This window comes from Gopherus evgoodei, unplaced genomic scaffold, assembly GCF_007399415.2.
Source record: "Gopherus evgoodei ecotype Sinaloan lineage unplaced genomic scaffold, rGopEvg1_v1.p scaffold_31_arrow_ctg1, whole genome shotgun sequence".
Taxonomy (NCBI): Eukaryota; Metazoa; Chordata; order Testudines; family Testudinidae; genus Gopherus; species Gopherus evgoodei.
In genome coordinates, this window is record NW_022059983.1 from 6,802,726 (window position 1) to 6,866,917 (window position 64,192).

The following is a 64,192-nucleotide window of genomic DNA, read 5'->3' on the forward strand; positions in this document are numbered from 1 at the left end:
CCCGGAGTAGAAGGACCCCCCGCCGCCAAATTACCACCAAAGCGAGGGCCTCCCGCTGCTGAAGACCCCAGGCCCCCAGAATCCTCTGGGCAGCCCTGACCGGCTGGGTGGCCACCCAGTGCCGCTGCTCGGGGCATTTGCTGCTGTGAACAGCCCAGCAGAGCAGCTTGACAAAGCCTGCCTCAGTTTCCCTTCTCAGACTGTTCAAATAAAACTTCCCGTCAGGCTTTCTCTTGGGAAGAAATACCCCTCCTTGGGCACTGGGTTTATTAATATAAACCCACTCAATATAACCTGCAAAAAAACCCTCCCAATAAATATATACTAATTAAGCCAAACCCAATAAAATAGAAATTACAAAACCTAATTAATATTTAATCATTAAGAATTAACATATGTTCAATAAAAGAGCAGCTTTGGAGAGAATCATTAATATTTAATAATAAAAACTCAATACATTCTAAACTGGAACAATAATTGTTAATAATTAATATAGATTCAATGAATCTTAAACTGCAAAAAGTCAATTGGAAATAATTAATCTAGAACATCTAAACTGCAAACAACGCCCCCAGCCCATAGTCCTGCCCTGTGTCCACACACATGGGGGGGGTCATCCTGCCCCCCTAGACTCCTTCCCCACCCACCCCCCACCCCCGCCAGCAGCTCCGTGGCCAGCCAGCCCGGGGGCACAAACACAACAACCCTTGCGTAAGGTCGGTGCTGTGACTTCAGCACCCGCAGCAGAGAGGTGAAACTGGGGGCAGGTTACACAACCAAGGCCAAGGAATTCCAGTCGCTGGGGAACAGGTGGCAAGCCCGGACTCCTGGGTTCTCTCCCTGGCTCTGGGAGGGGAGTGGGGGCTGGTGGGTTAGAGCAGGGGGAAGTTGGGAGCCCGGACTCCTGGGTTTTCCCGGGCCCTGGGAGGGGAGTTGGGGCTGGTGGTTAGAGCAGGGGGTCTGGAAGCCCGGACTCCTGGATTCTCTCCCTGGCTGTGGGAGGGGAGCAGGGGCCTGGCAGTGGGCTGACTGGAGGACTCTGGGAGTGCAGAAAATGGGCGGAAGGCACTGGAGGAACCAGCCGGCCCCAGAAATGTTCCCACTTTCATCCTTTTGTTCCTTAAATTCTTCTCCTTCCCTTGCCCATCAGTGGTGGCATCGCGCAACATCGGCCGTCCCGGGACTTGGCCAAAGGAGCTCCAGCCTGGGAGGTGAGTGGCAGGCATCTCTGGTGGTGGCGTCAGAGCTGCCATGAGGGGGCACCACCCCCCGGCCGGTCCAGCATGGCTGGTTCTGATCCCAGCCCAGATCTCTGCTGCCGCCTCTCCCTCATTCCCAGCTGAAATGGGGGGGTGCAGGGCGGGGGACTCAGTGAGGGGAGCCTCTATGAACATCCCCCACCCTGCACCCCAGTACCAAGTAAGGAGTCCCTGTAGAACTGGCCCCAGTGTCCCACCTCAGAGCGGCCGCATCTCAGTGCCGGGCGAGGGATCCATGTAGAACCGGCCCCAGCGCCCCACCCTAGAGCGGCCACATCTCAGCACTGGAGGAGGGGTCCCCGTATAACCAGCCCTGGCGCCCCACCCCAGTGCCAAGTAAGGGGTCCCTGTGTTCCAGTGCCGGGTGAGGGGTCCCTGTGTAACCAGCCCCGGCACCCCACCCCAGAGGGGCTACGTCCTGGTGTTGGTGTCACTAAGCATAAATCCAGGTAACTCAGGAGGGTGGTAGACCACAAGTGTCAATGAAGATCTCCTGTTGTAGGCCTCAATGAACCAGTGTTCCTCCGTGTTAAACACGTTGTGTAACCTAGTGTAACCTAATGTACTAATAGCTGCAGACATGTAGTATTGTTAGCTTCTGATTGCAATAGCCAGTTCTCTGCTGTAACACATTGAAGCTCGGCTAGAGCACGTTCAAGGTCGTTTTAAAATACTGTGTACATGTCTCAGCAGCAGAAAAAAAAAAGTCAAAAGATTGACTAAAAAAAATACTGCAGCTAAATAAAAAAGTAAAAAATCAGCTAGTCAGCAAAAAAGTTTTGTAGTAAACAACTAAAATATAAAAAAACCCTGCTTGTTTTAGGTGTGCAGAATCTAAAATTGTTATTTCTCCCTGGCACCTTATTTAAGCTCAAATAAATTTGGTTGTTTGCTTCTCCACCCTGGTGTGTTTATTGGCGCTTTAGCACTCTAGGCAACAAACCACTGTTGCTTGCCTCTGGCACTGCTGTGTCTGCAACACTGGTGCCAGGGGAGAGGTCCCCATATACCCAGCCCCTGCTCCCCATCCCAGAGCAGCCACATCTCAGCACTGGGGAAGGGGTCCCCATATAACCAGCCCCTGCTCCCCACCCCAGAGCAGCCACATCTCAGCACTGGGGGGAGGGGTCCCCATATAACCAGCACCTGCTCCCCATCCCAGAGTGGCCACATTTCAGCACTGGGGGGAGGGGTCCCCATATAACCAGCACCTGCTCCCCAGCCCAGAGAGGCCACATCTCAGCACTAGGGGAAGGGGTCCCCATATAACCAGCACCTGCTCCCCAGCCCAGAGCAGCCACATCTCAGCACTAGGGGAAGGGGTCCCCATATAACTAGCCTCTGCTCCCCACCCCAGAGCAGCCACATCTCAGCACTGGGGGGAGGGGTCCCCGTATAACCAGCCCCTGAGCCCCACCCCAGAGAGGCCACGTCCCAGTCCTGGGCAAGGGGTCCCCGTATAAACACAAACTTGTGCATATTTGCAACTTTATTATATAAAACTCTGCAACTGCATTTTTGACCCAGACTGGCCGTTCCCGTCGCGTGAGCTGGTTGGTGAGAAGTGAATGAAACCGGAAAATCAGCCCGGATCCCGGATCTCACGTGAGAAAGAAACTCCTGCAAGCCCTGGGTTTGGCAATCACTGCCAGCGAACAGGCCCGGGGCCTCTCCCCACTGGGGGTGGGGGGCACCGTCTCCCACCCGGCCCCAGGGCAGGGGAGTGGCTGGCTCGGGGGTGGGGAATGGGGCAGGGGCAACTCCCCCCTAGGGGACGCTGGCTCCCACCTTGCCCCCAGGGCAGAGGAGTGGCTGGCTCGGGGGTGGGGAATGGGGCAGGGGCCTGTCCCCCCTAGGGGGCACTGGCTCCCATCCGGCCCCCGGCTGGCTCAGGAGGGCAGAAAATGGAGCAGGAGCCCGTCCCCTCTGAGGGGCACCGGCTCCCATCCAACCCAGGGAAGAGGACAAGGAATTGGGCCGTGGGAAGTACCATATCGGGGGCGGAGTGCCGTGGGGGGGCGCGGGGGCAGGTGAGGAGGGGCATAGCAGGTGGCATTTAAGGGGGCAGCACCCAGCTTTGGGGATGTGATGGGGGCAGTGCCGGGCTGGGGGCAGGATGACCAGGAGACAACGACTGCCAGGGAGGGGGCTAGTCCCCAGCCCTATCGGGGCAGGTGCAATGGGGGGGCCCGCCAAAGGGGGGCACTGCAGAGGGGGGACGATGCGATCAGGGGCGCAGCGCCCAGAGGAGAAGCCCCCCCAGGCTGAGGAGGGGCAGCCCCCCCCACGCTGCCCCCGCCGCGCTGCATAGGTTGGTCTTGAGCACGGCCTGGGGCTGGGAGGCAAACAGGGCCACGGCGCCCACGTCGCACAGGCTGCGGGTGGCACAGCCCATGAAGGCCACACGGAGACTCTCGAACCCTGGGGGGAGGGGAGAGGGTTAGGGGTGCAAGAGACCCCCCCACGCAGCCTCCTAACACCTCATGGGCAACCAGCCCCCCACCTGCCCCATGGGGATCAGCCCCCCAACTGCTCCATGGGCACCAGCCCCCCATGCAGCCCCCTGTGCCCCATGGGCACCAGTCCGCAAGCACACATGGGCACCAGCTTCCCTCACAGCCCCTAACCATCCCATGGGCACCAGTCCCCCATGCAGCCCCCCGTGCCCCATGGGCACCCCAGTCCTGCAAGCACCACATGGGCACCAGCTTCCCTCACAGCCCCTAACCACCCCATGGGCACCAGCCCCCCACACAGTCCCACACTTGCTCCATGGGAACCAGCCCCCCAACTGCCAGCCCCCCACCTGCCCCAAGGACAGCCCCCCAACTGGGCACCAGCCCCCCATGCAGCCCCCTGCTGCCCCAAGGACATCAGCCCCCCACACAGCCCTCCACCTGCCCCATGGGAACAGGCCCACAGCATGACCCCTCATAGGCACAAGGGCTCCCCCCTAACACACACGGCTGAACCTCAGCTCCCCCCCAGCAGAGCCCAGCCCCCGGTACCTTGGCCGGCGGTGGCAGCGAATTGGATGCAGCGGGTCTGCAGGCCCGTGCAGTTCAGCACCTCAGTGGGCACGCAGACGTCCGAGCCGCGGGCAAAGCACGAGCGACAGCTCAGCCCATTGGGGACCCTGGAGCTGGGCTGCACTGCGGGAAGGAGACACAGGGAGTGAGACAGAGCTGGGGATGGGACCCTGGCTCCCAGCCCTTCACTCCCCTCCCAGAGCCAGGGAGAGAACCCAGGAGTCCTGGCTCCCAGCCCCCCCTGCTCTGACCACCAGCCCCCACTCCCCTCCCAGAGCCAGGGAGAGAACCCAGGAGTCCTGGCTTCCAGCCCTCCACTCCCCTCCCAGAGCCACGGAGAGAACCCAGGAGTCCTGGCTCCCAGCACCCACTCCCCTCCCAGAGCCACGGAGAGAACCCAGGAGTCCTGGCTCCCAGCCTCCACTCCCCTCCCAGAGCCAGGGAGAGTATCCAGGAGTCCTGGCTCCCAGCCCCCATTCCCCTCCCAGAGCCAGGGAGAGAACCCAAGAGTCTTGGCTCCCAGCCCCCACCCCTGCTCTAACTACTAGACACCACTCTCCTCTCAGAGCCGAGGAGAGAACCCAGGCGTCCTGGCACCCGCCAGGAGGGTCCCTACGGGTGATCTCGGGCACGTTGCAGCTGTCCGCCCGGCAGCACGTTGAGTTCCAGCGCAGACGGTAGGCGCCGGCCGTCAGCCCATAGAACTGGTTGCAGAGCCGGTCGTCCGAGTTGCATTTCTTCTCGTACACTGTCTTCTCCTTGTCCTCGTCCCCTGGAAGGACACGGCAGGCACCGGAGGTGAGACAAGGGGTACAGGGATGGTGCAAGCCTTGATTTGTGGGGAGAATCCCCCTGGGATGGAGCAGTCAAGAGGCTAGGACACACGTGGGGTTCGTACCCACACCCCCCTCAGTCTACCTGTGGCTCTGGGGTGGGGGCATTGCTGGGGGGAAGCTCGTAACATTGGGGCACTGCTGACAGGGGAGGCCTGCAGCTCCAGGGGGCACTGCTGGGAGGAAGCTCGCAGCGTCAGGGCTCTGCTGACGGGATGCTCGCAGCGCTGTCCTCCCCACTCCCCCAGCCCCGCAGGCCGTCCGGCCCTACCTTGCTCCTCGTCACGGGCGATGGTGATGCAGCTGTTGACGGCGCTGGTGCAGGGGGCCTGGTTCGTGGTGCAGTTGTAGCCCTCTGAGCTGGTGCAGTTATAGCAGGAGATGGCACCCCCTGGGCACAGGGGAGGGAAGCGCAGTCAGAGCCCCTCCAACGGGCCCATCTCACGCGGCATCCCGTCTCCTGCCCCCCTAACCAGCCCCACGGGCCCATCAACCCACCTTTGTGCAGGAAAGTCCATCCTACCCCCGTGGAGACACAGTGGCCCTGCAGCCAGGGGAAACAAATCACTGCCTCAGCCTGTATTGCTGCATACCTTCTCCCCGGCCCATGGCCCCAGAATGAACTCAGGAGTCCTGGCTCCCAGCCCTCACCCACCGGACCCCAGCCCCCTCCCAGAGCCAGGAGAGAACCCAGGAGTCCTGGCTCCCAGCCCCCCCTGCACTAACCACCAGACCCTGCTCCCCTCCCAGAGCTGGGGATCTATTAGCCCAGGGGTCGGCAACCGTTCAGCAGTGCTGTGCCAAGTCTTCATTTATTCACTCTAATTGAAGGTTTCCCGGGCCAGTCCTACATATTAACGGTTTTCGAAGGGCTCTCTCTGTACGTCTGTAATACAGAACTAAACTGTTGTTGTAAGTAAAGTAAATAAGGTTTTTAAAATGTTTAAGAAGCTTCATTTAAAAGTAAATTAAACTGCAGAGCCCCCCGGACCGGGCCCAGGACCTGGGCAGTGTGAGTGCCGCTGAAAATCAGCTCGCGTGCCGCCTTCGGCCCATGTGCCATAGGTTGCTGACCCCTGTATTAGACATTAAATAACCAAATTTCACTGGGTGAAGTGACAACAGGCTCCATCTCACCCCATCCCCACCCCCCCAGTAGGTAGCCAGAGGAGGTATCTGTGGGGCTAGACAGATTGTGTGTATTGGGTTAGATGAGGGATAGTGAGTGTCTATGGCGATCTGACAGTGGGTACAGGGGTGCCCTGGGGTGCATAGACTGAGTAGGGGGGTAGGTTGGGCTGTCCCTGGGGCTGGGTACAGGGGTGCCCTGGGGCTAGGAGCTGGGGACAGAGTGCCCTGGGGGCTGGGTATAGTGGGTACCAGGGGCTGGGGGCGAGGTATGGGGTGTCTCTGGGCCTGGGGGCTGGGGACCAGGTGCCCTGGGGCTGGACTGGGAGCTGGGTATGGGGTGCCCTGGGACTGGGGAATGGTGGGTGTCCCTGGGGCTGGGGGCTGGATATGGAGTGCCCTGGGGGCTGGATACAGCAGGTCCCTGGGGCTGGGGGCTGGGTGCCCTGGGAGCTGGGTACAGGGATGTCCCTGGAGGCTGGGAACAGTGGGTCCCGGGGGCTGGGGGCTGGATACAGGGGTTCTTGGGGGCAGGTTACAGGGGTTCTTAGGGGCTGGGTACAGGGGTGTCTGTGGGGCTGGGGACAGGGGTGTCCCTGGGGCTGGGGGCTGGGGACCGGGTGCCCTGGGGTGTGCACCGCCACCTCTCACCTGTGCCCAGGAGCGCAGCCAGCACACACAGGCGCAGCTGATCCCCCATCCTGTCTCGTAGGCTCAGGCCAGCTGTGGGGCCGGGGCCACCTCCCGGGGCTGTTATAGGCTGGGCTGGGCCGGCAGACCCAGGGGCGGCCCCGGGCTGGGCTGGGCTTGGCTGGAAAACTCCCGGGCACCAGCTCTACCTGTTCCTCCACACACACACACACACCCCGTGCAATTCAATCTCCCGGCCCCACCACAGGAATGTCCCCGATTGAACCCGACCACCACAGGTCCAGGAGGTAGACGGCACTGCTGGGGGGAAGCTCGCAGCACTTGGGGTATTTCTGTAGGGAAGATCAGTGGAGGAGTGGGATCTTGAGGTCTGGTGGGGGGGCTGGGAACCAGGACTCCTGGTTCTCTCCCCGGCTCTGGGAGGGGAGTGGGTCTAGCGGTTAGAGTGGGGGGCTGGGCGGTGGCGCTGGCTGCACCCAACTCTAGGTGTGAACGGAGACATACCAGCTGCCCCTCGCTGCGTGGCTGATTTGTTCCAGAGGCAGTGACTGCGTCATCCAGAAGCCGCAGATTAAGAGGCCTGATGCCTAGGGCGATGGGCCTGTTCTGCAGGAATTAGCACAGCCCCCGCCGGTGCCCCTCAGTCCCGACCCGCAGCCCCCAGGATTCCAGCCCTTCCCCGTCCCACAGCTCGGTGCCCCCAGTCATTCTCCAGGCCTGGCCATCTAGTCCTCCAACTCCAACCCACTCCCCTCCTTCCCCAAGCTGCTGAGAGAACCCAGGAGTCCTGGCTCCCAGCCCCCTCCCTAACCACTATACCAGGCAGCTACAGAACCTGGCTCCTAGGCGTGTTTAACCCTTTCCCTGCTGTACCCTGGGTGGGGCCCATAACTGCCCCTGTTCGGGAGCTGCTGGCAGCCTGGGCCAATGCTATGGAGGGTTCCATCCCCTGCTCTGGGAGGGGAGTGGGGGCTAGTGCTTAGAGCGGGGGGGCGCTGAGAACCAGGACTCCTGGGTTCTCTCCTTGGCTCTGGGAGGGGAGTGGGGGCTAGTGCTTAGAGCGAGGGGGTGCTGGGAACCAGGACTCCTGGGTTCTCTCCTTGGCTCTGGGAGGGGAGTGGGGGCTAGTGCTTAGAGCGAGGGGGTGCTGGGAGCCAGGACTCCTGGGTTCTCTCCCTGGCTCTGGGAGGGGAGTGGGGGCCAGTGGTTAGAGCAGGGGGGCTTGGCTGGGGAACAGGGCCTGTCTGAGCACCCAGAGGCAGGAGGTTGCTGCTGGGACGCACTGTCCCCGACCCCTCGTGCCACGTCAAACCCGCAGCAGCGTCCCAGTGGTGCCAGGCAAGAAGGGCCCGGGGCACCACAGCAGGTGGTGACAAGAATGTGGGCAGACTGGTCCGGCAGCAACCGGAGCAGGATCGGGGCTTCGACTTCAATCCCCTCAGAGGCGCTGTGCTGCAGGGAGCGGAGCAAGGGGCTGGCCCTGGCCTATTGGGCCAGTGCTGGGGGCGCTGGGCTGGTGATGTGAGGGAACCACCCCCTCCCCCCACAGGAAAGAGCAGCCTAAAAATAGCACGAGGCTCAGGGAAGGTCAGTTTATTGAGGCACAGTTATGTGGCTCTTTATTACAAGTGACTGTTTCCTCCTTCTCCTCCTCCACCCCCACCAAGAGCCAGGAGAGAACCCAGGAGTCCTGCTCCCAGCCCCCTGCTTTAACCACTCAACCCCACTCCCCTCCCAGAGCCGGGGAGAGAACCCAGGAGTCCTGGCTCCCAGCCCCCTGCTCTAACCACTCAACCCCACTCCCCTCCCAGAGCCGGGAGAGAACCCAGGAGTCCTGGCTCCCGGCCCCCCTGCTCTAACCACTCAACCCCACTCCCGTCCCAGAGTCGGGAGAGAACTCAGGAGTCCTGCTCCCAGCCCCCCTGCTCTAACCACTCAACCCCACTTCCCTCCCAGAGCCGGGAGAGAACCCAGGAGTCCTGGCTCCCAGCCCCCCCTGCTCTAACCACTCAACCCCACTCCCTTCCCAGAGCCAGGGAGAGAACCCAGGAGTCCTGGCTCCCAGCCCCCCTGCTCTAACCACTCAACCCCACTCCCTTCCCAGAGCCAGAGAGAGAACTCAGGAGTCCTGCTCCCAGCCCCTCCTGCTCTAACCACCAGCCCCCACTCCCCTCCCAGAGCCAGGAGAGAACCCAGGAGTCCTGGCTCCCAGCCCCCCTGCTCTAAGCACTCAACCCCACTCCCCTCCCAGAGCCGGGGAGAGAACCCAGGACTCCTGGCTCCCAGCCCCCCTGCTCTAACCACTCAACCCCACTCCCCTCCCAGAGCCAGGGAGAGAACCCAGGAGTCCTGGCTCCCAGCCCCCCTGCTCTAAGCACTCAACCCCACTCCCTTCCCAGAGCCAGGGAGAGAACCCAGGAGTCCTGCTCCCAGCCCCCCTGCTCTAACCACTCAACCCCACTCCCTTCCCAGAGCCAGAGAGAGAACCCAGGAGTCCTGGCTCCCAGCCCCCCTGCTCTAACCACGCAACCCCACTCCCTTCCCAGAGCCAGGGAGAGAACTCAGGAGTCCTGCTCCCAGCCCCCCTGCTCTAACCACTCAACCCCACTCCCCTCCCAGAGCCGGGAGAGAACCCAGGAGTCCTGCTCCCAGCCCCCCTGCTCTAACCACCAGCCCCAACTCCCCTCCCAGAGCCGGGGAGAGAACCCAGGAGTCCTGGCTCCCAGCCCCCCTGCTCTAACCACTCAACCCCACTCCCGTCCCAGAGTCGGGAGAGAACCCAGGAGTCCTGCTCCCAGCCCCCCTGCTCTAACCACTCAACCCCACTCCCTTCCCAGAGCCAGAGAGAGAACTCAGGAGTCCTGCTCCCAGCCCCCCTGCTCTAACCACCAGCCCCAACTCCCCTCCCAGAGCCAGGAGAGAACCCAGGAGTCCTGGCTCCCAGCCCCCCTGCTCTAATCACCAGCCCCCACTCCTCGCTCAGAGCCAGGAGAGAACCCGGAGTCCTGGCTGAAGAATCAGGCAGAGATATGGGGGTAGGGGGGATTCTCCATGACATGACCTTTATCTTACACACAGGAACCAGGCCCTAGACTGTGTGTCTCTCTGGGGCTAAGGATCCCGCCCCTACGCAGGCAGAGGGTATGCATTACAATAGCTACTTATTAGGTGCATTACGGTAGCTCCAGTCCAGGCCCAGGCAGGACTCATTGTGCTAGCAATTGTGATGTACAGCATCTATTTATTAGGTGCATTATGGTAGTGCTGGGTGCAGTACATCATGCTTGCTATTTATTAGGTGCATTATGGTAGTGCTGGGCACGGTACATCACAATTGCTATTAGGTGCATTATGGTAGCACTGGGTGCGGAACATCACGATTGCTATTTATTAGGTGCATTATGGTAGTGCTGGGTGCGGTACATCGCAGTCGCTATTTATTAGGTGCATTATGGTAGTGCTGGGTGCGGTACATCACAATTGCTATTAGGTGCATTATGGTAGCACTGGGTGTGGAACATCATGATTGCTATTTATTAGGTGCATTATGGTAGTGCTGGGTGCAGTACATCACGATTGCTATTTATTAGGTGCATTATGGTAGTGCTGGGTGCGGTACATCACGATTGCTATTAGGTGCATTATGGTAGCACTGGGTGCGGAACATCATGATTGCTATTTATTAGGTGCATTATGGTAGTGCTGGGTGCGGTACATCAGGATTGCTATTAGGTGCATTATGGTAGTGCTGGGTGCGGTACATCAGGATTGCTATTAGGTGCATTATGGTAGCACTGGGTGCGGAACATCATGATTGCTATTTATTAGGTGCATTATGGTAGTGCTGGGTGCGGTACATCACAATTGCTATTAGGTGCATTATGGTAGTGCTGGGTGCGGTACATCAGGATTGCTATTTATTAGGTACATTATGGTAGTGCTGGGTGCGGTACATCGCAGTCGCTATTTATTAGGTACATTATGGTAGTGCTGGGTGCGGTACATCGCAGTCGCTATTTATTAGGTGCATTATGGTAGTGCTGGGTGCGGTACATCGCAGTCGCTATTTATTAGGTCAGTGGCTTTCAAACTGCAGGTGGTGACCTAGCACTGGGCCGCGGCAGCTCTGGTCAGCACCACACTCCCGGCCAATGGAAGCCGGGAGGGGAGCGGTGCCTGTAGGCGAGAGCCGTGCAGAGCTGCTTGTGTGCCTCCGCCTGGCAGCCGGGCCTGCTGCTGGCCACTTCCGAGAAGCAGCGCAGATCGTGATGCCAGGACAGGTAGGCAGCCTGCCTCTGCATCCCAGTTGTGCTGCTGACCAGGAGCCGCATGAGGTAAGCCCGTGCCCCAATTCCCTGCCCCAGCCCTGAGCCCCCCCAAACCCCTTCCTGCACCCCAAGCCCCTCATCCCTGGCCCCACCCCAGAGCCTGCATCCCCAGCTCAGAGCCCTGACCCCCTCCCCACCCCAAGCACCTCATTCCTGCCCCCACCCTGCAGCCCTCACATCTGCACCCCAACCCCCTGCCCCAGCCCTGAGCGTCTCCCACCCCCCAAACCCCTCACCCCAGCTCTGTTGGGTCGCAGGCATCAACAGTTTTCTTCAGCTGGGTCGCCAGAAAAAAAGTTTGAAAATCACTGTATTAGGTGCATTACGGTAGCACTGACTGTGGTACATCACGATTGCTATTTATTAGGTGTGTTACAGTAGCGCTAGGTGCTGTACAAACCCATACGGGCGTTCTTAGCAGAGCTGTGGAGGGACACCTCCTCCACACACACACACACACACACACGTTGCCCCTTTTGAGGACTATCAGGGGCCCCCTGCAGAACGGGCCTCCCTGCATTTCAGTGCTCCCCCCCAAAAGCCAGGGAACAGGGCTGGACCCAAGCCCCACAAGCCAGCTCAGACCCACCCGCGGACTGAGAGAGGCCTCGCCCGTGGGCCTGCGTCACGCCAAGATCCCTGTATGAGCCGGAGCCACCATGGGGCAGGGGTGGGACAGGGTCTGTGTTAGCAACCTCGGGTATTTCAGGGACTGTGGGGGGAGAACTGCAAGGAGAATTGCCCCCCAACCCTGCCCCCTGCAGCACAGCGCCTCCGAGCGCCGCACTGGGGCATCGGGGCCAGCTTGGGATCTGCCCCCATCGACTGCAGTGGAGCTATGGCCGATTGCCCCAGCAGGGGGGTTGCTATAAGGGTGGCTGTGCTGAGACGGTAGCCATGGGAATACGGGGTGGGGGGCAGAGGACAGGGAGTGCAGGCCCCTTTCAGGAGACCCTACAATAACCAAGCAATGCACGCGGCCCCTACTTGCCCGGGAGACCCTACAATAACACGGCCGTTGTGCCTTCGCTGCGGGAGGGGATCCCCTCGCGTGGCTGGAAGCCCCCTCAGACCTCGCTGTCGAAGGCCTTGATGAGAACCCGCTGGGAGTCGGCCGCCAGCTCCTCCAGGCACTGGCTGAGCATGGAGTAGGTGGTGTGGAAGGAGATGCCCCCGGAGGCCAGCGCCCCGTAGATGGGGATCCGGTGGAAGAAGAGGTTGACCACCACCAAGCCCCCGCCGGTGGCCTTCCCCAGCAGCCCGATCACCACCTCCTTGTTGATGCTGCGCCCGAGCACGCTGCGCACCTCGGCCCGCAGCACCTCCAGCGGCTTCCCGGCCCTCTCCGCCAGCCGGGCCAGGGAGGCCGCGTCCAGCCCAAAATCCTGCCGGTAGGCGGCCAGCTTCCTCAGCAGGATGGAGACGTCGCAGGTGAAGGCCAGACCCGGCAAGGGCACGGCAGCCACCAGGCTGGAGACCAAGGCCACCTTCCAGACCTCCTGGTGGAGCAGCTGCTGCTTCTTCTCGATGATGGCCCGCGAGAGGTTGGGCAGGGAGAGGAGGAAGGCGTGACGCTTGTGCCCCGGCAGCTCTCGCTCCAAGGTCTCCTCGAAGGCCTGGAAGTCGTATTTCTCTATCTCAAAACTGCTGAGCAGGAAGACCTTGGTGTCGCCCAGCCCAGCCTGGCCCAGCCGTTCCCGGCAGTCCCTCCTGATCTCCTCCAGCACCTCCTCTTCCTCGGGCGGGTCCTTCCTCCTCCGCGTGGCCTCCAGGTCGTTGTCCACCTTGGCACGCACGAAGTAGAAGCGTTTCCCTTGCTCCACGATGGCCCGGGCCAGGCGGACGTGGTTCTCCTTAAACCGCTCCGAGGCCAGGATGATGAAGAAGTCGTAGCGAGTGAAATCCACGGCCTCGAGGTAGTGGTTGGCCCGGAAGCTGGGTGTGCCGATGCCCGGCAGGTCCCACAGTGTCACATTGGGGTAGCCGGGGTAGGGGTAGGCCGTGGGCTGGGCCGTGGTCTCGGTCACGCCGGTCTGGGCCGCCCCCTCGTCCTCGTCGCTCAGGCCTCGCAGGGCATTGACGAAGGTGGACTTGCCAGCCCCCGACTCCCCGGTGACGGCCACATCCAGCCGGGCGTTCCAGAGGGTCTCCAGGCTGCACTGGACCCGGGTCACCACCTCCGCCAGGCCGCCCAGCTCGTAGGCCTCCTGGATCTCAGCCACCTCCCGCTCGCTGATGAGCTCAAAGCCAGAGAGCGCCGGGCGCAGCACCCTGCGGGCACAGGGGGAGAGACAATGGGGGCATGGAGGCGTGAGATGCCAGAGGGCACCAGGGGGGCACCGGGGGCATACAACAAAGGGGAGCACTGGGGAGGGGGATAGAGGGGGCATGAAATGCTGGGGGGCACTGGAAGGTGGGGACTGAACAGAGTAAGGACCAGGGAGTATGGGGCGGGGGGGCTGGAGTGGAGGGGAGGCAGAGCAGGAGAGACAGGAGATGAGGAGTAGGGGGCACCGGTGAGAGGGAGACATGGGGTGGGGACTGGCTGGGTGTTGGGGGCTCTGGGAGACCCTAAAATAACAAACTACCTGAGACCCTATAAAAAGAACCCACCAAGAGACCCTACAATAACAAAGCACCGCATGCAGCCCTCCAAAGAGACCCTACAGTATCACCCCACCTGAGGCCCTTCCCCCCACAACAACCACTGTCGTCTCCCCGAGAGACCCTACAATAACAAACCAGCCCTCCCTCTCCCGAGCTTCCCCACAACAGCAGCCCACCCAAGAGACCCTACAATAAACAAGCCGCACCTCTCGTACACCCTGACATCTCCCACCAGAGCCTGGCGCAGCAGGGGCCCGTCCAGCTCCTGGGGCTCGTGGCCGGAGATGAGGAAGACAACGGGCGGGGGCTCCCCGAGGCCATGGGCTGCCAGGGACTGGACGCAGGCGGCCCGGAGGGCGTCGAGGGCCTGGGTCCGGTCGTAGCGCTCGCCCAGGAGCCGCCGGAGGGTGTGCAGGTCCAGGTCGGCCTTGGTGCGGGCGAAATGCACCGTCTTGCAGGCGCCGCGGGCCTCCTGGGCCAGGCGGGCGTGGCTGGCACCAAATAGCCCGTCGGTGGCCAGGAGCACCACATCCCCCTCGGCCAGCCAGCGTGCCGGCCCCTCGCCCTCCGTCAGGGCCAGCTCCCAGAGCAGCAGGTTGGGCCGGGCCGGATCGGGGTACAGCACAGGCCCCCCAGAGCTAGCCAGGGCCCCCAGCGGGGCCGCGCGGGCATCATCCTCCGCCAGGTCCCGCGCGGCGTTGAGCAGAGCTGACTTGCCACAGCCCGGCGCCCCCACGATCACGACCGAGACATCGCCCCGGTCCGGGGAGCCCGGCGAGGCATCCGGCGGGGGCTGCGGGGGCATTTCGGGGCCTGGGGTGTCGTTCATCTGGGTGCTGCGGAGACAGAAGGAGACGTGATTGTCTGGGGGAGTGGCTCCGGGGAGTCTGTCCCCTACCCCGACACCCCCTGAGCCCACCCCAAGCCCTGACATCCCACCCCTTCCTGACTCTGCCCCACCCCACCCTGCTCCCAGCCCCCCCCCCAATACCCCAGCCCCCATCTTGAACAAGATGAAGAGGTGTGCACAGGGGCGGACAAACCGGGGGGGAGGGTGCATAGGGACAGAAAGAAAGAGTGCAGGGGGATGGATTGGGGGTGCACAGGGTGAAGACAGGGGGTTACAGGGGATGGATTGGAGATTCATGGGGCAGAAAGAGGGGGTGCAGGGGCTGCACAGGGATGGATTGGGGCAGGGAGACAGGGGGGTGCATGGGGACAGAGAAGGGTGCAGGGGGTGGATCAGGGAATGCAGGGGTAGAAGGGGGGTGCACGGTGCGGATACAAGGGGTGCAGGGGGACAGATCAGGGGGTGCACAAGGCAGACAGAGGGGGGTCCAGGGGGATGGGGGGACAGAGGGACCCAGGCGGTGGATCGGGGAGTGCACGTGGCGGGTGGAGGATGGGGGGGTGCAGAGGGCACACAGAGAAGGTGCAGGGAGTGCAGCAGACGGGGCGGGGGGTACACGGGGCGCACAGAGGGGGTGCAGCGGGATGGATCGGGGGGTGCAGGGAACGAGGCGGTGGGGGTGCAGCGGGATGGATCGGGGGGTGCAGGGAACGAGGCGGTGGGGGTGCAGCAGGATGGATCGGGGGTGCAGGGGCGCACAGAGGGGGTGCAGCTGGATGGATCGGGGGGTGCAGGGAACGAGGCGGTGGGGGTGCAGCGGGATGGATCAGGGGTGCACGGGGAAGATGAGGAGTGTAGGGAACGGGGCGGTGGGGGTGCAGCGGGATGGATCGGGGGGTGCAGGGAACGAGGCGGTGGGGGTGCAGCGGGATGGATCGGGGGTGCAGGGGCGCACAGAGGGGGTGCAGGGAGTGCAGCAGACGGGGCGGGGGGTGCACGGGGCGCACAGAGGGGGTGCAGCGGGATGGATCGGGGGTGCACGGGCCAGGGGGAAGATGAGGGGTGCAGGGAACGAGGCGGTGGGGGTGCAGCGGGATGGATCGGGGGGTGCAGGGAACGAGGCGGTGGGGGTGCAGCGGGATGGATCGGGGGTGCAGGGGCGCACAGAGGGGGTGCAGGGAGTGCAGCAGACGGGGCGGGGGGTGCAGGGGCGCACAGAGGGGGTGCAGCGGGATGGATCGGGGGTGCACGGGCCAGGGGGAAGATGAGGGGTGCAGGGAACGAGGCGGTGGGGGTGCAGCGGGATGGATCGGGGGGTGCAGGGAACGAGGCGGTGGGGGTGCAGCGGGATGGATCGGGGGTGCAGGGGCGCACAGAGGGGGTGCAGGGAGTGCAGCAGACGGGGCGGGGGGTGCAGGGGCGCACAGAGGGGGTGCAGCGGGATGGATCGGGGGTGCACGGGCCAGGGGGAAGATGAGGGGTGCCGGGAACGAGGCGGTGGGGGTGCAGCGGGCTGGATCGGGGGGTGCAGGGAACGAGGCGGTGGGGGTGCAGCGGGATGGATCGGGGGTGCAGGGGCGCACAGAGGGGGTGCAGGGAGTGCAGCAGACGGGGCGGGGGGTGCAGGGGCGCACAGAGGGGGTGCAGCGGGATGGATCGGGGGTGCACGGGCCAGGGGGAAGATGAGGGGTGCAGGGAACGAGGCGGTGGGGGTGCAGCGGGATGGATCGGGGGTGCAGGGGCGCACAGAGGGGGTGCAGCAGGATGGATCGGGGGGTGCATAGGGCGGATCGGGGGGGTCACACGAACGCTCCCTCCCGCACTCACGACTCCGCCGGCGCCTCTCCCGGTTCCTCCCCCTCCGGCCCGGCCCCCGCGGGGAGGAGCCGCCGCTTCGGTTTCTGTTTCCCGGCCCCGCTGTCACTCGGCCTGGAGCCACCGGCCGGGAGGGACCCACTGCGGGTAAGTAGCTCCCCGCCCCCGAGAACCCAGGCGTCCTGCCCCCCCGAGAACCCAGGCATCCTGGGTCCCTGCCCCCCCTACAGAATCCAGCACCCCCAGAGAACCCAGGCGTCCTGGCCCCCCACATCCAAAACCCAGGAGTCCTGGCTCCCAGCACCCCCACTCTAACCACTAGACCCCAATCCCCTCCCAGAGATGAGGAGAGAACCCAGGGGTCCTGACTCCCAGCCCCACCGATCTAACCCGCCAGCCCCTATTCCCCTTCCAGAGCTGGGGAGAGAACCCAGGAGTCCTGGCTCCCAGCCCCCCCTGCTCTAACCACTAGACCCTACTCCCCTCTCAGAGCTGAGAAGAGAACCCAGGAGTCCTGGCTCCCAGCCCCCCCTGCTCTAACCACTAGACCCCAATCCCCTCCCAGAGCTGAGGAGAGAACCCAGGGGTCCTGACTCCAGCTTTCTTCCCCTCGCAGCTGTGGCCATGGCCGCCCCGGCGGGCTTGGACGACGCTTTCCTCCGGGAGCTGCGGACCCGCTACGAAGCCCAGGACCCCGGCACAGCCGCCACCCGCCTCCAGGCCCTGGTGGACTCGGTCAACGCCCTGAAGGCCGATGTGGCTGTGGTGGGCTGCCGGGGCGCTGGGGTCACCACGCTGATCCACGCCCTCCTGGGAGAACAGCCCGGCCTGGACGACCCCCAGGCCTTCTTCCAGCAGGCGCCAGAGCCCCCGGGGCAGCCGGCCAGCTACACCCACCCCACCTTCCCCAACCTGACACTGTGGGATCTCCCGGGCTTCCAGGAGCCGGAGAAGCCGGGCGACTACACGAAGCGGCTGGGGGACTTGGGGAAGTTCGGCTGCCTGGTGCTGGTGGTGGCCGAGGGAAGCCCGGCAGATCCCCTCCTGCAGCTCCTCAAGGCCTTCCAGCAGAAGCAGAAGCCCTACTACGTGGTGCGCACCAAGGTGGACCTGGACTTGCACACAGCCAAGCGGCGGTTCCGGGCCCACTACAGCTCGGCCGAGGCGCTGGCGCTGGCCCGGAACGGGGTGGCCGAGGTGCTGGCCAAGAACGGGCTGGACACCAACAGGGTTTTCCTGGTCTCAGCCCTGGAGACGGACAGGTACCAGTTCAACCAGTTCCAGGACCAGCTGGAGGAGATAATCCAGCTGAAGAGGTGAGCGGGGCGGGGCTAAGAGCCAGGACTCCTGGGTTCTCTCCCTGGCTCTGGGAGGGGAGTGGGATCTAGCAGGTCAGAGCAGGGAGGGTGGGAGCCAGGACTCCTGGGTTCTGGCTCTGGGAGGGGAGTGGGATCTAGCAGGTCAGAGCAGGGAGGGGGGAGCCAGGACTCCTGGGTTCTGGCTCTGGGAGGGGAGTGGGATCTAGCAGGTCAGAGCAGGGAGGGGGGAGCCAGGACTCCTGGGTTCTGGCTCTGGGAGGGGAGTGGGATCTAGCAGGTCAGAGCAGGGAGGGGGGAGCCAGGACTCCTGGGTTCTGGCTCTGGGAGGGGAGTGGGATCTAGCAGGTCAGAGCAGGGAGGGTGGGAGCCAGGACTCCTGGGTTCTGGCTCTGGGAGGGGAGTGGGATCTAGCAGGTCAGAGCAGGGAGGGTGGGAGCCAGGACTCCTGGGTTCTGGCTCTGGGAGGGGAGTGGGATCTAGCAGGTCAGAGCAGGGAGGGTGGGAGCCAGGACTCCTGGGTTCTGGCTCTGGGAGGGGAGTGGGATCTAGCAGGTCAGAGCAGGGAGGGTGGGATCCAGGACTCCTGGGTTCTGGCTCTGGGAGGGGAGTGGGATCTAGCAGGTCAGAGCAGGGAGGGTGGGAGCCAGGACTCCTGGGTTCTGGCTCTGGGAGGGGAGTGGGATCTAGCAGGTCAGAGCAGGGAGGGGGGAGCCAGGACTCCTGGGTTCTGGCTCTGGGAGGGGAGTGGGATCTAGCAGGTCAGAGCAGGGAGGGTGGGAGCCAGGACTCCTGGGTTCTGGCTCTGGGAGGGGAGTGGGATCTAGCAGGTCAGAGCAGGGAGGGTGGGAGCCAGGACTCCTGGGTTCTGGCTCTGGGAGGGGAGTGGGATCTAGCAGGTCAGAGCAGGGAGGGGGGAGCCAGGACTCCTGGGTTCTGGCTCTGGGAGGGGAGTGGGATCTAGCAGGTCAGAGCAGGGAGGGTGGGAGCCAGGACTCCTGGGTTCTGGCTCTGGGAGGGGAGTGGGATCTAGCAGGTCAGAGCAGGGAGGGTGGGAGCCAGGACTCCTGGGTTCTGGCTCTGGGAGGGGAGTGGGATCTAGCAGGTCAGAGCAGGGAGGGGGGAGCCAGGACTCCTGGGTTCTGGCTCTGGGAGGGGAGTGGGATCTAGCAGGTCAGAGCAGGGAGGGGGGAGCCAGGACTCCTGGGTTCTGGCTCTGGGAGGGGAGTGGGATCTAGCAGGTCAGAGCAGGGAGGGTGGGAGCCAGGACTCCTGGGTTCTGGCTCTGGGAGGGGAGTGGGATCTAGCAGGTCAGAGCAGGGAGGGGGGAGCCAGGACTCCTGGGTTCTGGCTCTGGGAGGGGAGTGGGGGAAATTTTACAGCACTTTGAAAAATCAGCTTTTTAACAGAAACTGCAGTAAACCTTCCACACTGGGTATTGAGGGGCCCCATCACACTAAGTGCTGCATTGTGCCGGGCGCTGCATAGACCCCGCCTGAGATCAGGGGCTCCGTTCTGGGGTGCTGTATAGACCCTGCCCAAGCCCCAGTCCCTGCCTCACATCGTCTAAGGGGTGGAGCTTCCATTCTGCATAGACAAAAGAAAGCTCCTTCTCCCACATTATACAGGTGGGGAAACTGAGGCCCAGAGAGAGGCAGTGACTCACAGGGAGTCTGTGGCTGAGCTGGGACCAGACCCCAAGTGTCTTGGGTTCCAGTAACACCAGGTACAAGCTTCCTCTCTACCCAAAGCACTCCAGAGGGGCTCCAATTCCCCCCATCCCGTCCTCTCTGTGCAGGGCCCACGACGGGGAGCTGGAGGACCTAAGGGCTGTGAGCCCGAGAAAGATCCAGGAGCTGCACCAGGCCTGTGCCACGGGGGGGCTGGCAGAGGTGCCTGCCATCATCCGCTCAGCACTGGAGGAGCCCTCACAGATCCGGCTGGACGTGGCGGTTCTGGGGGAGGCCGGCTCGGGCAAGTCGGCGCTGGTGAACGCTCTGAGGGGGGTGGGCTGCGGGGAGCCAGAGGCAGCACCCACGGGGGTGACAGCCACCACCCAGAAAGCCACGGCTTACGCCCACCCTACCGTGCCTGGCCTGTATCTGTGGGACTTGCCAGGAGTGGGGGTGACGGAGGAGGACGTGGGGCGGCTGGATCTGTCCCGTTACGACTTCTTCCTGCTGACGGCCTCGGAGCGCTACCGCCACGCCCAGAGCCGGCTCGCCCAGGCCGTCAGCGCGGCCGGGAAGCGGTTCTTCTTCGTCAGAACCAAGGTGGACGTGGACGCCCAGCCCAGCCCTGAGCCCGGCCCCATGGAGGAGATCCGGGGCAGCTGCGTGGGTGCCCTCCAGAAGGACGGCGTGAGCTCCCCAAGTGTCTTCCTTGTCTCCAGCCTTCTCCGCGAGGCCTATGACCTGCCAGCCCTCCAGGCGGCCCTGGAGAGTGACGCCCCAGCCTTGAAGAGGGAGGCCCTGGAGAAGGCCATCCCCGTGGCTTTGGGCCGCCTGGTGAGGAGGAAGAGCAGGGCGCTGATGAAGGACGTCTGGGGCAAGACCCTGGACAGCTGCCTGTACTGGGCAGCGAAACCTGGCCCGGATGTGGCCACCAGCCTTGTCGACACAGTCTCAGCTTTCTCCATCCAGCTGGGCCTGGACGAGAAGTCCTTGGCCCAGGTGGCCAAAGCCACAGGGAAGCCGGCCGGGCTGCTCCAGGCCGAGATCCGGAGCCCCTGGGTCAAGCAGCCAGACCCGGAGCAGGTGCTGAAGCAGATCACGAAGCCAGTGCCCTTCTCCTCCCGAATGTGGAGCTTGGTGCCCTACTGGGGCCACGGGGCCGAGGGGCAGCCCGAGATCTCCCTGGAGGCCACCTACAGGGTGCTGACGCAGGCCCTGGCAGAGATGACGGAGGACGCAGAGCGAATGCTGCGCCAAGCCTATGCCAAGGAGTAGGGGGAGGGGCTGTTTGTAGAAGGTGTCCTCACCCAGCACTGAGATGCAGACACCTCTGGAATGGGGCACAGGCCTGTTTGTACAGGGATCCCTCCCCCAGCGCTGAGATTCAGCCGCCTCTGGGCTGCTGTGCGGGGGCTGTTTGTACAGGGATCCCTCCCCCAGCGCTGAGATTCAGCCGCCTCTGGGCTGCTGTGCGGGGGCTGTTTGTACAGGGATCCCTCCCCCAGTGCTGAGATTCAGCCAGGGAGGCTGTGTGGCACAGGGGTTGCTGCTGCATTAGAGGAGTGTGGTTATACTGCTAGGGCATTGCATGGCTCTTTCCTCGTACTGCTCTCGTGAGAATAAGGTGCGACCTGCCCGTCTAGGGGGTGACCTGCTGAGCTCCAGGAGGCTGATGTTATAGCCAGAGTCACTCACTCTGGGCCCTCCGCAGCACAGACTTTGTATTAGTTCTTTTTTGTCTGTTTTCCTTCAATCAGAAATAAAACGGAGACCTGAACATCAGCTGTGTTGATGGAAATCTCTGACAATGAAAGCGTGGCTGCTGGCTGGGGCACAGCTGGCAGCGCAGAGCCTCCCCGGGGGCCAGCCCTGCCTGGGAAAGGAAAGGGGGTGCCCTTGCTGACCTCCACCCTGCAGCATGGCCCTGGATATCCCATTGCCCCCTGGGATTTGAGGCTCTGAACACCCCAGAGCATTCTTGGGAGTTGGAGCTCTGAATGTCCCAGTGCATGCTGCGAATATGGGGCTCTCCACGCCCCGGTGCATCATGGGGATTTCAGGTGATGGACACCCCACTCATCCCTGGGAAGTTGGGGGATCTCCATGCCCCAGTGCATTCTGGGAACTTAGGGCTCTCCAGAACCCAGTGCATGCTGGGAATGTGGAGCTCTCCACGCCCCGGTGCATCATGGGGATTTCAGGTGCTGGACACCCCACTCATCCCTGGGAAGTTGGGGGATCTCCATGCCCCAGTGCATCCTGGGAACTTAGGGCTCTCCAGACCCCAGTGCATGCTGGGAATGTGGAGCTCTCCGTGCCCCGGTGCATCATGGGGATTTCAGGTGCTGGACACCCCACTCATCCCTGGGAAGTTGGGGGATCTCCATGCCCCAGTGCATTCTGGGAACTTAGGGCTCTCCAGAACCCAGTGCATGCTGGGAATGTGGAGCTCTCCACGCCCTGGTGCATCATGGGGATTTCAGGTGCTGGACACCCCACTCATCCCTGGGAAGTTGGGGGATCTCCATGCCCCAGTGCATTCTGGGAACTTAGGGCTCTCCAGACCCCAGTGCATGCTGGGAATGTGGAGCTCTCCGTGCCCCGGTGCATCATGGGGATTTCAGGTGCTGGACACCCCACTCATCCCTGGGAAGTTGGGGGATCTCCATGCCCCAGTGCATCCTGGGAACTTAGGGCTCTCCAGACCCCAGTGCATGCTGGGAATGTGGAGCTCTCCACAACCTGGTGCATCATGGGGATTTCAGGTGCTGGACACCCCACTCATCCCTGGGAAGTTGGGGGATCTCCATGCCCCAGTGCATCCTGGGAACTTAGGGCTCTCCAGACCCCAGTGCATGCTGGGAATGTGGAGCTCTCCACGCCCCGGTGCATCATGGGGATTTCAGGTGCTGGACACCCCACTCGTCCCTGGGAAGTTGGGGGATCTCCATGCCCTAGTGCATGCTGGGAATGTGGAGCTCTCCATGCCCCGGTGCATCATGGGAATTTGGGGCCGTGGATGCCGCTGTGCTCGCTGGGAATGAGGCCTCTCCCTGCCCCGGTGCACCCTGGGATATCATGATGGGTCGCCTCCCGCAGTTGCCCGCAACTTGCTTCTTCCCCTGAATTGACACCCCCTCTCATAGGGGAGGCTCCCCCGCAGTCTGCGCATGCGCATCATTCTAGCGGCCGCCCCTCCCAAGTACTACGCATGCGCAGACCGTTCGTTGTAGGCTCGTTGCCGCGACGTATTGAGCAGAATCTATACGCATGCGCACCGTCAGACGCGGAGGTACACGACGTATGTCGCGCATGCACAGTCCACTTCGCCACGCGCCTTTCCCAACGCGCATGCGCGTGCTGCGGTAGCGCGACGCTGGGAACAGAAGGACCCCGCGTCCTCCCGTCTTTTGGGTGCCTTGATGGATGCCTGATTAAAACTACTCCTCTCCGGGGACGGGGCTGGGGGAGGGAGCCCAGGTGGGGGTAAGAGGGGGAGGGAAGGGAGCAGGCCTGGGGGCCGGTAGTTTAGGTCAGGCGCGGGCAGGGGCAGCCCCACCGGATACAGGCAGGGGTCCTGGCTGGGTGGGCATCGGAAACAGGAAGGCGAAGCGGGCGAGGGAGGAGAGAGAGAGAGAGAGAGAGAGGTGAGGGGGGGTGGCTGAGGGGGGTCCATGGGGGGAGCGGTCCCGGGGGGGTGGCTGAGGGGATCTGTGGGGGGAGGGGTGGCTGAGGGGGGTCTATGAGGGGAGGGGTCCAGGGGGGGTGGCTGAGGGGGGTCTATGAGGGGAGGGGTCCATGGGGGGAGCGGTCCCGGGGGGGTGGCTGAGGGGATCTGTGGGGGGAGGGGTCCATGGGGGTCTGGCTTTGTGAGGGGAGGGTTGAGAGGCTGCATGTGAGGGGAGGGGGAAAGGGGCCATGGGGAGAGGTCGCTTTCTGTTGTGGGGGGAGGGGTTGGGAGATCTGTCTGAAGGTGGCCAAGGGCTCCATGAGAGAGGAAGGATTTAGAGAGAGAACACTCCATGGGAGGGGGGAGAAGGATCTGTAGGGGGAGGAAGAAGTTGGGGGGCCTCTATGGGGAGAGTGGGCCTGGGGGGAGGAGTCCACAGGCAGTAGTGGCTTTATATGGGGAGCTTTTGGGATATGAGAGGAGTGGGGGAGCCCACGTGGGGGGACAGTTGGTGGCTGCATGGAGAGAGGGTTGGACAAGAGGGGGCTCCTTTGGGGGAGCGATGGGAGGAAATGGGGCGGGTGGAATGAGGGGCCGAGACACTGTGTGAGTGGCCCTATGGGAAGCTGAGGTGCCTCATGGTGAGGGGCAAAGAAACCTAGAGTGGAAGAAACCACGGCTGATCTTGGGCGGCAGGGAGGGGGCTGGATAGGCGCCTAGATGGGCCTGTGGGTCTGAGCTGGAGGGGGGCAGGATATGGGGCTAGCTGGGCCCATGGGGCTGTGCTCTGACACAACTCACCCCTCGCCTGGCAGAAACAAGATGTCTGAAGTCACAGCAGAGAAGCGTCCTCTGGCTGAGCCGCTCCCGCAGGAGATCCCAGTGCGGCCTGCGCTCCCTGCCAAGCAGGAGGCTGCCCCGGCCCGGCCACGGTGCCCCAGCTCTGACCCAGAGCCCATCTGCATTGAGGATGAACCCGCCCGGCCCAGCCCCGAGGGGAAGGTTAAGGCCTCTTCCAGCAACAGCCCCGTCTGTAAGTACCCGGGGTGGACACGGCTGTTCCCTGTATCTGTTCTCTAGGGCTTTAAACGCCACAGCACTGGGGCTCCCAGCCCTTCCCTTGGGGAACTGCACCCTGGCTTCCAGATCCCCCCAGTGCCAGGACTCCCAGCCCTTCTCTCGCAGAGGGCAGCCTGGTCCCCCTCCCCACCCCCGCGGTATGCAGCTCAGGAGTTAGGGATCCCCCCCCGGCGGTATGGGGAGCCCAGGCTGGGCAGGGAGTTGGGGGTGGGGATCAGCCCCGGCTGGAGCCTTGAGCTCTCCCTCCCGCCCTTTTCCCCCAGATCGCCTGGGTTCCAACCAGTGCTTCCACTGCCTGATCACCTTCCCGGACGAGAAGTTCAAGGAGCGGCACATGAAGCGGGAGCACCCCGAGGACTTTGTGCAGGAGAATCTGCGCGACGCCCTCTTCGTCTGCTTCATCTGCAGCAAGCCCTTCGACAGCTCCCGCGCCCTCATCTGCCACCAGCGCGGGCATGCCCCCGCCCCGCCCCCCGACTGCCCCGACTGCCTGCGCCCCGCCTTCGAGTGCCCCGACTGCGGCCGCCGCTTCGGCCAGCTGGCCAACTACCAGCGCCACCGGCTGGGTCACGCCGCCGGCCGCAGCCTGCCCCACCAGTGCCCCGACTGCGGCAAGAGCTTCCGCCAGCTCTCCAACCTGCGCCGCCACCAGGCCTCCCACCAGCGCCCCCTGGAGCTGCTGCCCTCCCGCCCCTACTCCTGCACGGAGTGTGGTGAGAGCTTCGCCCAGGAGGCCGGCCTGCACGAACACTACATCCGGCACGCCCGCGGCGAGCTCTAGCGCCCCGGCCTGGGGGCTCTGGCACTGCCCCTGGAGCTCTAGCGCCCCTCCAGGCCCCGTGGGGAGAGCTGGGACTGCAGCAGAATGCCCCCCTCTTCTGCCACCGAGCCCTCTCCCATCGGCTCTGGGCACTGGGACAGCAGGCGCCATCTGGCAGGAAGTCGAGCTAGAATGGGACTGGAAGGACATTGATGGGACTAGAGGGTGCCAGCTCCCATCCGGTCCCAGGGCAGGAGGGCTGGCTGGCTCAGGGGAATGGGGCATGGGGCCTGTCCCCTCTAGGGAGCACGGGCTCCCATCCGGTCCCAGGGCAGGAGGGCTGGCTGGCTCAGGGGGTTGGGGAATGGGGCATGGGGCCTGTCCCCTCTAGGGAGCACGGGCTCCTATCCGGTCCCAAAGCGGGAGGGCTGGCTGGCTCAGGGGGTTGGGGAATGGGGCATGGGGCCTGTCCCCTCTAGGGAGCACGGGCTCCTATCCGGTCCCAAAGCGGGAGGGCTGGCTGGCTCAGGGGGCTTCCAGCTGAACCCCCCCCATCCCCCTGTGTCCGTTAGGCACCCAGAGCATCTCTCTCCACACCCTGCTCTTCCTCCCATAAACGCCTCATGCCTCCCCTGCAGCCAAGCAGCGAGCGTTCCACAGCACCGGCTGTCACCCCCTAGTCCGGGTGGAGGCTGCAGTGCCCCGCACTGGAGTCCTGGCGGGAGAGGACCTAACCCGAACACATCCTCTTTCTTTGTTTGGGGCAGGGGGGAGCTTTCCAGCGCCCGTGTGTCCAGTCCCTGGGCTGTTACCCTGCAGCGTGGCGTGATCTCTGACTTCCCCCGAGCATAGCTGGATCCAGTAAAGCCGTGTCAGCGCGGGGCGACTTTTACCCTGCTAGTTATCCCAGTGCAGCGCCTGGCACGAAAGCACTTACTCTAGTACGAAGGGCTGTTGTACCAGTCTGCCCCTGCAGTGTGGCACTGAGCCACCATGAGCTGGGGTAAAACTGCCCAGTCTTGCAGGGGTCACAGACCCATCCCAGGGCGGGGGTTGTCTTCACTGCTTCAGGGCGGAGCTGGGCAGCCATGGGAAGGAGCTTTCGGGGGCAGTTTGGAGTGGAATGGGGGAGATGTGGGAGGATGAGGAGAGCTGGGCTCCCATAGCCGGCTGCGGGGCCGTGCCAGGACACTGGGGTGAGGAGTCAGTCCTATTTTTCATATGGAAACAATAAAGAGTTGGAAGCTGAGCACAGGATGGGGTGTCTGTCTCCTGGGGTGGGCTGGAGCCAGGCGGGGCTGGCCACTGGGCAGGGGAGGGCTACAAGGAGCCATGGGCACGTCGCCCCAGGGCTGGGGGGAATTGGAAAGGCTCTGTGTTCAGCTGCCAGGGATGTGTGGGACCTGCAAAGCCTGATTTCAAAATTGGAGGAAGGGGAATGGGCCAGAGGCCTTTCCCCTTCCCATCTAGGGGGCACTGGCTGCAGGGTTGGGGGCTGGGATGCAGCGAGAACTTGAGGCCTCTAGTTGTCAGCTGTGAGCTCTGCCCCACAGGGGGGGTTGTGGTGACAGGCCAGAGCACCAGGACCCCACTCAGCTGACTAGTGGTGCTGGGACAATGGCCTCAGCTGCTGAGGGATGGGGGGTGGTCCAGGACTCAGCTTCACTTCCTGTTGCAAACTGCTTCCCCCCACACACACACACACCCCCCACCGCCATCTCAACTGCAGCTAATCAAAATGTTCCATCAGCCCCAGCCTTGCCCCCCACCCCCTGTGGGTGCCCCTCAATCCCAACCCACATTCTGCTGCCAGCCCAGCCCTGCCCTGCCCCACCAGCTCAGCCAGTGCCCCTCCAGTTCACCCACCTCCTACAAAGAAAAAATCTTGGGGCTGTTTTCCGTTCTTGACTTTGTATCGATCCCAGGTTTGGTCTCATTGCCTCTGCTGCTCTGCACAGCCCATGGGGCTGAAACTGACACCCCACAATCTGGGGACCTCTGGGCTGTGACTCCAGCTGCTCCCACCCCACATCCCTCTGGAGCTGCAGCCCCAGGGCTCGTGCTCCCAGACCATGTGCGGATGGGCTCTGGGCCCCTGCATAACCATGAGGGAGGGTTTCATGGCTTGGTCACTGCAGCCCAGGCCAGCTCCTTACCCCGATGCACCCGGTCCTGCTTCTGCACCCACAGTCCCTGCCCTTGCACTGGGTCCATAGCGCAAGGGGGCCTTGGCCCTGAAGTGTTATATAGGACCATGGGCTTCCTGTAGGACCCAGGCCCTGACTGAGTCCCACAGAGCGACAAGTCCTAGGCCCCAGTCCCCTCAGTCCCTCCTCCTCCCTTCGGGGGCACGGGGCAGCCCAGAGGGCACTTTCGCCATGGGGCAGGCAGCCACCAAAACAGTGACAAGCCGTGAGGGGCCAGCAGCGGGTGGCTCAGTTGCTGGATGCTCTGCCCCAGATGTGTGGCCTTGGCCCCACATCTTACCCCTACAGTCCCAGCCAGCCTCCCCCCATAAAGCAGCTTACCTAGGGCCACCCCTAGCCGCTGTCTCCCAGGTCAGATCCTGGGTCGGGGCTCATCCGGGGGGACCTGGCTGGAGTCCGGGGATTGGGAAAGGGAGAGATTAATTGGACACACAGCCTATGGGGTCCCAGATGGGGAAAGGTCCCCTGCCCTGTTCTCTGGCCCCTCTGTCTTGCACCTCGAGCTGGGGCTGCAGGAGCCCCTGGTGCAGGTATTTCCCCCCTGCCCCAGGGGCTGACAACTACCCCCGCCCCCAGCTCTCGTTCTCAGGCACAAAGCCCGGCCACATGCTTGCTGGGCGCTGTACTTCTCAGTGGAGAAATGACCGAACCAAATGCATTCTGGGAGCTGAAGTTCTTGCTAGATAAGGTGGGAGGTGTAGTTCTCACCATAGAACAAGGCCCCAGCCAGATGCATGCTGGGAGTTGTAGTTCACAGTGAAGCCAGAGGCTACAGCTGTTAACATCTTTCGCTGACACCGCAGGACACCAGGCCACGTGCTGGGAAGGGCCCCGGCCTCCCCCCCCGAGGAAACTGCAACACGTGACGCTGCCGCAGGCATGGCATCACCGCCAGCTGGGCAGGGGGACGGCCACGCGCAGCATCCCCACCGCCGTCACCCAACTGCATGGTGATGTCACCCATCAGCAGGGTGATGCCGTGACGATATCACAGCCCAGGCCAGCTCCTTACCCCGATCATCCTGGGAGCCAGTCCCCCCGCAACCAAGCTCCTGCCCGATGCCAGGTGTCCCTGCAACTTCGCCACCCAGGGTGATGCCGTGACGATATCACAGCCCAGGCCAGCTCCTTACCCCGATCATCCTGGGAGCCAGTCCCCCCGCAACCAAGCTCCTGCCCGATGCCAGGTGTCCCTGCAACTTCGCCACCCACCCAGACCCGCAGACACCGGCGCAGGGGACAGAGTACAGCAGAGATACAGAATCACTTTTATTATTAAACAAGATCCCCACCCCACCCCCTGCTACTTCAATGAGCTCGTTAATATTCATCGTTCTGCTGCTGGCTGGCCCGCCCACAACCTGCTACCCCCAAGGCAGAGCAGACAGGTTGCACGGGCGGGATCTGCCCCACCTGAAACCCGGGGAGGGGGGGGACGCTGGGTTCCAAACACACCCGGGGCTAGTGGAAGGGGCACCTTGGTGGCTGCCAGCCTAATCTGCATGGGGCAGAGGGGCAGGAAATGAGTGATGGGGCCTTCTCCCCATCCTCGAGGGTGGCAGTGGGGAAGGAGGGGGCTGGGCCCCTCCAGCTCCACAATTTTGCTGCCCCAAGGGTGAGTGGAGATTGCCAGGTCTGAGCCCCCAATGGGGCTCCCCTCTCTGAGGTCTGGGGGGCAGGTTGGGAGGCCCTGCTCTGCAGGGAGGCAAAGATAGGGCCAGGCTGTCTGGGGCCCTCGTCAGAGTCACTTGAACCTACAAATCAACTAGAATAAAGGAAGTGGGGGGTCCCCGGCCCCCATTTCTGTCTCAGGGGCTCAAGACTCCAGATCCCATCACTGCCACCAACCCCCAGCCTGCAGAAACCACTACGAACATCACCCAACCCATGGATTCCACTGCATCCACCCTCCTCTCTCCTCCTACTGCAGCCACCAGTCCTCATCTGTGGATCCCACCGCACCCACCATTCTGGCTCCCTCATATCCTCCCACAGATCCCCAGCCAGCCACCATCCAACCCACAAATCCCACCGCACACACCAACCCCCAGCCTGTGGAACCCACTGCCACCGCCATCCAACCCACACATCACACCACTGTCACCATCCATCTCACTCCCACTTTCCCCACCCCCCAGCGCCACAGCAAGGTAGGGGGCTACAGCTCCCCTCGGGCATGCAGCATGTAGTGCTCATGCAGATCCGCTACCAAGCCGAACTCGCCCGGGCACTCGGTACAGTGGTAAGGTCCGTCTGCTCCCTCGGCATCCCGGGCGCCATTGGCCTCACGGGGTGAGGCGGGAGGCCCCTTGTTGCGGGGCGGGGCCGGGGGGCTGCGGCGCCAGCCATGTTCACAGCGGTGAGCCTCCAGGGAGGCAGGCGAGGCGAAGCCCAGGCCACATTCAGCGCAGATGTAGTGGAAGGCTCCAGCTCGGGGTGAGGGGGGCACAGGCCTGGCATCGCGGGCCTCTGGGTCCCCAGCAGAGGGTGGGGCCGGCCGGGACGGCGGTGGCTTGGAGGAGGAGGTGTGCGGCCGCTTCCGGCCCACATGGTAGCTGCGATGCACCTTCAGGGCCCGCGAGGTGCCAAAGCCGCGCCCGCACTCAGGGCATTCATGCCACTCAGGACTGGGGGCCTGCGGGGAGCCCAAGCGCCCCTGGCCGGCATCCCCCTCCTCTGCCGCCACCTCCTGCTGGGGCTCCGATACTGCCGACCTCAGCTCCTTGCTCCTGGGACCTAGAGAGAGATGGGGTTGGGGAGTGTCAGCAAACTGTCCCTGACCCACAAAGGCCACAGTCTTCGGGCAGCCTGAGAACACACACACACTCCAGCAACCCCCAACCACAGGGAAGGGGCTGACCTGCATGGCCAGGGGTCTGGCTAGTAGCACTATGCTGAACCTCTGTCGGAGGAGAACCCAGGAGTCCCGGCTCCCATCTCCACTTGCTCCAACCACCAGACCCCACTCCCCGCACAGAGAACCCAGGAGACCTGACTGACTCCCAGCTCCACAGAGTGAGATGACCAGCCCTAGGCAGAGCCGCCCACCTACCTGGGTACCCGTTGGCAGAGGGCGTGGATGGCCGGCTCTCTCCAGATGACACTGAGGTTGCTTCCGATTCATCCTCTTCCTCCTGCACCGTGGAGACGCCTGCAACATCCACTGCAGGTGAGGGGCTGCCTTTCCCTCCCACCCACCCAACCCACTGGGGGTGCCCTATAACTCCAACCCACAGGATGTAGCTAATCCCCCTTCTCCCCATGGCCTCAGGCAGCTACTCAGGGAGCACAAACTGTTAACGGACACCAGAGAGCTACACACACCAAGCAAACCCTGGGATCCCCGCCTTTCAACATAGGGACCAATCAAAAGAGAGCTAGGGAAAGGGGTGGAGACAAACGCCTATTAAAGTGCACTGTGTTCACCTAGCGCTGAGATGCGGCCCTTCTGGGGTGGGACACGGTGGGTGTTCAACCACCACACAGCACAGTAATTTAGGACCGAAAACAAAGGACTGAAGCCCAACACACACACACACCCCGACATATCCAGCATCGCCCTGGGTTTAACGGCAGATTTCCCATTCCAGTCATGACCAGGCCTGACCCTGTTTAGTATCTATGCCACCACCTCCCAGCAGCTCAGGATCATGCGAACAAGGAATTCCAGTCCTATTATGCTTTGAGACTAGCATTATATTGACCAGGGGATGGGGAATTCCAAGCCCGTAATGCACTAGGCCTAGTGTTTTATAGACCAGAGCAAGGACAAATTCTAATCCCATAATGCACTGGCCTGATGTTATAAAGACCAAGAAGAGGGGGAGTGGGAGGGGGAATCCCAGCCCCTGCAATGCCCCCCCCACCAAGCCACCCCACCAGCCACCACTTTGCCCTGCCCTCACCGGTTGAGGTCCCATCCTCCTCCTCGAAGATCACGTCCTCGCTCCCCCCCACATCTGTGTGCTTGTGTGTTTCAGACATCATCCCTCGGCGATCAGCCTGGCTGGGGCGAGAGCCTCGCTCATGGAATCCCTGCTCTGTCACAGGGGAGCCGACCCCCCGAATATGCCACAATCCCACAATGCACCAGGGTTATACAGATTAGGAGAAATCTGAGGCTTCAAACCTACCTTGCCCTGGAGCTATATGGACCAAGGGGCAGGGGACACTCCCACAGTGCGCTGGGGCTATATGGACCAGGGGGAGGATGGTCCCATCCCACAATGCACCGGGCTGGGGCGATATGGCCCAGGGGGAGCGGGTCCCATCCCACAATGCACCGGGCTGGGGCGATATGGACCAGCGGGAGGGGGTCCCATCCCACAATGCACCAGGCTGGAGCGATATGGCCCAGGGGGAGGGGGTCCCATCCCACAATGCACCGGGCTGGGGCGATATGGCCCAGGGGAAGGGGATCCCATCCCACAATGCACCGCGCTGGGGCGGTATGGACCGGGGGAAGGGGGTTCCATCCCACAATGCACCAGGCTAGGGCGATATGGACCAGGGGGAGGGAGTCCCATCCCACAATGCACCGGGCTGGGGCGATATGGACCAGGGGGAGGGGGTTCCATCCCACAATGCACCGGGCTGGGGCCATATGGACCAGGGGGAGGGGGTTCCATCCCAAAATGCACCAGGCTGGGGCAATATGGACCAGGGGGAGGGGGTTCCATCCCACAATGCACCGGGCTGGGGCAATATGGACCAGGGGCAGGGGGTTCCATCCCACAATGCACCAGGCTGGGGCGATATGGCCCAGGAGGAGTCCCATCCCACAATGCACCGCGCTGGGGCGATATAGCCCAGAGTGAGAGAGTTCCATCCCACAATGCACTGGGCTGGGGCGATATGGACCAGGGTGAGGGGGTTCCATCCCACAATTCACCGGGCTGGGGCCATATGGCCCAGGAGGGGGTCCCATCCCACAATGCACCAGGCTGGGGCGATATGGACCAGGGGGAGGGAGTCCCATCCCACAATGCACCGGGCTGGGGTGATATGGACCAGGGGGAGGGGGTTCCATCCCACAATGCACTGGGCTGGGGCGATGTGGACCAGGGGGAGGGGGTTCCATCCCACAATGCATGGGCTGGGGCGATATGGACCAGGGGGAGGGAGTCCCCTCCCACAATGCACCGGGCTGGGGCCATATGGACCAGGGGGAGGGGGTTCCATCCTACAATGCACCGGGCTGGGGCGATATGGCCCAGGAGGAGGGGGTCCCATCCCACAATGTACCGGGCTGGGGTGATATGGACCAGGAGGAGGGGGTCCCATCCCACAATGTACCGGGCTGGGGTGATATGGACCAGGGGGAGGGGGTTCCATCCCACAATGCACCGGGCTGGGGTGATATGGCCCAGGAGGAGGGGGTCCCATCCCACAATGTACCGGGCTGGGGTGATATGGACCTGGGGGAGGGGATTCCATCCCACAATGCACCGGGCTGGGGCGATATGGACCAGGGGGAGGGAGTCCCATCCCACAATGCACCGGGCTGGGGCGGTATGGACCAGGGAAAGGGGGTTCCATCCCACAATGCACCAGGCTAGGGCGATATGGACCAGGGGGAGGGAGTCCCATCCCACAATGCACCGGGCTGGGGCGGTATGGACTGGGGGGAGGGGGTTCCATCCCACAATGCACCAGGCTGGGGCGATATGGACATGGGGGAGGGGATTCCATCCCACAATGCACCGGGCTGGGGCGATATGGACCAGGGGGAGGGAGTCCCATCCCACAATGCACCGGGCTGGGGCGGTATGGACTGGGGGGAGGGGGTTCCATCCCACAATGCACCAGGCTGGGGCTATATGGACCGGGGGGAGGGAGTCCCATCCCACAATGCACCAGGCTGGGGCGATATGGACCGGGGGGAGGCAGTCCCATCCCACAATGCACCGGGCTGGGGCGGTACGGACTGGGGGGAGGGGGTTCCATCCCATAATGCACCAGGCTGGGGCGATATGGACATGGGGGAGGGGATTCCATCCCACAATGCACCGGGCTGGGGCGATATGGACCAGGGGGAGGGAGTCCCATCCCACAATGCACCAGGCTGGGGCTATATGGACCAGGGGGAGGGGATTCCATCCCACAATGCACCGGGCTGGGGCGATATGAACCGGGGGGAGGGAGTCCCATCCCACAATGCACCAGGCTGGGGCGATATGGACCGGGGGGAGGGAGTCCCATCCCACAATGCACCAGGCTGGGGCGATATGGACATGGGGGAGGGGATTCCATCCCACAATGCACCGGGCTGGGGCGATATGGACCAGGGGGAGGGGGTTCCATCCCACAATGCACCAGGCTGGGGCGGTATGGACTGGGGGGAGGGGGTTCCATCCCACAATGCACCGAGCGGGGGCGGTATGGACCGTGGGGAGGGGGTTCCATCCCACAATGCACCGGGCTGGGGCGATATGGACCAGGGGGAGGGAGTCCCATCCCACAATGCACCGGGCTGGGGCGATATGGACCAGGGGGAGGGGATTCCATCCCACAATGCACCGGGCTGGGGCGATATGGACCAGGAGGAGGGGGTTCCATCCCACAATGCACCGGGCTTGGGCGATATGGACCAGGGGGAGGGGGTTCCATCCCACAATGCACCGGGCTGGGGCGATATGGACCAGGGGGAGGGGATTCCATCCCACAATGCACCGGGCTGGGGCGATATGGACCAGGAGGAGGGGGTTCCATCCCACAATGCACCGGGCTTGGGCGATATGGACCAGGGGGAGGGGGTTCCATCCCACAATGCACCGGGCTGGGGCGATATGGACCAGGGGGAGGGGATTCCATCCCACAATGCACCGGGCTGGGGCGATATGGACCAGGGGGAGGGGATTCCATCCCACAATGCACCGGGCTGGGGCGATATGGACCAGGGGGAGGGAGTCCCATCCCACAATGCACCGGGCTGGGGCGATATGGACCAGGGGGAGGGGATTCCATCCCACAATGCACCGGGCTGGGGCGATATGGACCAGGGGGAGGGAGTCCCATCCCACAATGCACCGGGCGGGGGCGGTATGGACCGGGGGGGTCGAGGGGCCCGACCCCACAATGCACCGGGGCGCTATGTCCCGGGGGGAGGGAAGACCCGCCCTATCCCGCCATGCACCGCGCCGCTCACCGGCTCCTCCGGGCCTGACCCGGTCCCGTCTGGCCGCCGCGGCAGGACCGAGTTGCGCAGGCCCAGTGAGATCGAGGCGGGGGGCGTGGCCCCGGCAGCGCCTCCGACGTGGGTCTTTGCGCATGCGCGGGCCACCCATTCACGTCTGCGCCTTGGTCGCAAGGCGTTGCGCATGCGTACTGATGAGGGGACGCGAACGTCGCAGCTTTGCGCACGCGAAGCCTCACCTGAGTCGATGCGCCTGCGCCGAGCGGTGAAGCAGGGGCGACTTGGTCCCCGATGGAGGGTTCTACGCATGTGCGGCGGAGTATGCCATTTTTGCTGTTGCTGTGGGGGGAATAATGCTCCCCGTTTTCATTATTCCCCTTGGTATGGTCTAGATCTGGAGTCTCGTGCAATGCACCACTGGGGGTGCAAAGGACCGGTCCACAAACTAGGGGAAGCTGGTGCAATGCGCGGGGGGTGCTATGGTCTGGTCCGTATACTGGGGGTGGAGCTGGTGCAATGCACGTGGGGCGCAACAGTCTGGTCTATACACTGGGGGCGCTGGTGCAATGCGCGGGGGGAGCAATGGTCCGGTCCGTACACTGAGGGGGTGCTGGTGCAATGGTCCGGTCACTGCACTGGGGGCTGGGCTGGTGTAATGCACGGCAGTGCAATGGACCAGTCTGCAAACTAGGGGGAGCTGGTGCCTGGGTCCCAAGTGCCCACAGTGGGGGGTGCCACATTCCAGGGGCCTGTGATGCGCTGCCAGGGTGGGAGGCGGATGCCTGCTTGGGGCCCGATGCACCACGAGCGAGCTGGCTAGGCAGCAAGGGACCCTGTGCCCTGGTCTGCCATGCCCTAGGCAGGAGCTGGGGTGACCATCACCCTGGTACAGTGCTTCTCTATCCCAAAACCTGGGAATGTGTGAGTAAAATGTTTTGAATGAAAATTCCCCATTTCCCAAGTTGAAACATTTTACTCACACATTCCCAAGCTCTGGGAAATTTTCCAGGATAGAGAAGCACTGTAAAAACTGTATCTGAAATTTTTCACTAGATTTGGGAATCTTTAGCACTACGCTGGGAAAAGTTGGCATTGCTATATAGCAGCACTGCCCAGCCCGGTGCTCTCCAGAACGTCCCTGTCCGGAGCAGTCTGGCCCCCGGCCCAGGAGAGTTGTGGGGAACCCGGCGGTGCCTGGGACAGGGGGCGCGGCTGTGCCGTGCCCTGGCTGCCAGATGCAAACGTGGCCTGGCTCCAGACCAACGGAGAACATGCCTGCCATACGAGCGACAAGGGCGTTGCCACTGGGGAGCCAGTGTATGCTGGCAGCAGCCGTGAGCTGGGCCTGGGGCCTCTGGCATGTCCATTTGCCATGGGAGGAGCTGGCCAGAGTCCTGGCTTTCAGCCCCTCTAACTACTATGCCCCAGTCCCCTCCCAGAGCTGGGGAGAGAACCCAGGAGTCCTGGCTCCCAGCCCTGCCCCCTGCTCTAACCACTAGACCCCACTCCCCTCCCAGAGCCAGGGAGAGAGCCCAGGAGTTCTGGCTTCTCAGCCCCGTCCCCTTGCTCTAAACACTAGACCCTGCTCCCCTCCTAGAGCAGGGGAATCGCTGGCTCTGTGGCCGGTCCAGTCGCTCTCCAGTGTTTGATCAGCGGCTGCTGAAGGCCGAGGGTTGGCCTGAGCGAGCTGCGGGATCCCAGCCGGGCCGGTCCACAGAGCTGGTGGGGCGGAAAGGGAAGGAAACGGGAAGTGCAGAGAAGTGTCTGGAATAAAGAGGCTGGGAGTGAAGGGGGGTCGGATGGAATAAAGAACAAGGGGGAGGAAAGTTTAATCTGCCACCTAAATTTCCCAAGGTCGGATGTGGTTAAAGCAGAAGCTGGGAGCCAGGAGTCCTGGGTTCTCTCCCTGGCTCTGGGAGGGGAGTGGGGTCTAGTGGTTAGAGCAGGGGGGGCTGGGAGCCAGGACTCCTGGGTTCTGTCCTAGCTCTGGGAGGGGAGTGGGGTCCAGTGGTTAGAGCAGGGGGGGCTGGGAGCCAGGACTCCTGGGTTCTATCCCTGCTTTGGGAGAGGAGTGGGATCTGTGGGGTGGGGGGAAGCCAGGACTCCTAGGTTCTGTCCCTGCTGTGCCACCGGCTTCATACGCAACCTTCAGCGAGTCACTTCCCCTCACAGGGCCTGGGTTCCCCCCGGTGGCGTCTCTCTTGGGAGGGTGGGGAGGCAGCGGTCATGTGTCTGACAGTGACTCTCATGCTGGGGGTTGTGGTCCCTGTGGAGCGGCCTGAGAACAGGGGTTTGGGGTGGAGGGAAACGCCAGAGCCGCCCTCCCCCCATTCTCCCCCCGGCTCCAGCTCTGCGCCTGCTGTTCTGCAGGTGGGCGATGGAGCAGCCCGTGTGCCTCGTCGCCAACCCTGCCGACGGGGAGCTGGAGGTGATGGAGGAGGCGCTGGAGGCCCTGCGCGGCGTGGATCAGCCCGTGGTGGTGGTGGCCGTGGCTGGGCTGTATCGCACCGGCAAGTCCTACCTCCTGAACCAGCTGGCCGGCAGGAGAACGGGTGAGACCTTCTGCTTCACCTCCCCCCTGGGCCAGCCAGGAAATCCCCCTGCTCCCAGCGGCTCGTGTGAGTCTATTATCGAGCCACGGGAACGTGGGGCTGGAAGGGACCTCGTGGGCTCATCACATGCAGCCCCCAGCGCGGAGGCAGGGCCAGGAACCGAGAACAGCCGGGACAGGGGTCTGTCCAATCTGCGACCAATGTGCGCTGGCTAGTGGGCGACCATCCACATAGCTAACCCTGTGCACAGCCACTGTCTGTCTGTCCATCTGTCTGTCTGTCTATCCCCAGACCCCACATCCATCTATCTATCTATCCCCACACATTCCTCCCTCTAGCTATCCCCACACACCCCTCCTTCTATCCATCTATCCCCACCCCATCTATCTATCAATCCCCCACACCCTCTATCCCCATACACCCGCTCCCTCTATCTATCTATCTCCAGACACCCCCCCATCCCCAGACACTGCCTCTGTCAGAGAACTGTCCATGGTGCCAACCCACATCCTGGGGCCAGGGGACGAGGCGGGTCTGGCAGCTCCAATTCCTGAATACCTCAGTCAGGTGGAAACCGAAAGCAGCCGGATCCTTTCGCAGCCCGGGGCTGATTCCGGGATACCCGGTGGGGCAGGAGGGGTGGGGAGCGGGGGGGTTTGCTTTTCGCTGCACTGGGGCCCGGGACACTTGCAGGTTGAACTCGTGTCCGTGGTGGAGTCTCTTGGAGTCTGTAACCCCTGATTCAGGGCTGGCAGCGACTCGGCCCGAGGTCAGGGCTGGTACAGGGGGCTGGGCTGGGGGCTGCACCGCGCAGGGGGTTGGACTGGATCACAGGGTCCCTGAGTGTGGAGCAGTTAAGCCAGCTCCAGCCTCCACTTTCAGTTTCCAGCTGACTCATCCCGTTTTCTGGACCAGGTGTGGAAAAGTGCAGCTCCGAGCCAGCCGGGCAGACACACTGGGCGGGAGGGACCCCAAGCGGACACCACGCCGGACAAGCACCCTCACCCCAGGGCAGGTGGGTCCCAGCTGCTCCCCTGCCCCCCGGGGCTCGGATCGACTCGGATCAGAGCACAGGGCTGCCACGGGCAGAGGGCCACCCCCCCTGAACACCATGGCCCCATAGACCCAGTGACCCCTGGCCCTCGCAGCCCCATAGACCCAGTGACCCCTGGCCCTCACGGCCCCATAGACTCAGTGACCCCTGTGCTCATGGCCCCATACACCCTGTGACCCCTGCACTCACGGCTCCATAGACCCAGTGACCCCTGGCCCTCACGGCTCCATAGATCCAGTGACCTCTGGACCCCACAGATGCCAGGGCTGTGAGAGCCCCATAGATCCGGTGCCAGGTAGGGGCTCTGTGGGGCTGCCCAGCCCTGAGTGTGAAGCAGTTAAGCTGGCTTGTCACAGAGTCCCCGGGCGATGCTCTGGAACTGCTCCCCACCAAGCCAGTCAGGACTTTGGGGAGCCTCCTCTCCCTTGGAGCAGACTTGTTCAGGGCAAGAAGCTCCCACGGCTTCACCTCCTGGGTCTCTCCTTGGAGCATTCAGCATCCTCTGCCCTCCGTGCGCTTCCCACAGCGAGTCCACCCCAGCGGGGTCCTGGGGAAGCCACCGGGTTCTGCACCCCCACTTCGCAGTCAGACGTGACTCTCAGCCAGCCAGTAACACAGAGGTTTATTCGATGACAGGAACAGGGTCTAAAACAGAACTTGTAGGTACAGCGAACAGGCCCCCTCGGCTGGGTCCATTCTGGGGGGCAGTGAGCCAGACCCCCAGGTCTGCCCTCCACCCTTGACCCCAGCCAGCTCCAGACTAACCACCCCTCCCAGCCCCTCCTCTCTCCTCAGCCCCTTTCCCGGGCCAGGAGGTCACCTGATCCCTTTGTCTCCAACACCTTCAGCTGGCACCTTTGCAGGGGAGGGGCCCAGGCCATCAATTGCCAGGAGACAGAATGCCAGGCATTTAGGGGCACTGGCCCTTTGCTCTGCGAGATACTTAAGAACTGCCATGGGGACACTGAGGCACCAACACAGTATTCAGAGAAAACATTAAGAACTTTCCCAGTTCGTCACATCTCTCCCCCCTTCGAGACCGAACTGAGCGAGGTCACTCCAGACAGTGACCTGGGGAAGTTCGAACCCACCAAGGTTCCTATGGATGCCCCAGCATCTCTCCCATCCCTTGGTGTGAGTTACACCAGAACAGTCCAGTCTTACGCCCTCCCTTAGGTCGGGTGTGCTTGATGGCACTTGCAGGCCACATGTGGGAAGGTTTATGCAGCCCACACCCTTTGCCACCCCAGTACCCCTGGGGTTCAAACTGGGACGGGGTCTTCTCCCAGCACTCTGGGCTGCAATTCGGGCTCCCTTGGTTAAGAGGCCCCATCTTGGCCTTTGCCAGCTCTGGGCTTGGGCAGCTGCTTCCCACTTTGTGGCCCAGACACAACACCTCTGCCGTTCCCCCTTGCACTTTCCAGCTTTTACCATCAGTCCCACCTCCTTGAGCCAGCCCAGCCCCCTCTTCACCTGGGACACCTGTTCCTCCCAGGTCTGGCTAAAGATGCACATGTTATCAGTGTCTGCCAGGGCCAAGTTCTCCATCCCTCTCAGCTTGTCTAGAATCTCCCCAGGCCTAGGCATGGGGTCGGCATCGGACACTGTGATGGCTTTAAGCTTCTGATAGCCCCCATAAAACCAGATCTTCCTGTCTCCCTTGGGGATCAGCCTCACGGTGAGGCCCATGGGCTGTAAAATGGCTGGATCCCGTCTAAAGCCAGCAGCTCCTTGACCTCTCTCTCCAGGTTCTGGGCTGCTTTCCCAGTGACTCTGAATGGGGAACACCTGATGGGGAGATTGGCTCCCACCTCAGGGAAGAGATCCCCCAGGGAGTCTTCCCCCTTCTCCTCCCAAACCTTCCTTTCCGGGTCCAGGGGTCCCCTCACTCTCCTCCCATCCAGCAGCTCAAACGGGAAGAACCCTGTGGATTTCTGGGGCACCACCAGCTGCCTCCCGATTCCCCCCAGTTCTACTTCCCCCTGGGGAGCCCATTCCCGGTACAGGAATCCCTTCTCCTGCAGGACTCTGTCCCTGCAGCCTTCCCCAAGGGGGTTTGCAGCGCTGTGACCAGCAAGTTCTCTCAGCTTCTCCAAGGAGGGATCCCTCTGCAGCTCGGTCTGGGATCCAGCTGCTGGGGCTGGGAGTGGAACCTGTTCCCTCTCGCTGGCTGGACCTGGGGTCACAGCTCCCCTGAGCCCTGTCCCTGGTAGCTCCCTCCCTGCTGTGTAATCACTTCCCAGCAGCACGTCTGGACCAGGCAAACCTGTTTGGCAGCCGACCTGCCCTGCCTGGGTGTCCCCCCACTCAGCTGGGGTCTCAGCTCCCCCCGTGCTCAGCGCTGCCCTTGCTGTCCCAGTGGGGCCAGGCAGTGAGCTCTCTGCTCTGGTCCCAGCATCAGAGCCAGCGTGAGCCCCCTCTCCAGTGTGCAGGGGGCCGGGGAGCATCTCTCCCTCCCACTCAGCCCCAGGGGACTGGTTACAGGTAGGCAGGTATCCTGAGCCCAGCAGCCCCTCCCCCCGCCAGCCAGGTTATTTGCATTTTCACTGACCATTTCCATCCTAGCCAATTGGTTCCCTGGATTTGAATTCAAACCCTCGACCGTTACAGGAGCGGGGCCTGGATCCTGTCCCGTGGGGAGACAGTCACCCCCCAACAGGGCCTCCCAGCCGATATCCTGGAGAACCCCAACCACCAGCCAGCCCGACCCCTCCTGGGTCTGCACAGGGATCTGGGCCATAGGCAGGGCGAGGGGCTTCACCCCAGGGAACTTCACCCAGGTCCCACAGTCCCTCAGCATCTGGGGCTGCACCACCACAGTTCTCTCTGTCCCAGGGTCTCGCCCCTGCAGGCGTGTTTCCCCACTGACCCCTGGGCAGCCCCCTATGTCTCTCCGCTCCACCATCACCAGTCCACGCTGCTGCTGCTTCTCCTGCAGCTTTTCCTCGGGCTCTTGCTCTCTCTCACGGTCCTCTCGCTCTCTCGGGCTCTGCTCCCATCCCATCCGTCTCGGATCCCCTGATGGGGAACCCAATCGTGAAGACCCTCGTCTGATTGGGAACCAGACTCCCGGGGATGCCTGGCTGATGCTCCAGCTGCTCTCAGATCCTCTTGTAGCCCCATCTGGGCCAGGAATCTGCTCCTCAGAGCGGTGCTTCTCCTCCAACTGCACGATTAACTGTGCCTTGGTGAATTTCCCCAGGCGTAACCCTCTCTCTGTGCACAGGATCACAATGTCCTTCTCAAGGAGATGGTGATAGGCCATCACTTCACTGTTCCCAAGTGGCTCTGGACTCACAGGCCTGTGTGCTCTTGGCTCCCCCATGGTTTCCAGGAAGAACCCCTGGTGTGCCAGCCCTTCTCGTGATCACCACCTCTTTGCCAGGGTCGAGCTGCAGACTCCTCCGCCCCTGGGACTGCTCCTGCAATCCCCAGGGGAACCCTGCTACTGCAAAATCCTTCTCTCTCCCAGGGCAAGCGGCAAGCTCCTCCGCCCCTGAGACTGCTCGCTGCAGTCCTCAGGGGGACCCTGTTACTCCAACAGTCCTTCTCGCTGGTCACACACTCCCAGAGGTTAACTGCCCCCTGAAACCGCCCCTCTCTGAGCCTTCAGCACGCCTGGTCCTCATTATCCCTCCTTTGTTTTACTGCTCCCCAGTCACTTACTGCAAGCAGCGCCATTCATGGGGTGCAGTACGTCCCACCACTGCCACCAGTTGTCACGGAGACCATGGGCAATGCTCTGGAATTGCTCCCCACAAAACCAGTCAGGACTTTGGGGAGCCTCCTCTCCCTTGGAGCAGACTTGTTCAGGGCAAGAAGCTCCCACGGCTTCACCTCCTGGGTCTCTCCTTGGAGCATTCAGCATCCTCTGCCCTCCATGCGCTTCCCACAGCGAGCCCACCCAGGCGGGGTCCTGGGGGAGCCACAGGGTTCTGCACCCCCACTTTGCAGTCAGACGTGACTCTCAGCCAGCCAGTAACACAGAGGTTTATTGAATGACAGGAACAGGGTCTAAAACAGAGCTTGTAGGTACAGAGAACCGGACCCCTCGGCCGGGTCCATTCTGGGGGGCAGTGAGCCAGACCCCCACGTCTGCCCTCAGCCAGCTCCAGACTAACAACCCCTCCAGCCCCTCCTCTCTGCTCAGCCCCTTTCCCGGGCCAGGAGGTCACCTGATCCCTTTGTCTCCAACACCTTCAGCTGGCACCTTTGCAGAGGGGGGCCCAGGCCATCAGTTGCTAAGAGACAGAGTGTCAGGCATTTAGGTGCACTGGCCCCTTCCTCTGCAGCAATCACACACCCTTATTCCACCACCTAGATACTTAAGAACTGCCATGGGGACACTGAGGCACCAACACAGTATTCACAGAAAACATTAAGAACTTTCCTAGTTCGTCACACGGCTCCAGCCTCCACTTTCAGTTTCCACCTGATTTGTCCCCTGTTTTCTGGACCAGGTGTGGGAGAAACGCAGCTCTGAGCCAGCCAGGTGGACCCACAGCACAGGAGGGAAACCAAGCGGACACCGAGCCGGCCGGGCGCCCTGACCCCGGGCAGATGGGTCCCGGGTGCTCCCCTCTCCCCCCGCCTCGGGCTCGGAGTGACTAGGGTCAGGGCGCAGGGCATCCCCTGGGTATGGAGCCGAGAGCGAGGGGAACGGCTGCTAACGGGGGGCAGCACCAGGGAAGGAGTGGAGAGCAGGGTCTGCCACGGCCTTAAGACCTCAACCCTAATCCCTGACACTCACCTAGCCCCCTTCCCCGTACCCCCACCCCATAACTCTATCCCCCACTCCACAGCCCTAGCCCCATAACTACCCCCACCATATAACTCTATCCCCCACCCCATAGCCCTAACCCCATAACTACCCCCTAATTACCCCACCCCATAGCCCTACCCCATAACTCTACCCCTCACCCTATAGCCCTCCCCCCTAATTACCCCATCCCATAGCCATAACCCCATAACTCTACCCTACCCCATAGCCCTAACCCCATAATTACCCCCACCCCATAGCCCTAACCCCATAACTACCCTACCCCATAGCTCTAACCCCATAACTCTAACCCCACCCCATAGCTCTAACCCCATAACTCTAAGGGATGATAAGGGATAGCAAACAGACCAAAGAAGAGCAACAGGAATGATGAAAGGTCTAGAGAACATGACCTATGAAGGAAGGCTGAAAGAATTGGGTTTGTTAAGTTTGGAAAAGAGAAGACTGAGAGGGGACATGATAGCAGTTTTCAGGTATCTAAAAGGGTGTCATCAGGAGGAGGGAGAAAACTTGTTCACCTTAGCCTCCAATGGTAGAACAAGAAGCAATGGACTTAAACTGCAGCAAGGGAGATTTAGGTTGGACATTAGGAAAAAGTTCCTACCCTGACAGTTAGGGATAACTGGAATAAACACAGGAATAAACACTGGAATAAATTGCCTGGGGAGGTTGTGGTATCTCCATCTCTGGAGATATTTAAGAGCAGGTGAGATAAATGTCTATCCAGGATGGTCTAGTCCAGGTAGTCAACCTATGGCACGGATGCCAAAGGCGGCACACAAGCTGATTTTCAGTGGCACTCTCACTGCCCGGGTCCTGGCCCCCGGTGCAGGGGGCTCTGCATTTTAATTTCATATTAAATGAAGCTCCTTAAACATTTTAAAAACCTTATTTACTTTACATGCAACAATACTTTAGTTAATATATTATAGACTTATAGATAGAGATCTTCTAAAAACGTTAACATGTATGACTGGCACGTGAAACCTGACATTAGAGTGAATAAATGAAGACTTGGCACACCACTTCTGAAAGATTACTGACCCCTGGTCTAGACAATATTTGGTCCTGCCATGAGGGCAGGGGACTGGACTCAATGACCTCTCGAGGTTCCTTCCAGTCCTGGAGTCTATGAATCTACCTAGCAAATAGACAAAACCGCAAACTAAGTTTAAGATACTAGAAAGACAGGATATGAACTAGCAGATTCTCACCCTGCTGGACGGTACAGGTGGGCGGCAGATTCATAAGGGGAAAGCTGCCCACAGGTGTTCCATACACAGGGCTAGAAATCCCTTAGCCTGGGTCCAGCACCTCCCCTCAGTCAGTCTTTGTTCTTCGGCTCTTTGTTCAGGGGTCTCTTTGGATGGGGCGTGAAGAACCCCAGATGACGTCACTCCCCTGCCTTACACAGCGTTAGCATCTGGCGGGAACCTTAGTTCCCAAGCTTGGTTCCCAGACTGCGTTGTGGGGAAATACTGACACCCCAAGATGGAGGCTGGAGTCATGTGGTCTCATGACATGTCCCTGTAGAGTCATAGCAGCGTCACTCACAGGCTGTGGGGGGGTCTCAGGAAGGCCCCCCAGGTTGGGGAAAAGCTTCTCATAAGGGCCAGTGTCTTTTCCTAATGGCCCTGAATAGGCTCTTCCCCACCCGCTATGTAGACGGAAAACATCTTGCCTAGTGGGCATTCTCCGGGTGTGACTACCGTTGATGTACAGATACACAGTCAATATTTATACCTTCAGATACCAAAATGTTACACGCACACACCTAAGAGAATTCTATTCGGCAAACATCACTTGTCCAATGACCCCTCACATGACTTGTGGAAAATGCATCAGGATTATGCCATAACCCTGTCGTCATCGTATCACGGTGAGAACACGGCGTGCAGTGTCCCAGGATCACCGACGATTTTCGGCTGGAAGAAAAGCAGAGGGGAACCGGCAGCAGCGTTTCGTTTTGAAAGGCCGGTGTGTGTCCACACGGAGCTGGGTTGTGTTAAAACCACAGGGCCAGAAAGGGTGAAAATCTGCCTAGAAATGCCCTGGAAAAGGGAGCAGGGGCAGTTTAGGGTTGAATGATTCATTTGGGACCGAAGTTCGCAAATGTGGTGAGATTCTTCTAAAAAACAAAATGTGCAAAGGTTAAACGTTCTGTTCAACCCCCAAGCGGATTTGTTTGGCTTTGACAAGACCACCAGACATGTTCCCCTCTTGGGTGGAGTCAAAACAATTTCCCCCCTGCCACGGATTTTCTAGTCACTGAATGGAAAAAATCAACCTCAGCTCAGCCCACGGCTTCCGGGCAGCCGAAGAGAGCTCGGAGACAGGGTGTAATCAAGGCAAGAGGCCTCCGCGTGCCCCATGGCTCCATCCTGTGGGCTCTGGCTGCCCTGTCTATGGTCCTTCTAGGGGCCCCATCACCGCAGCCTCATGTATTGACCCTCACCCCCCGGGGGCAGGGCAGTGCCGTTATCCCCATTGCACAGATGGGGAAACTGAAGCACAGAGGAGCTGAGACCGGGGACAGTCAGGCCTTGCTATGCTGAGTGCAGCAACGCCGAAACACCTTCCAAAACATGGCCCAAGAGTCAGGGAGTCTTGCTCTAACCACTGGACCGTCCAGCCTGTCCAGCAGCAGCCCCAGCAGGTGTGATTCAAGGGGCACCGGCTGGGGGTCTGCAGTGATGCCCAGGAGCGCCAGGGCTTGCCTGCCCCGGGGTGAGCTGCTGCGGGCTACGCTGGGGTCCGTACGCTGCATGCGGGTGGGTGGAAGGGTCTCCCGCAGTTTGAGGGGCTTGACTCTGTGTCTCATTCCCCTCCCATTTCTCACCCCCCCCCCGCGCTGACCCTCCCCGCTCTGTGTCCCGCAGGCCGCCCCCCCCAGCGCGATGGAGATCCCCATGCCGGCCCCCATCTGCCTGATCGAGAACAGCCCGGCGGGGGAGCTGCGGGTGCAGCAGGAGGCGCTGCGGGTGCTGGCGGAGATCTCCCAGCCCGTGGTGGTGGTGGCCATCGCCGGGCTGTACCGCACCGGCAAGTCCTACCTCATGAACCGACTGGCCAGCAAGAGAACGGGTGAGAGACGTGAGCCCGGCCCCCGGGTGCCAGGACTCCTGGGTTCTCTCCCTGGCGCTGGGAGGGGAGTGAGGTCTAGTGGGTGAGAGGAGGGGGGAGGGGCTGGGAGCCAGGACTCCTGGGTTCTCCCTCTGGCGCTGGGAGGGGAGTGAGGTCTAGTGGGTGAGAGGAGGGGCTGGGAGCCAGGACTCCTGGGTTCTCCCCCTGGCGCTGGGAGGGGAGTAGGGTCTAGTGGGTGAGAGGAGGGGGGAGGGGCTGGGAGCCAGGACTCCTGGGTTCTCCCCCTGGCGCTGGGAGGGGAGTGAGGTCTAGTGGGTGAGAGGAGGGGGAAGGGGCTGGGAGCCAGGACTCCTGGGTTCTCCCCCTGGCGCTGGGAGGGGAGTAGGGGCTGGTGGTTAGAGCAGGAGGGGCTGGGAGCCAGGACTCCTGGGTTCTCCCCCTGGCGCTGGGAGGGGAGTAGGGTCTAGTGGTTGAAGGGGGTAGGACTCCTGGGTTCTCTCCCTGACTTTGGGAGGGGAGTAGGGTGTGATGGTTAGAGCAGGGGAAGCTAGGAGCCAGGACTCCTGGGTCCCCTCGCTCTGCGTCTGTCCCAGCTCCGCCCCTCTCTCCCCAGGGTTCTCGCTGGGCTCCACCATCCAGTCCCACACCAAGGGCATCTGGATGTGGTGCCTGCCCCACCCCCACCCCCGCCGGGCCGGCCACACCCTGGTGCTGCTGGACACGGAGGGGCTGGGCGACGTGGAGAAGGTGAGTGGGGGTGGGGTGGGGGGCAGCGTATGAGAATCAGCCAATCTGCAGAGCAGGATGGAATGTCCCTCAGGATGGAGCGCCCCTTGCTGTTCCCAGGGACTTCTGGGACTTGTAGTTCCCAGGGGATGCTGGACATTGTAGTTCAGGGCAAGGCATGCTGGGAAAGGGGATGGAGTATTTAAGGGGCTCCCCCGGCTAAGGAACAGACTCAGCGAGCCCCGCGTAGGAGAAGGAGGGGCTGTCTGATGTGGGGTGATGCCCTCTGAAGGGGGCAGTGCCAATGCTGGGAGGGCTGGGGATGCGATGGCGGGGCTGGGAAGGGAGGCTCAGGGGTGTGGCTGGAAACGTTTGTCCTGCCCGGGGAGAACTGTTGAGATATCGAAAATGTTTCCCATCCCGAATCATGATGAAAAGTCAAACTGGGGAGAAAGTGCCAGGGCCTGAAAATCAGAAACGTGCCCTGGGTCCAGGTCACACAAAAAACTTCGGTCATTTTCAACTATTTCAATTTCATTTTCCACCTTTTTATTTTCTTTCTTAACTGGGTCTAAATTTACTAAAATGTTGGCAACGAGACATCTTGAAAAACAGCAAGTTTCCGGTTACACAAACGGCCAATTGGTTTGTTTCCGCAATTCTGAAACTTTTTCCCTAATAATTTTTCAAGTCAGGAAATTCACCTTCCCCCTGTTTCACCAGTGATTTTGGTATCAGCAATTCAATGTTCTTCAGCGACAATTTCATGACCCACTCTAGTGGTGGAGGGCAGGCCTGGGAATTGGGGGAGCCAGCTTCAAATCCCTGCTCCACAGACCCCTGTGGGACCTTGGACTCAGTTTCCCCACCCCGCCTGCCAGAGGGAGTGTGACGATAAATACATTCACTCTGAAGAGGGGCTCAGACGCGGCCGATAAGATGGATCTTTTGAGAAGGATCCCGCAGCCTTGGCCATATGTCGGCATCGCTTTGCTGTAGGTGGAGGGAAGAGCCGGCATCGCCAGCCACCAGGGATCAAATAAAAGTTGAGACCAGAAAAATGCATGAGAGCAACTGGACCCCATGAGGCAGGGGTGGGCAGGGGGTTGTTGCCTTCCCAAAGTTTAAATGGAGCCATGTGGGTTAGAAACTTACTTCAGTAAAATAAGGGCAGTGGGAGCTCCCGTCCCATCCCGTGCCTCCAGGAGCTGGGGATTTAAAAGGATGGGGGAAGGGAATATACCAACCCCAAATAGTGACTCTGCTGGCTCCAAGTGGGGAAATTCATTGTGGGCTGGACCGGGACTCCAGAGAGCTGGGGGCTGTTCTACTGGCCATCCCTCCCCCATGCCTCAGTTTCCCCATCTGTGCTATGGGGCCGGCAATCCCGCCATGCTCTGTGAGCTCTGCGGCTGGGACATGCTAGGGACGGTGACGGTGGGTGTCGTTCCAGGGCGACGGGAAGAACGACACGTGGATCTTCGCGCTGGCCGTGCTGCTCAGCAGCATCCTGGTCTATAACAGCATGGGCACCATGAACCAGCTGGCCATGGACCAGCTGCAGTATCTGGGCCTGGGCCTGGGGCTGGGGGCTGGGGAGAAGGGTCCCACAGTTCCATCCAAATTCATCACCCCCAGCAAAATTGTGACCCACGGCGCAGGGTGTGCACCATGGCCCCCTCTAGTGGCCGCTCTGCATGGCGGGTAACAACCCACTACTGCCACCAGCAGGCAGAGTCACTGCTTCAGCTCCAGTGCTGCAGGGGGCTGCTCTGGACCCTGGAAGTGGTGGGTTCGATCCCTGCTTCTGAGGGTTGTAATGGAATATCCTCCCCATCCCCCAGTCTCTTCTGAGCCCCCGTTGCAGGTGGGTTGAGGGGTCCTAAGGGATCGGGTCCCCCGTGCGGGGGGCACCACATCTCCAGTTCCTTAGCCCGGCCCCCAGCTACGTGGCGGACCTGACGGAGCGCGTCAAGGTGAAGGCGGCCGGCAGGAGGGGGAGGATTCGGCCGAGTTTGTGCAGTTCTTCCCGGCCTTCGTGTGGGCCGTGTGGCATTTCACGCTGCAGCTGGAGCTGGACAGGCGGGAGATCACCGAGGACGAGTACCTGGATAATGGCCTGAAACTAAAGCCAGGTAGGGGAGCGATGCCGGCCCCAGTGCAGCTCTAAGGGGCACCGGGATGCAGGGTGTGTGTGTGTGTGGGCTCTCCCCTGGCTGTCAGGGCTGGCCCCAGGGTGGCACTAGGAGGTGCTATGCTTGCAGAGGGGATGACTTTTGCTCGAGACACAGATCCCAGCCATTGACACCTCGCGGGGGTTACCAGTCCCTGGGAGTTTGGGTGTTTGCTGTCCCGGACACGTTCCAGCTTGGACGGTTCCCTGGCTCCCCTCAATCCCCTGTGGATATTGGGGTCTCTTCCCCCAGGGGAATCTGTCCAACAGCTGTTGTGCTGCCCCCCAGAAGCAGCTGCATGTTGGCACAGGGCTGCTGCCCAGCTCCCATCTCCTCCCCAGGCAGCAGCCAGCAAGCCCAGCTCTACAGCCTGCCCCGCGAGTGCATCCGCCAGTTCTTCCCGGGCCAGAAATGCTTTGTCTTCGTCCAGCCAGCCAGCAGGAGGGACCTGGCCCCGCTGGAGGAGCTGCAGGAAGTCGAGATGGAGCCCAAGTTTCGGGAGCAGGTGGCCCGGTTCTGCCACCACATCTGGGAGACGTCGAAGCCCAAGACCATCCCAAGCGGCCACGTGGTGACCAGGGCCAGTGAGAGTTGGTAACCCTTGGGCCAGGGGACACGGGCAAACGGGGCTTGTGGGGTGCTGTGCGGGTGAACCGAGCTGGGAGGGGGTCCCATGTGGCCGGCGCTGGTGGGGCCAGCACTGGAGCCTGTGCCCAGCTCTGGAGTGCACGGTTAGAAGGGCCGCTGGAAATTGTCAAGGGATGGAACAGAGCCGCAGAAACGACCCACACGGGGAGAACAGGCCAGGTGGGGGGAGCCCAAGAGAGCAGATCTGGTCAGTGGATCCCAGGGGAGATGGAGAGAGGCCTAGATAGCAGGGTGGGCGTGTTTCCCTGGGGAGGGACGCCTGGGTCCCAAGGGGCTGTCTGGGCTGCAGAGAACTGCAGATCAGGACCCTGTGGCAGGGTGGGGAGGGCGAAGCCAGGCGCGTCCCAACAAGAGATGAGGCACCAATTGTTCAGAGGGGCAGGGGGCATATGGGAAGGGGGCATGTCCCAGGCTTGGCATCTGTCCTGCAGGCGGAGGGCAGTTCAAGGAGTGCAGGGACAGGCAGGGAGCAGCCAGGGTCCTGGAAGGTGTGGAGAGGGGCTGGGTACCCTGGTGCTGACCGTGTCCCCCTCCGGCGGTGCTGGGGAACCTGGCACTAACCCTGCCCCTCCGGCCCTGCCGGGCCCCCTGGTGCTGACCCTGTCCCCCTTGGGCAGTGCTGGGGAACCTGGCCCTGACCCTGCCCCCCTCCGGCTGCACTGGGCCCCCTGCTCCCCTCCGGCCGTGCTGGCCCCTCTGGTGCTGATTCTGTCCCTCCAGCCACACTGGGGAACCTGGCGCTGACCCTGCCCCCCTCCAGCCGCTCTGGGCTCCCTGGTATCAGAGGGGTAGCCGGGTTAGTCTGGATCTGTAAAAGCAGCAAAGAATCCTGTGGCACCTTATAGACTAACAGACGTTTTGGAGCATGAGCTTTCGTGGGTGAATACCCACTTCCTCAGATGCATGTGGTGGAAATTTCCAGGGGCAGGTATATATATGCTAGCAAGCAAGCTAGAGATAACGAGGTCAGTTCAATCAGGGAGGATGAGGCCCTGTTCTAGCAGTTGAGGTGTGAAAAACAAGAGAGGAGAAACTGGTTCTGTAGTTGGCAAGCCATTCACAGTCTTTGTTCAATCCTGAGCTGATGGTGTCGAATTTGCAGATGAACTGAAGCTCAGCAGTTTCTCTTTGAAGTCTGGTCCTGAAGCTTTTTTGCTGCAGGATGGCCACCTTAAGGTCTGCTATAATGTGGCCAGGGAGGTTGAAGTGCTCTCCTACAGGTTTTTGTATATTGCCATTCCTAATGTCTGATTTGTGTCCATTTATCCTTTTCCGTAGAGACTGTCCAGTTTGGCCGATGTACATAGCAGTGGGGCATCGCTGCCTCATGAGGGTGTATATTACATTGGTGGATGTGCAGGTGAATGAACCGGTGATGGTGTGGCTGATCTGGTTTGGTCCTGTGATGATGTCGCTGGTGTAGATATGTGGGCAGAGTTGGCATCGAGGTTTGTTGCATGGATTGAGCTAGAGTTATTATGGTGCGGTGTTGTCATAAACAGATAGCTAAGGGTTAATGTCTCTTTCACCTGAAGCACCTGACCAGAGGACCAATCAGGAAACCGGATTTTTTCAACTCTGGGTGGAGGGAAGTTTGTGTCTGAGTCTTTGTTTTCTGTCTGCCTGCTGTCTCTGAGCTTTGGAGAAGTAGTTTCTACTTTCTAGTCTTCTGTTTCTAAGTGTAAGGACAAAGAGATCAGATAGTAAGTTATATGGTTTCTTTTCTTTGGTATTTGCATGAATATAAGTGCTGGAGTGCTTTGATTTGTATTCTTTTTGAATAAGGCTGTTTATTCAATATTCTTTTAAGCAATTGGCCCTGTATTGTGTCACCTTAATACAGAGAGACCATTTGTATGTATTTTTCTTTCTTTTTATATAAAGCTTTCTTTTAAGACCTGTTGGAGTTTTTCTTTACTTCAGGGAAATTGAGTCTGTACTCACCAGGGAATTGGTGGGAGGAAGAAATCACGGGGAAATCTGTGTGTGTTGAATTTGCTAGCCTGATTTTGCATTTCCTCTGGGTGAAGAGGAAAGTGCTTTTGTTTCCAGGACTGGAAACGGAGAGGGGGAGTCACTCTGTTTGGATTCACAGAGCTTGTGTCTGTGTATATCTCCAGGAGCATCTGGAGGGGGGGAAGGGAAAAAGGATTATTTCCCTTTGTTGTGAGACTCAAGGGATTTGGGTCTTGGGGTCCCCAGGGAAGGTTTTTCAGGGGGACCAGAGTGCCCCAAAACACTCTAATTTTTTGGGTGGTGGAAGCAAGTACCAGGTCCAAGCTGGTAACTAAGCTTGGAGGTTTTCATGCTAACCCCCATATTTTGGACGCTAAGGTCCAAATCTGGGACTAAGGTTATGACAGGTGTACAATTACTGGTGAGAATATGTTTCAGGTTGGCAGGTTGTCTGTGGGCGAGGACTGGCCTGCCACCCAAGGCCTGTGAAAGTGTGGGATCATTGTCCAGGATGGGTTGTAGATCCTTGATGATGCGTTGGAGGGGTTTTAGCTGGGGGCTGTATGTGATGGCCAATGGAGTCCTGTTGGTTTCTTTCTTGGGTTTGTCTTGCAGTAGGAGGCTTCTGGGTACACGTCTGGCTCTGTTGATCTGTTTCCTTATTTCCTCGTGCGGGTATTGTAGTTTTGAGAATGCTTGGTGGAGATTTTGTAGGTGTTGGTCTCTGTCTGAGGGGTTAGAGCAGATGCAGTTGTACCTCAGTGCTTGGCTGTAGACAATGGATCGTGTGATGTGTCCGGGATGGAAGCTGGAGGCATGAAGGTAGGCATAGCAGTCGGTAGGTTTTCGATATAGGGTGGTGTTAATGTGACCATCACTTATTTGAACCATGGTGTCAAGAAAGTGGACCTCCCATGTAGATTGGTCCAGGCTGAGGTTGATGGTGGGGTGGAAGCTGTTGAAATCGTGGTGGAATTTTTCCAGAGTCTCCTTCCCATGGGTCCAGATGATGAAGATGTCATCAATGTAGCGTAGGTAGAGAAGGGGCGTGAGTGGACGAGAGCTGAGGAAGCGTTGTTCCACATCGGCCATAAAGATATTGGCATACTGTGGGGCCATGCGGGTGCCCATAGCAGTGCCACTGATCTGGAGATATATATTGTCATCAAATTTGAAATAGTTGTGTGTGAGGATAAGGGCACAGAGCTCAGCAGCCAGTTGTGCTGTGGCATCGTCAGGGATAGTGTTCCTGACAGCTTGTATTCCATCTGTGTGTGGGATGTTTGTGTAGAGAGCCTCCACATCCATGGTGGCTAGGATGGTGTTTTCTGGGAGGTCACCAATGCATTGTAGTTTCCTCAGGAAATCAGTGGTGTCACGGAGACAGCTGGGAGTGCTGGTGGCATAGGGTCTAAGTAGAGAGTCCATATATCCAGACAGTCCTTCAGTGAGAGTGCCAATGCCCGAGATGATGGGGCGTCCAGGATTTCTGGGTTTGTGGATCTGGGCTCCCTGGCACTGACCCTGCCCCCCTCCGGCCGCGCTGGGCCCCCTGGCACTGACCCTGCCCCCCTCCGGCTGCACTGGGCCCCCTGCCCCCCTCCGGCCGCGCTGGCCCCTCTGGCGCTGATTCTGTCCCTCCGGCCGCACTGGGGAACCTGGTGCTGACCCTGTCCCTCCGGCCGCACTGGGGCACCTGGCGCTGACCCTGCCCCCCTCCGGCCGCACTGGGGCACCTGGCGCTGACCCTGTCCCTCCGGCAGTGCTGGGGAACCTGGCGGTGACCGACATGGACGCCATCCGCAGCGGGGCGGTGCCCTGCATGGAGAGCGCGGTGCTGGCCCTGGCGCAGATCGAGAACTCGGCGGCGGTGGGGGAGGCTGTGGCTGCCTACGAGGAGCAGCTGGGGCTGCGGGTGGTGCTGCCCACGGAGAGTGTGCAGGAGCTGCTGGAGCTGCACGCCCAGTGCGAGCGGGAGGCGCTGTGGGCGTTCTTGGCACGCGCCTTCAAGGACGACGACCGCCGCTTCCAAGGGGAGCTCATGGTACGGCCCCTCGCACGGCCCCAGGGGTTATGGGGTAGCTGCCCCTCTGCGGGATGGGGGGTGGGAGGGCTCGCCTGATCCCTTTCCCTGGGTACGTCCCAAGCCCGGTCTCTGCTTAACTGGAGACCCGAGATGCCAGGCCAAGGGGACTCAGACCAGTCTCCAGCCCCGGGTGCATGTGGATTGGCTCACGTCCCTGCCCCATTTGGGCCCTCTCCTGGCACATTCCCTGCCCCGTCTGTAACCCCCACCCCGGCTCACGCCTGCCCCGTCTGTAACCCCCCACCCTGGCTCACGCCTGCCCCGTCTGTAACCCCTCACCCCGGCTCACGCCTGCCCCGTCTGTAACCCCCCCACCCCGGCTCACGCCTGCCCCGTCTGTAAACCCCAACCCCGGCTCACGCCTGCCCCGTCTGTAACCCCCCCACCCCGGCACACGCCTGCCCCGTCTGTAACCCCCCACCCCGGCTCACGCCTGCCCCGTCTGTAACCCCCCACCCTGGCTCACGCCTGCCCCGTCTGTAACCCCCCACCCCGGCTCACGCCTGCCCCGTCTGTAACCCCCCACCCTGGCTCACGCCTGCCCCGTCTGTAACCCCCAACCCCGGCTCACGCCTGCCCCGTCTGTAACCCCCACCCCGGCTCACGCCTGCCCCGTCTGTAACCCTCAACCCCGGCTCACGCCTGCCCCGTCTGTAACCCTCAACCCCGGCTCACGCCTGCCCCGTCTGTAACCCCCCACCCCGGCTCACGCCTGCCCCGTCTGTAACCCCCCACCCCGGCTCACGCCTGCCCCGTCTGTAACCCCCCACCCTGGCTCACGCCTGCCCCGTCTGTAACCCCCCATCCCGGCTCACGCCTGCCCCGTCTGTAACCCCCCACCCCGGCTCACGCCTGCCCCGTCTGTAACCCCCCACCCCGGCTCACGCCTGCCCCGTCTGTAACCCCCCCACCCCGGCACACGCCTGCCCCGTCTGTAACCCCCCACCCCGGCTCACGCCTGCCCCGTCTGTAACCCCCCACCCTGGCTCACGCCTGCCCCGTCTGTAACCCCCAACCCCGGCTCACGCCTGCCCCGTCTGTAACCCCCGACCCTGGCTCACGCCTGCCCCGTCTGTAACCCCCCACCCCGGCTCACGCCTGCCCCGTCTGTAACCCCCACCCTGGCGCACGCCTGCCCTGTCTGTAACCCCCACCCCGGCTCACGCCTGCCCCGTCTGTAACCCCCAACCCCGGCTCACGCCTGCCCCGTCTGTAACCCCCACCCTGGCGCACGCCTGCCCCGTCTGTGCCCCACCTGGCTCACGCCTGCCCCGTCTGTAACCCCCGACCCTGGCTCACGCCTGCCCCGTCTGTAACCCCCGACCCTGGCTCACGCCTGCCCCGTCTGTAACCCCCCCCCATGCTCACGCCTGCCCTGTCTGTAACCCCCCACCCTGGCTCACGCCTGCCCCGTCTGTAACCCCCCACCCCGGCTCACCCCTGCCCCGTCTGTAACCCTCAACCCCGGCTCACGCCTGCCCCGTCTGTAACCCCCCACCCCGGCTCACGCCTGCCCCGTCTGTAACCCCCCCACCCCGGCTCACGCCTGCCCCGTCTGTAACCCCCCCACCCCGGCTCACGCCTGCCCCGTCTGTGCCCCACCCTGGCTCACGACTGCCCCGTCTGTAACCCCCCACCCCGGCTCACGCCTGCCCCGTCTGTAACCCCCCATCCCGGCTCACGCCTGCCCCGTCTGTAACCCCCAACCCCGGCTCACGCCTGCCCCGTCTGTAACCCCCCACCCCGGCTCACGCCTGCCCCGTCTGTAACCCCCCACCCAGGCTCACGCCTGCCCCGTCTGTAACCCCCCACCCTGGCTCACGCCTGCCCCGTCTGTGCCCCACCCTGGCTCACGCCTGCCCCGTCTGTAACCCCCCACCCCGGCTCATGCCTGCCCCGTCTGTAACCCCCCACCCCGGCTCACGCCTGCCCCGTCTGTGCCCCACCCTGGCTCACGCCTGCCCCGTCTGTGCCCCACCTGGCTCACGCCTGCCCCGTCTGTAACCCCCCACCCTGGCTCACGCCTGCCCCGTCTGTGCCCCACCCTGGCTCACGCCTGCCCCGTCTGTGCCCCACCTGGCAGTGCCGCCTGGAGGAGCAGAAGCAGGACCTCTGCCGGCGCATTGAGTTGGCGCCCTTGGACCGCTGCATGGCCGCCCTGCTGGAGCTGTGGGACGAGCTGGAGGACCGGATTGGTGAGGGGGTCTACTTGGTGCCTGGGGGCTACCAGCGCTTCCTGGACGACCGGTGGCATGTGGTGGAGAGATACCGGCAGGTGCCAGGGAAGGGGGTAAAGGTAGGAGAGGGCTGGAGCCTGGCTCTGTCTGTCTGTGCGTGTCCTCATTCTGCAGCATCAGGGGCAGCATCAGAATGCGTCTACCCCACCCACACAGCCCTCCCCGCTGCCAGCTTGCCCCGGGCCAGGTTCCCGCGGCCAATCCAGTCCTTGGCAGCTCTGCTGGGGCTGCTGGCGGGTGGTCAGTCAGTGCCCGTGTAATGAGGCCGTTTGTCCTGTTACAAAACAGGTTCAGCCCCCAGCTAATCCGGAACCAGCGTCGAGGGTGTCGAGTGGGAATGAAATGCTGACTCTGGAGCTAGCGCCCCCAGAGGGGAAAGGCCCCATGTCCCCATTCCAACCCCCCCGAGCCAGTCAGTCCCCTGCCCTGGGACTGGATCACGGGCAGCAACCCATAGAGGGGAAGGATCCTGTCTCCCCGCCTGCCTAGCCAGCCAATTACCCTCTGGTGCTGTGATCCAGAATCCCGACCCGGATCCGGCCCCACAGGACAAACCCCCCTGACCCGGTGGCTCCCGCTTTCCAGCCCCAGGCCGAGGAGGTGCTGCAGGAGTTCCTCCAGTCCAAGCAGGCCGTGGCCCAGTCCATCCTGCAGACGGACGAGGCCCTGACGGAGAAGGAGAAGGAGATGGCAGGTACCCACCGGGGGGCATTGCACTGCTGGGGCAGGGGAGAGGGTGCCTGGGCTGCAGCCTGGCAGGCAGAGTCACTATGGCCCTCCCCATGCTGACCCAGTTCTCTCTCCCTGTCCCAGCCGAGCGAGCCCGGGCCGAGGCGGCCGAGCAGGAGCAGCAGGTCGTGCAGCAGAAGGAGGCTGAGCTGCAGCAGAAGCTGGAGGACCAGGAACGCAGCTACCAGGAGAACCTGCGGCAGCTGGAGACGAAGCTGGAGGACGAGAGGAAGAAGCTGCTGGAGGAGCAGGGCAAGATGCTGGATCAGAAACTCAAGGTACTGGAGGGGGGCGGTGGTGGGGCTGGGCCCATGGGTGCTTGGCGCTGGGGCGACAGGGACAGGATGGGCACAGCCTCACTCCCGCCCCCCCTTAGCAGATTTCCCCATTACTTTGGGATACCCTCATTAGGGTTACTCTTCTGGCTGGCTTCTTCCAGCCCCAGAACCAGATGAAAAAGCGTGCGTGCGCGCGCACACACGCACAGAGTCTGAGAGGACCGGGTCAATCAGCACTCTCTAGCTGACCCCGTATATACCCCTGGCCTCAGTAGTCTGGGTCAAGCCACCTTTGTATGCCCAGGTTCAGCACGTCCCTGTCCCCACTTTCACGTCACAATTGTTCTGGCAGTAACCCCCTTTGATGAGCAAACCCCACAGGATTTTGGGTGCTGCAGGGATCTTTAGCTTAGGTAAGAGAAGCGTTGCAGTAGAGTGAATGGGGGAAGCTAAAAACACCAAAGAGTAAAGTTCAGAGAGAGAGAGAGGGAAGCAACCAGCTTAACCATATACATTATTTTTTGAATAATAGTGATACCTGCGCAAGGCACCTAAACCAACATAATCAGTTTGTTAAAGGTTACAAAAGTGATATATAAAAACCTCTACGTGATCAAACAAACCCGGGTTCGAAAGTTATACAAGGAAAACAGAGAGCGAGAGCGCTGGGTCTCACCACTCCCTGAAGCTTGAGCTGGTCGGGGTTCCCAGGTGATGGTGGTAGCTCAGGGTCCTGAGTGCTGGAGCCAGGCCGAGCCCCCCTGCACGATCAGTCGGCAGAAGATGAAGTCCCCATGGAACTGATGCAGAGTTTGGGGCCAGGCCTCAGAGCACTTCCTGGAGTGTGAGTAGGAGTTTTGGGTTGGGAAAATACAATGGTTCAAGGGAGAACAATCCGTGTTTTTCTGAGTACAATGATGACTCCAGGGTTTTCTTTAGGCTGGACATGGGAGCTGCTGATTCCTGGCCGTGGGCGATGTTCCTTCCAGGGAGCTCACGGTGCAATTAGGCAGCGTCAGTATTTTGGATCCCAATAAAGGATTTCTGACTAGACCTGGTCTGATAACTGCTGAGCTGGGGGGGTGCTGGTGGGTTTATTGACATCTGGAGCAGAGATCCCCCATCATGCACTGCTTCCCTGCTGTTCTGCTCCCAGAGTTCAGTGCGGTTCCTGCCTTGGAGTCTCTGTTCTCCAGTCTGTAGCTAATGGAGATGCCTCCTTGTCCCATCTTCGATGCAAATGACAGGGTGTTTCCTTAATCCTGTCCCCCTTGTCCCAGGGGTCTAGGTGTATCTCCCACCCCCCGTCACTGCTCTCTGCAAGGCCTTTCTCTGATGGGTTTTGGTTCTAGCAAACACTGAGGTGGGAGTGGGGTCCTTCATGAGTCAGACAGATGGGATACTGCACCCTGGTTCCCCAAGAACACAGAGCTGACTGGTATCACTGCCCGTGGGGCAGAGACTGTCCCATGGGGCGGGGATGGAGATCCCCCTCACACTGTCATTGCCCCTCAGGAGCAGGAGGCCCTGCTGAGGGAGGGGTTCCAGGAGGAGGCTGGACGCTTGGATAGAGAGATCCGGCGCCTGCAGAAGCGGAGCGAGGAGATCCAGAAGCTGTCGTGAATCCAATCAGCGCTGGAAGTTCTGGCCAACGTGGCCCCCTTCGTGCTACCTGGCTTGGCTGGCAAGGCCGCCGGAGTCGTCAGCAGCTTCTTCCAGGGGATAGTCTGAGGGCATCCCGCTCACCTCTGTACCCCAGCGCCCTGTTCACCTGCGGAACCCCCCACCACAGGACGCTCCGCCGGCGAGCAGCTTAGGAACGTCCAGCAGAGCACTGGCTAGTTCTGACTGCAACGCCGGGGGCTCCCAATCCCCAAGCTTCGTGGCCTGGGGTGGCCCCCCTGCTGGCAAGGTCAGGGAGGAATATCTCACCCCACAGGGCCCTGCAGGGAGGGTCACTGTGGGAGACGTGTTACCTCAAGATTCAGAGGACGTGTTGGAGAGGGATACCGGGATGGGTGGGGTTCTTAGCCTGATCTGTGAGGCAGGACCCAGGTGAGGTGGCCACCAGACAACCACACCTGGAGCTGAGGCAGCCTTCTGCCCTGGGTACCTCCCCAGCTGCGGGCCGAAGGATGGGAGCTGGTGTGAGTGCAGGATGCCTCTCTGCCTTTAAACTCTGCAATGAAACAAACCTCCCTCCCTCACATGTCTGCGTGTTTTTGCTGCTCTCTGGTGACATGAATTGACCCCTGAAACTAAGAAACATGCAGGACAGACGCCGGCTGCCCTGAATTTGGGCTGTCAAGGAAGGGTCAGTGTTGTGAGATTGGCTAGTGGTTGGTGGAGGGGGGCTGGGAGCCAGGACGCCTGGGTTCTCTCCCCAGTTCTGGGAGGAGAGTTGTGTCTAGTGGTTAGAGCAGGGGGGCTGGGAGCCAGGATAAGGCCTGTCAGGGCATAGAGTTCTCACCAGCTTATTAGTGAAATACCCAGGGAGGTCCTGGCAGCGCAAATGCTGGAGGACAGTTTAAGCAGCGGGATTGGCTGGCACCAGCGGGGGGCATCAGGAAATGCACAAGGAGCCAAGCCCCTCGCTGTGTGGAATCCCGACCCGGTCAGGGCCCTGCGGGGTGGTGTGATCTTGCTATCGCCAGCTGGCCAGGTTTTGTTTAGCCTGCTCCGTTCAAGGCTCCGAGACCTGCCCCATTTCCCACAATGACAGGGAAGAAGCACCAGGGCTGGGTGTTCCTGCTGAAATGATCGTCAGTGACACAGATAACGAAGCAATCATTAGGCCCCAGGGATAACATGCCATTGCTATGAAAGACACAGCTCACACTGGAGTCAGGCTCTCTGCAGACACAGGCAGCAAACCATGTGGATTCAGGTCACGTTGGGAAGGTTTTGTAGAAGCTCAGGGCTGGATTTTCACCAACACCGGAGCCCTGTTCAGCCTGGAAGTGGGGGAAAATATAACACGGGGCCCCTGTACTTCCTGAGCTGTGTAAAGGGGCCCTCGCACCGGTGAGAATCCAGCCCTGCTCCACCAGCTCTTGTGGCTGCAAAGCAAACTTCCAGATGTGACCTCTGCTGGGCAGCGTTTTCTGCCTCAGTGTGCAGAGAGCCTGAGCTAAAAGCCCTGTGAGTGGTATGAACTGCCCCATTTCTAGTGACAGTCTGTTAACTCTGAACCCTAATGACCACACTATAACCTGTTTTGCTGATCGTTACAGCCCGGCAGTAACACTTGAGGTTGGAGCCATTCGTTGCTGGGGGGGATGTGGGATAAACGCTCCCTTCATGTGGGCCTCTGGGGCAGAGCACTTTGGACACCAGCTGTTCACACACCATCTGCTCTTCCTGCTGGGATCTCTGCTGCTCCCTCTCTTTAGCCCATGGTCATGGAGGAGCCCGTGTACCTGGTGGGAACCGGCGCCGATGGGGAACAGGACGTGTACAACCCGTGGAACAATGCGGTGACCGCCATGGCCTCCATCGAGAATGAGGCAGCTCTCAGGGAGGCGCTGGCTCACTACACAGCCCACCAAGGGACCCTGTGATCAGCGGGTCCGACCTCCTGCACAGCACAGGGCATAGGACGTCCCTGAAGTGATTCCTGTTTGAACGAGAGCAGATCTCATAGAGAAACACCCCACATTCCCCAGCAGGTGACAGCATCGGCCTTGCGGGCAGGCAGCTCCTCTCGACCCGGTCGCTTGCTTTCTAACCCCGGGCTCTGGCGCAATGTCAGGAAGCCCCCACTAAATCCTCGATTTTGCTCCTCCAATAGGATGAGGCCGCAGAAAGGAGGAATCAGCCCCTGTGCTGCAGCTCAGCTTCCATCTCCCCACCCCTGACTCCGGCCCCTGCGATCCTCCATCTTCATGGGGGGACCATTTTGCCTGAGGTGGAATAAAGTCCCCCTGAGAAAGGAGGGAGCTCATTACCACATTGATTGGAGCTCATGAATAACCCAGCACTTGGCCATTTCTGGTTCCAGGTGGAGGAGACTCTGGAGCAGTTCCTGGCCAGTAAGAAGGCCGAGGTGGAGGCCATGCTGAAGGCCGACAACCTGCTGACTGAGGCAGAGAAGCACGTGGCCGGTGAGACCCCACAAACAAGCCCCTGCTCCCTTTTCTTTGCAGCAGAACCAGTTTGTGAAATGGAGACCGGCTTTAAGCTGTTGGGGCCAAACGCCCATTGATCTCGCTGGGTGTGCCGGGCAGACCCGGCCCAGGCAGTTCATACTGTGCTGCGTTAGCTCCCTGGAGAGCAGACGCCATCCGCACTCAGGGTCCGTCTACACTGGGACGGCAGCTGGGGGATAGACCCACCCCAGCTCTGAGGGAGCTGCACCAGCCCGCCTGACGCTCAGCAGAGCCAGGCCCTGCTGCTCCCGCTTCCCAGCACTTAGGGTCACTCTGACCGAGGCACAAACCTGTGGCCTTTAGAGGGTGTCGCACCTGAGGACAGCTGGGCTGAGCCGGTCCCTCAGCTTTGGAGACGTACAGCAGGAAGAACACAAAGGTGAAGGCTGTGCCCTGAACTGCTAGACCAGCTGTGTATCGCAAACTGTGTTAATATGACAATCTCTTTCCTTAAATCTTCGGGGGGGTTCCTGGGCCTGCTGGCAGGTCAGGGGCCCCGTAAGGAAGTGTGCGACCTAAGTCAGCCTGTGGAGAGGCAGCCCAGAGCAAGGTGGGGTGAGCTGGGCCTCACGACCTTTGGGAGCAGCCTGCTTTGTCTCTCTCTGGTTTTGGTTCTTGTGTGTGATCATCCTGGATTCTGAGTAATGAAGTCGTGTTACTCTGCAGCCTTCCAGCAAGAGGATTCAGTGGTTTTATCTAACATCTCTGCCTGCGTGGCATGAAGCATAACCTTGAGAGAGTTCATTTCTGATGGACTGGCCCGTCCTGTTGATAGCTAATTATTACAATTCCCAGAGGAGAGGGCATGGCAGGGTTGGAATTTGCTCTGTGTGTTGTTCCCAAGCCCCAGTGAAATCAATCTTTTCCCTCCTGTTTTCACTTTCCATGAGAAAACTCTGCAGTGCCGCGGTAGCCGTGTCAGTCGCAGGACGTTAGAGAGACGAGGTGGGGGAGGGAATCGCTTTCACTGGCCCAGCTGCTGGTGGGAGAGAGCGGAGCTTTCCAGCTTCACCGAGCTCCCCTGGGGGGCTGGGACATGGATTGCAAGCGTCCCAGCTCAATACGGGGGGGGCAGATTGTTCAGCATGAGGAGTTAACACCCATTTCCAGGGACCATTCCGGGTGATGGGGGCTGTGGACACCCCTCCAGTCGCAGGGAGAAAAGGGGGGCGGAAGCAGCTGGGCCGGGGGTCGTTAGTGGGTTATCGATCGTCTCTGACCTCTCAGGCCTCCTCCTCTCAGAAAACCAGCATGACACGTTCAAGAGGCGAGCCCGGGGGCTAAATCCCTAACGCTGCTGGACACTGAAACCCAGGGGCTGTGCAGACACCTGGGTCTGTGGCTGATTCCGGCCCATGTTAGCGGGTCGCCGCTCGGACGCGAAATGTTGTATCTGTGCAGGGCTCTTCCTGCACAGCCCCTGAGCAGGGCCCGGTCTGCAGAGCTCACAGCAGGGCGCCAGCAAGGGCTGGGTTGTGGCCCTGCACAGCCAGTCGCCAGCTCCCCTGGGCTGCCCAGCCCCTGAGGGGTCTCACTCGTCCTTCAGCCTCCACCACTGAACCTCCGGGCTCTGGCCCTCCGGCTTCACACCACACGCTCGGCCCGGCATGTCGGAGCCAGGCCCCGGGAGAGGCTCTAATTCTGGGGTCCCACCCCAGCAAGGGCGCAAGGCGGGGGAGCGGGGAAATGGGCTGTTTGCCCTTGGGTGGCTTCAGTAAAGCACTCAGGCAGCTGAGTTCGGTGTGTGGCGCCTCCTGCTGTCGTGTTGGATGATAACAGGGCCCGGTGAGGCTGGCTAATGGGAGAGGCCTGCCCAGCTGGAGGGTCAGAGCCCACAGCGATTCCACAGCTCCCAAGCTGCACCCTGGGGTGACAGCCCATCACACCCGCCTTCGGTCACGGCGAGGTCCCTTTCCCAGCGAGCCACTTCTCATCTCCTGAGCCATCTCCTGAGCTCGGCACCCTCCCCAAAGCCTGTCCTGCTGGATCTGTTCTTTTCAAGGCCGTCCCATGGCTGCTACACCCAGCTAGTCGCAACAGGGGGCAGCGGGGACCAGTGCTGCCAACGCTCATGAGTGGAATCATTTTCCTTAAAGCCCCAGCTCCTGGAGTCAGGTGGGTCTGGGCTGGTTTCAGCCTTAAAGAGAAAGGAAGCTTTGAACCCTTGTGGCTGTGGAGAAAGCTACAAAATGTGACCCCCGGGCACCCTAATGACTCAAAGATCAGACAACAAATAACAAGCCTCCAGATCTCTTATCTTTACATAATCTCATGATTTTAAAGCCAATCTCATGATTTCTGGGGAGGCTGACTTGCGATTAAGGATACGATTCTGTCACAGGTGGAGGTCACAAATTCTGGGACTTTCCAGGACCTCCAGGACATCTTTGGGGGCCAGGCTGGAGCAGCTGTCAGACCTGGAGCAGTGGCCACCAGAGCCGGTGTCTGGCAGCCAGTCCCGGGGCGGCTGGAGCAGTGGCCAGGGTTGGGTCAGCCCCCCTGGGCCTGGAGCAGTGGGGCGGTGGGAGCAGCTGCAAGCCCTGGCAATGGTCTCGCTGTGTTTGCCCACCCCCCACCCCAGGGTATTTTTAGTAACAGTCAGGGACACTCCTCTCCGGCTAGATCTGAAAAGCCACCCAGCAGAAATGCCCCGGGACGGGGTGGGCTGGACAAATTCAGACTGGAAACCAGGCGTCCGTTTGTACCAGGGAGGGGAATGAACCATGGGAAGAATTTCCTGAGAAGCACGTTGGAATCTCCATCACGGACAGTTCTTAAATCAAGCTGGGCTGGTCCTCCAACAGATCCACTCTTGGGTTAGTGTGGGGCAGGTCTCTGGCCTGTGGGACACAGGAGGTCAGTCCAGGTGTTCACCGTGGGGTCTTCTGGCCTTGGGGTCTATGATCTATGAATGGGGGACATGGCGCCCCTGGCGTGGGGGGCACAGAGCTGCTGGCATGGCAGGGGTGGGCAGGTGGCACCCAGGGAGCATGCGGGAGGGGACAGAGGGACGCCAGGAGCCCCGTGAGTGGGATGAGCTGAGCTGGTACAATCTACACAGGGTGTGACCCAGGGAATTCAGACCGTTAATACGGGGAACTGCAGGCGCCGGTGAAAAGCCCCTGGCCAGTCGGGTTCAGGATCACAAGCCCTTGTCACACATCTCAGGACTAACCGAGATCCCAGCGCGGGCGCAGCCGTTACAGGCCCGGCTGGGAAAAGCCTCACGAGGGACGCGGCGAAGGCAGACGGGTTCGGTGAATGTTCCTGCCCTGGGTCGGAAGGAGGTGGCCGAGGGATTCAGCTCTAGCAGCTGTACCCGGCTTTCTGTTAAGTACCAGCTGCTAAAGTTACACATCTGGAAATCGGCAGGGCGGGTAGAGAAGAGTAGCAGAAGAA

The 64,192-nt window shown here is 61.4% G+C and overlaps 6 protein-coding genes across 11 annotated transcripts; 3 read left to right on the forward strand and 3 right to left on the reverse strand.

Moving 5' to 3' along the window:
• Positions 1-2,769: 2,769 nt before the first annotated feature.
• Positions 2,770-7,873, reverse strand: LOC115640524 (phospholipase A2 inhibitor and Ly6/PLAUR domain-containing protein-like). The gene is made up of 5 exons (XM_030543359.1): positions 6,901-7,873; positions 5,393-5,512; positions 4,905-5,060; positions 4,268-4,411; positions 2,770-3,680 (listed from the first exon to the last, which is right to left on the reverse strand). Exons 1-5 carry the CDS (start codon positions 6,947-6,949, stop codon positions 3,487-3,489), a joined length of 663 nt encoding a protein of 220 aa, XP_030399219.1. The 5' UTR covers positions 6,950-7,873; the 3' UTR covers positions 2,770-3,486.
• A 3,693-nt stretch (positions 7,874-11,566) lies between these two features.
• On the reverse strand, positions 11,567-16,601 carry LOC115640521 (interferon-inducible GTPase 5-like). The gene is made up of 3 exons (XM_030543351.1): positions 16,513-16,601; positions 14,042-14,671; positions 11,567-13,499 (listed from the first exon to the last, which is right to left on the reverse strand). Exons 2-3 carry the CDS (start codon positions 14,662-14,664, stop codon positions 12,296-12,298), a joined length of 1,827 nt encoding a protein of 608 aa, XP_030399211.1. The 5' UTR covers positions 14,665-14,671; positions 16,513-16,601; the 3' UTR covers positions 11,567-12,295.
• Positions 16,566-21,271, forward strand: LOC115640520 (interferon-inducible GTPase 5-like). Its single transcript, XM_030543350.1, has 3 exons — positions 16,566-16,647; positions 17,117-17,816; positions 19,615-21,271. The coding sequence occupies exons 2-3, from the start codon at positions 17,125-17,127 to the stop codon at positions 20,762-20,764; spliced, it is 1,842 nt and encodes a 613-aa protein (XP_030399210.1). The 5' UTR covers positions 16,566-16,647; positions 17,117-17,124; the 3' UTR covers positions 20,765-21,271.
• A 1,307-nt stretch (positions 21,272-22,578) lies between these two features.
• On the forward strand, positions 22,579-26,248 carry ZNF576 (zinc finger protein 576). Of its 6 annotated transcripts, XM_030543354.1 has the most exons (4): positions 22,989-23,136; positions 23,498-23,503; positions 23,973-24,192; positions 24,503-26,248. In XM_030543354.1, the coding sequence occupies exons 3-4, from the start codon at positions 23,982-23,984 to the stop codon at positions 25,018-25,020; spliced, it is 729 nt and encodes a 242-aa protein (XP_030399214.1). In that variant the 5' UTR covers positions 22,989-23,136; positions 23,498-23,503; positions 23,973-23,981; the 3' UTR covers positions 25,021-26,248. The 6 variants fall into 6 exon arrangements, with proteins under 6 accessions (XP_030399212.1, XP_030399214.1, XP_030399215.1 ...); XM_030543352.1 differs by lacking the exons at positions 22,989-23,136; positions 23,498-23,503 and adding an exon at positions 22,579-22,975 and having other exon boundaries at positions 23,975-24,192; XM_030543355.1 differs by lacking the exon at positions 23,498-23,503 and having other exon boundaries at positions 22,989-23,143.
• A 2,214-nt stretch (positions 26,249-28,462) lies between these two features.
• On the reverse strand, positions 28,463-34,527 carry ZNF428 (zinc finger protein 428). Its single transcript, XM_030543174.1, has 4 exons — positions 34,354-34,527; positions 31,112-31,208; positions 30,259-30,357; positions 28,463-29,942 (listed from the first exon to the last, which is right to left on the reverse strand). The coding sequence occupies exons 1-4, from the start codon at positions 34,525-34,527 to the stop codon at positions 29,365-29,367; spliced, it is 948 nt and encodes a 315-aa protein (XP_030399034.1). The 3' UTR covers positions 28,463-29,364.
• Positions 34,528-34,534: 7 nt separating this feature from the next.
• LOC115640624 (guanylate-binding protein 1-like) lies at positions 34,535-58,852 on the forward strand. The gene is given in 15 exon segments (XM_030543521.1): positions 34,535-34,828; positions 36,712-36,893; positions 37,809-37,908; positions 42,408-42,507; positions 45,607-45,811; positions 46,425-46,558; positions 47,991-48,100; positions 48,483-48,517; positions 48,520-48,672; positions 49,053-49,295; positions 53,079-53,359; positions 55,485-55,697; positions 56,230-56,332; positions 56,452-56,645; positions 58,161-58,852. Coding segments are annotated over 15 exon segments (2,277 nt in total). The 5' UTR covers positions 34,535-34,820; the 3' UTR covers positions 58,377-58,852.
• The last annotated feature ends 5,340 nt before the right edge of the window (positions 58,853-64,192 follow it).

Coding starts and splice junctions, on each gene's coding strand:
- LOC115640524 (XM_030543359.1), bottom strand. CDS start 6,949: ATGGGGGATCAGCTGCGCCTGTGTGTGCTGGCTGCGCTCCTGGGCACA. Junction 5,061..5,392: donor CGCCCGTGACGAGGAGCAAG/GTAGGGCCGGAC, acceptor GTGTCCTTCCAG/GGGACGAGGACAAGGAGAAG. Junction 3,681..4,267: donor CGCTGCCACCGCCGGCCAAG/GTACCGGGGGCT, acceptor CCCTCCCCCCAG/GGTTCGAGAGTCTCCGTGTG.
- LOC115640521 (XM_030543351.1), bottom strand. CDS start 14,664: ATGAACGACACCCCAGGCCCCGAAATGCCCCCGCAGCCCCCGCCGGAT. Junction 13,500..14,041: donor GATGTCAGGGTGTACGAGAG/GTGCGGCTTGTT, acceptor CTGTGCCCGCAG/GGTGCTGCGCCCGGCGCTCT.
- LOC115640520 (XM_030543350.1), top strand. CDS start 17,125: ATGGCCGCCCCGGCGGGCTTGGACGACGCTTTCCTCCGGGAGCTGCGG. Junction 17,817..19,614: donor GAGATAATCCAGCTGAAGAG/GTGAGCGGGGCG, acceptor CTCTCTGTGCAG/GGCCCACGACGGGGAGCTGG.
- ZNF576 (XM_030543352.1), top strand. CDS start 22,701: ATGCGCAGACCGTTCGTTGTAGGCTCGTTGCCGCGACGTATTGAGCAG. Junction 22,976..23,974: donor GGGAGGGAGCCCAGGTGGGG/GTAAGAGGGGGA, acceptor CTCGCCTGGCAG/AAACAAGATGTCTGAAGTCA. Junction 24,193..24,502: donor TTCCAGCAACAGCCCCGTCT/GTAAGTACCCGG, acceptor CTTTTCCCCCAG/ATCGCCTGGGTTCCAACCAG.
- ZNF428 (XM_030543174.1), bottom strand. CDS start 34,527: ATGCGCAACGCCTTGCGACCAAGGCGCAGACGTGAATGGGTGGCCCGC. Junction 30,358..31,111: donor GGAGGATGGGACCTCAACCG/GTGAGGGCAGGG, acceptor TGGATGTTGCAG/GCGTCTCCACGGTGCAGGAG. Junction 29,943..30,258: donor CTCTGCCAACGGGTACCCAG/GTAGGTGGGCGG, acceptor ATCTCTCTCTAG/GTCCCAGGAGCAAGGAGCTG.